The 72089-nt window shown below is 45.9% G+C and overlaps 1 protein-coding gene across 1 annotated transcript; it reads left to right on the top strand.

The window, feature by feature from the left end:
• Positions 1-23790: 23790 nt before the first annotated feature.
• zw10 (zw10 kinetochore protein) lies at positions 23791-55425 on the top strand. Its single transcript, XM_055660465.1, is given in 16 exon segments — positions 23791-23910; positions 25047-25181; positions 27357-27458; positions 28971-29048; positions 29804-29975; positions 34226-34417; positions 34562-34728; positions 36976-37158; positions 37914-38137; positions 45893-45964; positions 46714-46883; positions 48569-48683; positions 49932-50007; positions 51967-52098; positions 52829-53031; positions 55168-55425. Coding segments are annotated over 16 exon segments (2247 nt in total). The 5' UTR covers positions 23791-23805; the 3' UTR covers positions 55289-55425.
• The last annotated feature ends 16664 nt before the right edge of the window (positions 55426-72089 follow it).

Below are 72089 nucleotides of genomic sequence, written 5' to 3' on the forward strand. Positions count from 1 at the left end.
ACCTACGCTGCACTCCCCCAATAGCAAGAACGTCCTTCCTCAAATTAGGGGACCAAAACTGCACACAATACTCCAGGTGTGGTCTCACTAGGGCTCTGTACAACTGCAGAAGGACCCATTTGCTCCTATATTCGATTCCTCTTGTTATAAAGGACAACATGCCATTCACTTTCTTCACTGCCTGCTGTATCTGCATGCTTACTTTCATAGACTGATGCACAAGGACCCCCCAGATCCCGTTGTATTTCCCCTTTTCCCAACTTGACGCCATTTAGATAGTAATCTGCCTTCCTGTTTTTGCTACCAAAGTGGATAACATCACATTTATCCACATTAAACATCATCTGCCATGCATCTGTCCACTCCCCCAACCTGTCCAAGTCACCCTGCATTCTCAGAGCATCCTCCTCACAGTTCACACTGCCACCCAGCTTTGTGTCATCTGTGAATTTGCTAATGTTACTTTGAATCCCTTCATCCAAATCATTGATGTATATTGTTAATAGCTGCGGTCCCAGCACCGAGCCTTGCGGTACCCCACTAGTCACTGCCTGTCATTCTGTAAGGGACCCGTTAATCTCTACTTTGTTTCCTGTCTGCCAACCACTTCTCTATCCATGTCAGCACTCTACCCCCAATACCATGATTTTGCCCATTAATCTCCTATGTGGGACCTTATCAAATGCTTTTTGAAAGTCCAGGTACATTACATCCACTGGCTCTCCCTTTCCTAGTTAACCTCAAAAAATTCCAGAAAATTAGTCAAGCATGAGGATGCTGACTCGGACCGATCCAAATGTTCGGCTATTTCATCTTTTATAATTGATCGTTCAAAAAGGAGCAGAGTAGAGGAATTAGATTCTGGCAACAGACACAAACACACTAAACGAAATATAGATTTAGACCAATTCCAAACAAAGCTACAGTTGGGTGAATGGAAGGGGGCAAGATTACTTAATTGTAATGATTTAAAAACAAGTGTTAAGAACATTAAACTACATTCCATGCAACAGGAGGAAACTAGAATTACTTTAACCAGGAAATGTAACCTGGTCTAAAACAAACAGGAAGCAAAGAGTAGGAGTAAACGGGTCCTTTTCACAATGGCAGGCAATGACTAGTGGGGTACCGCAAGGCTCAGTGCTGGGACCCCAGCTATTTACAATATATATTAATGATCTGGATGAGGGAATTGAAGGCAATATCTCCAATGACACTAAGCTGGGGGGCAGTGTTAGCTGTGAGGAGGATGCTAGGAGACTGCAAGGTGACTTGGATAGGCTGGGTGAGTGGGCAAATGTTTGGCAGATGCCATATAATGTGGATAAATGTGAGGTTATCCATTTTGGTGGCAAAAACAGGAAAGCAGACTATTATCTAAATGGTGGCCGATTAGGAAAAGGGGAGATGCAGCGAGACCTGGGTGTCATGGTACACCAGTCATTGAAAGTAGGCATGCAGGTGCAGCAGGCAGTGAAGAAAGCGAATGGTATGTTAGCTTTCATAGCAAAAGGATTTCAGTATAGGAGCAGGGAGGTTCTACTGCAGTTGTACAGGGTCTTGGTGAGACCACACCTGGAGTATTGCGTACAGTTTTGGTCTCCAAATCTGAGGAAGGACGTTATTGCCATAGAGGGTTCACCAGACTGATTCCTGGGATGTCAGGACTGTCTTATGAAGAAAGACTGGATAGACTTGGTTTATACTCTCTTTTAGGAGATTGAGAGGGGATCTTATAGAAACTCTTACTAGAATTTAGGAGATTGAGAGGGGATCTTATAGAAACTTACAAAATTCTTAAGGGGTTGGACAGGCTAGATGCAGGAAGATTGCTCCCGATTCAGATTCAGATTCAGATTCAATTTTAATTGTCATTGTCAGTGTACAGTACAGAGACAACGAAATGCATTGACAACGATGTTGGGGAAGTCCAGGACAAGGGGTCACAGCTTAAGGATAAGGGGGAAATCTTTTAAAACCAAGATGAGAAGAACTTTTTTCACAGAGTGGTGAATCTCTGGAACTCTCTGCCACAGAGGGTAGTCGAGGCCAGTTCATTGGCTATATTTAAAAGGGAGTTAGATGTGGCCCTTGTGGCTAAGGGGATCAGAGGGTATGGAGAGAAGGCAGGTACGGGATACTGAGTTGGATGATCAGCCATGATCATATTGAATGGCGGTGCAGGCTCGAAGGGCCGAATGGCCTACTCCTGCACCTAATTTCTATGTCTATGTCTATGTCTAAACTGCTGGAGCTACTCAATGGGTCAAGCACTATGTGCCTGCACACAAAGTGAATGGACAGATGTTTCAGGTCGGGATCCTTCTTCAGACTGATGGAGTAGGTTAGAGAAAGTGGAAGTAAAAACTAACACTAATTGGTCACCTTCACAACAGAGCAGAGAAAAGAGGAAATGGATTCTGGCAACAAACACACAAACCAAATGTAGATTTAGACCAATTACAAAACTACAGTAGGGTGAATGACAGGATTGCCAATTTGTAATGAGACTTCAAGTGTCATCAACATTAAACTACTTTCCCTGCAACAGCAGCCAACTAGGATTACTTTAACCCGGGAATGTAACCTGGTCCAAAACACAGTGCTGCAGGTACTTTGGCAGATCAGGCACCATCTACCCGACCACAAAGGGAATGGACAGATGCTGTCGCTTCCTGTTGGGACACTTTCAGACGGATGGAGTCGGGCAGAGAAAGTGGGAAAGAGGTGGGAGCAGGACAAAGCCTGTTATGTGATTCGTGGATACAGGGGAGAGGGGATGATGAGAAGTGTTCACACCAGGGTGGGGGTGCAGGAAAAGAGGGGGTTCCCATCACCAGGGTGGGGGGTGCAGGAAAAGAGGGGGTTCCCATCACCAGGGTGGGGGGTGCAGGGAAAGAGGGGGTTCCTTTCACCGGGGGGGGGGGTGCAGGAAAAAGGGGGTTCCTTTCACCGGGGGGGGAGTGCAGGGAAAGAGGGGGTTCCCATCACCAGTACGCTGATTCCCCACCTCCATGCCACAGTTTCCTTTTATCCCCTCCCATGTCCCATTCAACCATAAACCTCCCTCAGGCTTCATCTGCCACACCTCTACCCTTATCCAACATGTTTTATCACTTTCACCTCTGGCCTTTGTTACTTATTCCATCCATCTGCCAATCGCCCACCCCCACATGCCAGGCTTTGTCCCACCCCCACTTTACATCTTTCTCCCCCTACTCCAGTCTGTAGGTTTCCAACCCAAAATGCCATCTGTCTATTTCCCCCACAGATGCTGCCTGACCCTCAGAGTTCCTCCAGCACTTCTGCTCAACATTCCATCACCCTGAAATACAAGGAACGTGACCACAAAGCAATTAGGAAAATACATTGTTAATCTTTCTCAAAGATTTAGCCCCATTGAAACCACGAGGGGGTCTAAACAAGGGCCTCATCTTCATGCCATCTCCACAAAGACCAGATTAGATAGGCTTGGTTATAACAAAAAAACAGACCACTTTAATGATTGAAATCTCCTGACATCCTTGATCACACCCTCTATCACAAGCAGTACTTGGAACAGCAAGTTGACAAAGCCCATCTATCACAAACCATAGAAAACTGGGGACATTAGATCTCCAAAGATGTTGGCACAACAACCAGAAACAAGTAGAATAACTGCAGAGGGAGAAACAGCAGCGGGTGAGAAGATTCTACATTCACCTCAAAATATCAAACACTAGATGGACAGGGCCTGGAAAAATAACTCTAGGCCCAATGTTTCAAAGTCAGTTTATAGTCACATGTACCAATTAAGGTTCAGTGAAATTCAAATGTGTAGTGAATTCTACAGGGTAGAAGAATACATTGACTATTTTCATAATCAAACTGGCACAGCAACATGCCAGCTGTATAAAAGATAACACTTCACACAAGCAGTGAACTCCCTGACTGAGTTGCCCAATGCGGTAACTCTTACTATGGGCATCAAACCCTGTACACAAACAGTGAACCAACTGAGTTGCCCACCAAACCTGTACTCTTTACTATGGGCATCCTGCCTGACCCGCTGAGTTACTCCAGCACTCTGTGAAACGTCACCTAGCCATGATCTCCACAGATGCTGCCTGACCCGCTGAGTTACTCCAGCACTCTGTGAAACATCACCTATCCATGTTCTCCACAGATGCTGCCTGACCCGCTGAGTTACTCCAGCACTCTGTGAAACATCACCTAGCCATGATCTCCACAGATGCTGTCTGACCCGCTGAGTTACTCCAGCACTCTGTGAAACGTCACCTATCTATGATCTCCACAGATGCTGCCTGACCCGCTGAGTTACTCCAGCACTCTGTGAAACGTCACCTATCCATGTTCTCCACAGATGCTGCCTGACCCGCTGAGTTACTCCAGCACTCTGTGAAACGTCACCTATCCATGTTCTCCACAGATGCTGCCTGACCCACTGAGTTACTTGGAGATGGGGTAGGGGAGGGAGGGGGAAGAGTGTGGAGGGAGGGGGAGAGGGGGGGGGGGAGGAAGAGGGAGAGAGGGGAGGGGAGAGAGGGGGGGGGGAGGGGGGGAGGGGGGGAAGAGAAATGGAAGAGTGGGTAGGGAGGGAAGGGTAGAGGGGTAGGGGGAGTGGTGGAAGAGTGGGGACAGAGGGGTAGAGGAGAGGGGGAGGGGGGGGGGGGGGGGGGGGGGGGGGGGGAGGGGGGGGGGGGGGGGAGAGAGAGGGGGGGGGGGTGTGGGGGGAGAGAGAGGGGTGGGGAGGGGTGGGGGTAAGAGTGGAGAGAAGTGGAAGGGTGGGGAGGGAGGGGTAGGGGAGAGGTGGAAGAGGGACCTGGGGGGTATGGGGGAAAAGGGGGTTTAAGGGGGGAGAGGGGGATGGGGTGGGAGGAGGAGGGGGAGGAGAGGTGTGGGGGAAGGGGGAGATGGGGTACCACCATGAGGTACAACCTTCAGTTTAAATTCCATTTGGAATATTTTGGAAGACCAAGAAACCAAGAAACCAAGAACCAAGAACCACTTTGTCCTTTATTTGTAAACCTTTATTTTTCATCCCAAATCTTCCCTGGTTTCAGGGCTTTTCCCGATGTTGGGGAAAAGGGGTCCCAGTTTAAGGATAAGGGGGAAATCTTTTAGGACTCAGCGGGTGGGGCAGCAGATATGGAGCGAAGAAAATAGGCAACGTTTCGGCCCAAAACGTTGCCTATTTCCTTCGCTGCATAGATGCTGCCTGACCTGTTGAGTTTCTCCAGCACTTTTGTCTACCTTGGATTTTCCAGCATCTGCAGTTCCTTCTTAAACAGAATAATGGAGCTGTGGCCTTATGATTTAACCAGTTAATTATCTCCAAGCATCGTCAACAATTGAACAACCCCAACTTGACATCAACAGCTGGAAATTCAATAGAAAAATGTAGGTACAGCAGCAGGCAGTGAAGAAAGCGAATGGCATGTTGGCCTTCATAACAAATTTAACAAACAGTCTGGTCATTCCTTCTTCTCCCTGCTGTTGTGAGGCGAAAGGTACAACAATCTGCACCATCAGACGGAGCAACAACCCCTTCTCACTCTGCACTATTGTTGTAGATTGACCGGTTGTGTTACTCCAGTACTTTGTGTCTTGTTTTGTAAACCGGCTTCTGCGTTTTTTTGGGGATAAACCAATATTGCTGGTGTTATACGCAGTAGTACCAACATCTCCCTTTTTCCCTGAACTCATGTTGCTCCCTGGGAGAGTGGACCTTCCCTTATGCGAGGAGTCACCCTCGGGAGTTGGCCCCTCACCCCCTCAACGTCCCTAAATCCCTCAGCATCGTCTGTCCCGCAGTTCCTCACTGCCCCTCATTGACCCACAGTGTCCTCATTCCCTCAGTGACCAACTGACCCACAGTGTCCTTCATTCCCTCAGTGACCAACTGACCCGCAGTGTCCTTCATTCCCTCAGTGACCAATGGTCATTAAAATCTTCCTCAAGTGTCCCTCATCTCCTTCATTCCCTCAGTGTCCGGCTTGGCGCCAGTGTGTGTGTGGGGGTGGGGGGGGTCACGCGGGCTCGTGGCCGGAGCGAGCGGACAATCGCTTGGCTCGAGCTGTCCTTCGCGCGCTGAAGTTTGGCGCTGAATTTTGGCGGGTTTGACGGACAGCGGTCTCCGCCAATCGGATGGACTGTTCACCCCATGGCCGAACGCCGTGGCCGGAGCGCGGTCCAATGGTCAGTGAGGGGGGCGGGACATGGCGGTGTCTATAAAAGGCGGCGCTGTCCAGGCGGCGTCCGCAGTGTCTGTGGGCGATGGCCGGAGCAGAACCTCGACGCGCTCCCGCCAGGGATCCTTCAAGACACAATCCATCGCTCTGGTCATCCCACTGGTCAGCGAAGCTTCACCGGCCGGACCGGGTCTGCGTTCCGGACACGACCAAGGGTCAAGGCCAAAGACATCGCCCCTCTCCCCCAATTTAATAAAAATATCCCCTCAGGGGTCACTCCTTCCTTCCCACCCGCCCTGTCCAGAGGAGCGAGGGGTGAGTATGAAGGGGGTGAGGGAGGGGAGTCTCTTTCTTGTGTCATTTTGCTCCATTGATGGTGTTCGCGGTTACACAAAACTCACCGGCGCTAAGTCCCCGCAAGTCCAGCTCCGCGCAAACATCTACAGGTCAGGTTGGCTCCGAGTAGATCCAGCGCCTCTGGACCGCTCTGCGAGAAGCCTTGAAGACGATGCCGTGGGAGGGAGACCGCGACCGAGATCTTGCCGGATATCGGTGAGCTTCAATCTCCTCGGTAAGAAGAAAAGGAGCTGGAGGAACTCAGCGGGTCAGGCAGCATCTGTGGAGGGAATGGACAGATGCCGTTTTGGATCGTGACCCTCCATTCTAGTCTCCATTTAACAGGTCAGTTTCTGAGACAGCAGGTACCATAGTTTGATGGTCACCATGGATGGAATGACACATCCTTGAAGATCCCAAAGGCCAATCTTGCTCCAAGTTCTCTGTGACCTTCCACACCTGGCGCTGGAGAAGCTGTTGAGGAACAACTTGGCGGGACTTGTCGCCCTGGATCTCCTCCAGATGGTGTGAAGGGTAAAACATGAAACATCTGCTGACTGATGTAATGGCCAGCTGTTTGCGAGGAACTTTCCCTCCAAAGACCAAAGACGCAGGAAAATGCCACTGGGGCAGATGATGAGTCGGAGCCGGACGAGTTTGACAAATTTCTTAAACATTGTGGATTCTCCTGTGCAACCACAAGAGGGATTGGATAGCACACAACAAAAGCCTTTCACTGTACCTCAGTACACATGACAATATAAACCAAACTAAACTAAAGTAAACCAGATTAAATGTAAACTAAAATAAACTAAACTAAAACAGATAAAATTAACATCAGGAACTCGCGTAAGACCGTGTAAAACCATCGGATTTGAAGCCACATCTGGGGACCGCACCGTAATTTCTCACTCCGTCCAACAAAGGCCATTTTAACATCCACTAACCACCCTGCCCGCGCTCTCATCTGTATTTGGGATTTCATCATCAACATTTCTCTGGGGAGAATCCACGGAGTTTAAGAAATTTGGCAAACTTGTCTGGCTCTGACTCAACACCATCTGGAGGAGATCTGAGGCCACAAGAAGTTCCACCAAGTTGTTCCTCAACAGCTTCTCCAGCACCAGGTGTGGACGGTCACACAGAACGTGGAGCAAGATTGGCCATTGGGATCTTCAACCATGTGTTATTCCAGTCCATAGTGATCATCAACCTCTGCTATCTGCTGTCCTTAACTGACCTGGTGAATGGAGGCTTGAAGGATGTAGTGTACATGGACTTTCAGAAAACATTCGATAAGGTCCCACATAGGAGATTAATGGGCAAAATTAGGGCACATGGTATTGGGGGTAGAGTCCTGACATGGATAGAAAATTGGTTGGCAGACAGGAAACAAAGAGTAGGTGTTAACGGGTCCCTTTCAGAATGGCAGGCAGTGACAAGTTGGAAAAAGGGGAAGTACAACGGGATCTTGGGGTCCTTGTTCATCAGTCAATGAAAGTAAGCATGCAGGTACAGCAGGCAGTGAAGAAAGTGAATGGCATGTAGGCCTTCATAACAAGAGGAAGTTGTGTATCAGATCAAATAGGTCCTTCTGCAATTACACAGGGCCTTAGTGAGCCCACACCTGGAGTATTGTGTGCCGTTGCGGTCTCCAAATTTGAGGAAGGACATTCTTGATATTGAGGGAGTGCAGCGTAGGTTCACAAAGTTAATTCCTGGGATGGTGGGACTGTCATATGCTGTGAGAATGGAGTGGCTGGGCTTGTATCGTCTAGAATTAAAAAAGATGAGAGGGGATCTTTTTGAAACATATACGTTTTTTAAGGGTTTGGACACGCTAGACACGGGAAACATATTCCCGATGTTGGGGGAGTCCAGAACCAGGGGCCAGTTTAAGAATAAGGAGTAAGCCATTTAGAACGGAGATGAAGAAACTTTTTTTCACACAGAGAGTTGTGAGTCTGTGGAATTGTCTGCCTCAGAGGGCGGTGGAGGCCGGTTCCCTGGAAACTTTCAAGAATGAGATAAAGATAGCGGAGTCAAGGTGATATGGGGAGAAGGCAGGAAATGGGTACTGATTGTGGATGATCAGCCATGATCACATTGAATGGCGGAGCTGGCTGGAAGGGCCGAATGGCCTACTCCTGCACCAATTGCCTATTGCAGCATGGTTGTGTCCCAGTTCCCATGCTGTTCGGCATCTTCCTATCTGCTCTCTGTCCTTTGTCTTCACGACTGACACAGAAGGAGCGTATCTTCACAATGGAAGCGACAGGAACCTCTTCATTCCAGCAACGCTGAAAGCCAAGACCAAGGTAAGAACTGTGTTTGTAAATGTCCAATGGTTCTGTATTTGTCATACTTACCGAGCTAAAGTGAAATTAATTCCTGTATAAACTGTATATACATTCTGTATACATGTATCACCATTCATAATCACTGACAAATCTTAAATAAGAATCTCAGATACGGTACAAGTGTATAACTGTAGTAGATTGAGATAGTGGACAGAGAGGCCAGGTTTGGTGTCATTATTCAAGTCTGTTTGTAAATGCAGAGTTCTTTGTGTTTGTGTTGGGGGGGAGGGGGGGGGGGGGGTGTGTGTGTGGGGGGGGGGGGTGGGGGAGGGAGGTGTGGGGGGGTGTGTGGGGGGAGGGAGGATGGGGGGGGGGGGGGGGGAGGGGGGGGGCAGCGAGAGTTGTGGGGGAGGGGAGGGGGGGGTGGGGGTGTGTGGGTGGGGGGGGGGGGGGGGGTGTGCAGGGGAGGGGGGATTGGGGGTGTGGGGTGTGAGGGGGGGTACGTAGGTTAGCTAGCCAAGAATATAAAGGAGGATAGTAAAAGCTTTAGGTATGTGAAGTGGAAAAAAAAAAAAATAGCTAAGACCACAGTTGTAACCTTGAAGACTGAAAAGGGTGAATTTATTTTGGGGAACAAGGAAATGTCAGATGTGTTGAACAGGTATTTTGGATCCGTCTTCACTAAGGAAGACACAAATAATCTTCCTGATGTACTAGTGGCCAGAGGATCTGGGGTGACGGAGGAACTGAAGGAAAGGAGGGGGTGTATGTGGGGTGGGGGGGGGGGGGGGGGGGGGGGTTGTTGGGGGGGGGGTGTGTGTGTGGGGGAGGGGGGGGGGGGGGTGTGGGGGGGGGGGGGAGTGGGGGGGGTGGGGGTGTGTGGTGGGGGAGGGGGTGGGGTGGGGGGAGGGGGGGTGTGGGGGGGGGTGGTGTGTGTGTGTGGGGGAGGGTGTGGTGTGGGGGAGGAGGGGGTGCAGGGGGAAAGGAGGAGGGGGGGGAGGGAGGGAGGAAGGGGGTGTGCAGGAGTGTGTGTGTGTGTGGGGGGGGGGGAGAATTTGGGTGGGGGTGTACGAAGGTAAGCTAGCCAAAATTTAAAGGAGGATAGTAAAAGCTTCTTTAGGTATATGAAGAGGAAAAAAATAGTTAAGACCAAAGTTGTACCCTTGAAGACTGAAAAGGGTGAATTTATTATGGGGAACAAGGAAATGTCAGATGAGTTGAACAGGTATTTTGGATCCGTCTTCACTAAGGAGGACACAAACAATCTTCCTGATGCACTAGTGGCCAGAGGATCTGGGGTGACTGAGGAACTGAGGAAATCCACATTAGGCAGGAAATGGTGTTGGGTAAACTGATGTGACTGAGGATTGGAGGGTAGTTAATGTTATCCCCCATTTAAGAAAGACTGGAGAGAGAAAACGGAATAATAGACCAGTTATCCTGACATCGGTGGTGGAGAAGATGCTGGAGTCAATTATAAAAGAAGAAATAGCGGCACATTTGGATAGCAGTAACAGGGCCTGTCCCACTTTGCGATATTTTCGGCGACTGCGAGCCCGTAAAACCGTCAAGTTGTACGACATACACGCTGACGTATGCTGTCCTGCGGGTGATGCCCGGTTAGGGTTAGGTTTAGGTTTAGGGTTGACAGTTGGGCTGTAAAATATTCTCCCTTCAATACATGGATTTTAAACATTAAATATTAAAATTAATACAATAAAATCAATTGTGCAAATGAAAAGATGTCTGAGTCGTTCAGTTTTATTTACAGATGTATTGGTCCGCTTCCAGATCCAATCACCATCTCTAACCTTTCACAGGGATGGATTCAGTGATTGTGGACTGAACTCCCCTCTCCCCTCCACCCTCCTCTTCCCCCCTGCTGCCCCATCCCTCCTTCTCCACTACCCTTCTCCCCTCTCCCCCCCCTTTGTTCTCTTCCCCCCTCTTCCTCCCTTCTCCCAGCTCCATTCTTCTCTCCTTCTTCACCCCCCACCCCTCGCATCCCCTTCTCCTCCTCTCCCTCCCTTCTCCCATTCTCCAATCCCCCCTCCCACCACTTTCCCCGATGCCCCCCATTTGTGGACCCTGCCTGTGACCAGAAAATACCTGCACGCTATCCCACACACACTAGGGACAGTTTATACAAACCCGAGCCCTAACCCTAGTCATAACCCTAACACTAACCCTACACTAGCCCTAACCATAACCTTAACTCTAACCCTAACCCTAACTCTAGGTTGACAGGCTTGGTATAAGTATAAATTGTCCCTAGCGTGTGTGGGATAGTGTGCAGGGGATCGCTGGTCGGTGCAGACTCGGTGGGCCGAAGGGCACTGTATCTCTGAACTAAATGTGATACAGGGGCCCCAGGGGTTGGATTTGAACCCCCAATGTTCTCCCTGCTCATGGGAACTAAACTGTTGGCCACGAGTTGTCCCAGAGGGCAGATCTCTTTTCCAATGGTCTCTCCAAACCCCCAGAGGCAGCGGGCTTTCAACTGGGTACAGTTGTAAACTGGGTGATTGGATCTGGAAGCGGACCAATACATCTGTGAATAAATCTGAACGACTCGCACATCTTTTTATTTGCACAATTGATTTTATTGTATTAATTTTGTATTTGAATGTTTAAAATCGATGCATTGAAGGAAGAATATTTTACAGCCCATCTGTGGTCCCTGACACTAACACTAACTGGGGGTCACCCGCAGGGCAGCATACGTCAGCATGTGACAGGGAGCACGACATGATGAGTCACCCAGATGTTGCCCCTGGATTGTGAACATTCCAAAATCCAGGGGTGACAGAGAGACACCACACGTCACTACATGCGTCACGACCCGACCACGACGCGACAACCTCTTCAGGCTGTCGCCAAAAATGTCTCCCAAGTGGGACTGGCCCTTAACAGGAGCGGTCCAAGTCAGCATGGATTTACAAAGGGGAAATCATGCTTTACTAATCTTCTGGAATTTTTTGAGGATGTAACTAGGAAAATGGACAAGGGAGATCCAATGAATGTAGTGTACCTGGACTTTCAGAAAGCATTCAATAAGGTCCCACATAGGAGATTAGTGGGTAAAATTAGGGCACATGGTATTGGGGATAGAGTGCTGACATGGATAGAGAAGTGGTTGCCAGACAGGAAACAAAGAGTAGGAATTAACAGGTCCCTTTCAGAATGGCAGTCAGTGACTAGTGGGTACTGCAAAGCTCGGTCCTGGGACCGCAGCTATTTACAATATATATTAATGATTTAGGTGAAGGGATTACAAGTAACATTAGCAAATTTGCAGTTGACACAAAGCTGGGTGGCAGTGTGAACTGTGAAGAGGATGTAAGTGCAGAGTTCTTGTGTTGTGTTGGCGGGGGTTGTGTAGGGGAGGGGTGTGTGTGGGGGAGGGGTGTGTGTGGGGGATTGGGGATGTGGGGTGTGTGGGAGTGTGGGGGATGGGTGAGGTGGGGGTGTGGGGGAGGGGGGGAGGGGGTGGTGGGTGGGAGGATATGGGGAGGGGGGTGTATTTGGGGGAGGGGAGGAGGAGTGGGGGGGATGTGTGGGGGGGGGTGTGGGGGAGGGATGTGTGGGGGGGGAGGGGGGGGGGGTGCGGTGGGGGGGAGGATATGGTGGGGGGGGGGGTATTGGGGGGGAGGGGCGTGTGGGGGGGAGGATGCGTGTGGGGGGGGGGGTGCGTGTGGGGGGGGGTGGGGGGGGGGGGTGTGGGGGGGGGGGGGAGTTGGGGGTGTGTGGGGGGGTGGGTGGGGGGGGGGAGGGTGTGTGGGGGGGGGAGGGGGTGTGTGTGTGGGGGGGGGGGGGTGTGTGGGGGGGGGGGAGGGTGTGTGTGGGGGGGGAGGGGGGTGGGGGGGTGAGGGTGTGTGTGGGGGGGGGGTGTGTGTGGGTGTGTGTGGGGGGGGGTGGGTGTGTGTGGGGGGGGGGGTGGTGTGGGGGGGGGGGTGTGTGTGGTGGGGGGGGAGGGTGTGTGTGTGGGGGGGGGGGAGGGGTGTGTGTGGGGGGGGGGGGTGGGTGGTGTGGGGGGGGGAGGGTGTGTGGGGGGGGGGGTGGTGTGGGGGGGGGGGTGGTTTGGGGGAGGGTGTGGGTGGGGTGGTGGGGGTGTATTTCTTGCTGTAGATTAACAAGCCTGTAATAATAATAGCAACACAAAAATGCATTAATTTACATTTCAGTAAATGTATACTCTCCATACTACTGTAAACATGTCTGTAATGCAACAAAGACTCGGTCCATAGTTCTTCACAGTTCATAGATGTGGTTTGTGTCGGGCAGTGTTCAAGAACCTGATGGTTGCTGGGAAGAAGCTGTTCCTGAACGTGGAGGTCATGTTTTTTGGGCTTGTGAACATAATAATGGGAGCGTGGTGCAACGACACAGATAACTAATAAAATAAAAATCCAAGAAATTATAAATTAAATGCTAGTGTAAAAAACATTGTGTCGGGCAGAAACTTACAAAATTCTTAAGGGGTTGGACAGGCTAGATGCAGGAAGATTGTTCCCGATGTTGGGGAAGTCCAGGACAAGGGGTCACAGCTTAAGGATAAGGGGGAAATCCTTTAAGACCGAGATGAGAAAAACATTGTTCACACAGAGAATGGTGAATCTCTGGAACTCTCTGCCACAGAGGGTAGTTGAGGCCAGTTCATTGGCTATATTTAAGAGGGAGTTAGATGTGGCCCTTGTGGCTAAGGGGATCAGAGGGTATGGAGAGAAGGCAGGTACGGAATACTGAGTTGGATGATCAGCCATGATCATATTGAATGGCGGTGCAGGCTCGAAGGACCGAATGGCCTACTCCTGCACCTATTTTCTATGTATCTATGACGCAGTCCATAATATCTCATTGTTGTGGTTCATGTTGTGCAGCGTTCGAGAGGCTTGTAATTGCTGGGAAGAAGCTGCTCTTAAACATGGAGGTCAGTTTCCCTGCTTCTGTTGGCTTTTCACACTGGTAGGGCATTGTGGATCTTTGATATTAGCTGCCTTTTTCAGGTAGCATCTCCTGTAGATCCCTTTGATGGTGAAGAGATCATCACCTGTGACGGACTGAGCAGTTTCTGCGTAACACACACGTAACACCAACATCGTCACATTGTACAAGAACAAGGGAGTGCACCAACTACAGGGACATCTCACTTCTGAGTGTTACAGGAAAGGCCTTTGCCAGAGTGATCCTACAAAGACCGCACAGACTTGCTGACTTGAGGCACAATGCGGTTTCCATGGAGGTAGATCCACAATGGACATGATCTTCTCCCTGTGTCAAATACAAGGAAAGTATCAAGAGCAACAAACCCCATGTTCATCGCCTTTGTGGATGTTACGAAAGCTTAGAGGTGGTCATAAGTTTTGTGTGTGATTGCATTGATGTGCTGGACCCAGGACAGATCTTCAGAGACATGGACAACCAGAACTTGCAACATAACGTTCTCCACCACTGTCCCATGAATGAAGACAAGTTTGTGGATCATCGGCTTTCCCCATCTGAGGTCATCGACCATCTGCCACATTTCCTGTGATTGACCAGAGGACAGTATCTGATGAGATGGCCATGGACCAGAGCTGGCACGCAGAAGCTTCATCACACCTGACCCTGCTGTGTTTTTGAGGAAGATCTGGTCCCTGGGAATGTGGAGCTGATCCTCTGTAAACTGCCTTCAGTACAAGACCATGATGAAGGTGCATTCATAGAGCTCGGCTGTCTGCGAAGTTGGAGCAGAAAACTGCTGGAAGAACTCAGTGGGTCAGGCAGCATCTGTGGAGGGAATGGACAGACGATGTTTTGATCGGGATCCTTCAAGACTCCATTCTTGTCTCCATTAACCAGGTCAGTTTCTGACGACAGGAAATGGCCAAGTTTGATGATCACCGTGGACTTGAATGACAGATCCTTGAAGATCCCAAAGGCCCAATCTAGCTCCACGTTCAATGTGACCTTCCACACCTGGCGCTGGAGAAGCTGTTGTGGAACAACTTGGTGGGACTTCTTGTCGCCCCAGATATCCTCCAGACAGTGTGAAGAGGAAAGCATGAAACATCTGCCGACTGATGTGGTCGCCAGCTGCTTGTGAGGAAGTTTCCCTCCGAAGACTTACAAGAAAATGCCACTGGGGCAGATGATGAGTCAGAGCTGGACGAGTTAGACAAATTTCTTAAGCGGTGTGGATTCTCCCGTGCAACTCCAAGAGGGATTGGAGAGCACGCAACAGAAGCCCCAAAACAGAGAAGATGGATGACAGGAACCCGAGCCGTTTGTGTAAAACCATCGGATATGAACCTCCGGTGGGCGGCGCGGCTCTGGCCAGCAGCGGCCTCTGCAGTCTGTCCGCGTTTTATTATTTTTCTGTCTGTGTTTTAATGTAGTTTTTGTTATTTTTTGTTGGGGTGTGTGTGTGTGGTGGGGTGGGGTGGGGGGGGGATCTTTTTAAATCTCTCCCTGCACGGGAGACCCGACCTTTTCTCATCGGGTTTCCGTTGTCGTTGGGGCCGCAACGAGGAGCGGCCTACAACAGGAAGAAGCCGGGGACTCTGGTGCTACAACTCGCCGTCGCGGGGCTGGAGCGGGTGGAGCGGTGGAGGAGCGCTGCTGCTGCTGCTGCTGCGGCCTGACCGGAGAGTCGGAGGCTCCAACGACAGGTCTGTGGACGGCGGCACCGGGAGCCCGCGGCTCCCTGGAGGGAGACCGCTTTTCAGGGCTCTCGCAACGGCGACTTCCCCCGCCCGAGTTGCGGGGTCGAAGAGCTCCTGGAGCGGGGCCTGACACCACTGCCCCGCGCGGCTTGGAATGGCCACGGGACTCTGCGAGCGCACGCCGGGGGCTCTAACACCAAGACCCGGTGTGCGACCTCGCATCACCCGGCGTGGCTTTAATGGCCGCGGGACAATCGCCATCGCCAGCCGGGGGCTTTGACTTTGACTCTGACATGGGGGGGAGAGTGCAGTGGAGAGATAAGTTTATTTGGCCTTCCATCACAGCGATGTGATGGATGTTTATGTAAATTATGTTGTGTCTTGGGTCTATGTGTTTGTATGTATGGCTGCAGAAACGGCATTTCGTTTGGACCTCAAGGGGTCCAAATGACAATAAATGTATCTTATCTTATCTTATCTTATATGAAGCCACATTGGTGGGGACCACACTGGAATTTCTCACTCTGTCCAACAAAGGCCCTTTTAAGAGCCACTTCTAGAAAGAGCTACAACCTCTTCCCTGCCCGCGCTCTCGTCTGCATTTGGGATTTCATCGTCAACATTTCCCAGTACAACTGGCAGCGATCTGTTGCACGTGAGAATCCACGGCGTTTAAGAAATTTGTCAAACTCATCTGGCTCTGACTGATCATCTGCCCCAGTGACATTTTCCTGGAAGTCTTCGGAGGGAAATTCCCTCCGAAAACATGGATCCACAATAGACATGATCTTCCCCCTGCGTCAACTCCAAGAAAAATGTCAAGAGCAGCAAACCCCATTGTGGATCTTACACAAGCTTTTTATTCCATCAGCAGACACGGCCTCTATCAGCTACTGGAGAAGTTTAGATGTCCACCACATCTTTCTAAACCTTTTTCCATGAGAACATGCATCAACAGTGGAATTTGATGAAGCTACATCGGGCAATTTCCCCATGAGAAGTGGAGTGAAGCAAGACTGTGTCCCAACTCCTATGGTGTTCGGCATCTTCCGATCTGTCCTTCTGCCCTTTGCCTTCCCAACAGGCATGGAAGACGTGTATCTTCAAACCAGAAGTGATGGGATGCTCTTCAATGTGGCAATGTTGAAAGCCAAGACGAAGATGAGAACTGTGCTTGTACGGGAGCTCCAACCCACTGACGATGCTGCACTCAGTTCCTCAAAAGAAGAAGGACTTCAGGGGCTGATGGACAGACTGTCTCATGCTCGCACCAAAGACCGACCGGCAATCAGCGTTAAGATGACTGTTGTCATGGGTCAGGGCACAACGTTCCCCTCTGAAATCACTATAAACTCCACTACGCTAGAAAATGTCTTAAATTCACCAACCTAGGATCTACGGTGACTGACAGCCACGCTCTGGATGAGGAAACTAATTCATGTACAGTAAACCACCTTCCCATACAGCAACCACCTTCAGGAGACTAAGCAAGTGGACATGGAAGAACAGGAAACTCACAATGAAGACCAAGGTGTGAGTGTTGAACACGTTACTGTACAGCAGTGAAGCTCGGGCGACTGTGGCGGGAGGGGGGGTACGAAGGTAAGCTAGCCAAAAATATAAAGGAGGATAGTAAAAGTTTCTTTAGGTATTTGAAGAGGAAAAAAATAGTTACAACCGAAGTTTGTACCGAAAATGGCGTTGGCGGGGGGTGGGGGGGGGGGGAGGGAGTGCAGGAAACATTGTTTAGCTGGAGGGTGGGAGGGGGGGGCATACGTGTGGGGGGGAGAGGGTGCGTGGTGGAGGTGTGTGGGGGAGAAGGTGTGTGGCGGGGGGATGTGGGTGGCGGGGGGGAGGGGGGTGTGTGTGGGAAGTGGGTGTGTGGGGGAGGGGGGCTGTGTGGGGGAGGAGGGGGTGTGCAGGAGGGTGTGTGTGTGGGGGGGGGGGGGGTGGAGAATTTGGGTGGGGGTGTATGAAGGTAAGCTAGCCAAAATTTAAAGGAGGATAGTAAAAACTTCTTTAGGTATATGAAGAGGAAAAAAATAGTTAAGACCAAAGTTGTACCCTTGAAGACTGAAAAGGGTGAATTTATTATGGGGAACAAGGAAATGTCAGATGAGTTGAACAGGTATTTTGGATCCGTCTTCACTAAGGAGGACACAAACAATCTTCCTGATGCACTAGTGGCCAGAGGATCTGGGGTGACGGAGGAACTGAGGAAATCCACATTAGGCAGGAAATGGTGTTGGGTAAACTGATGTGACTGAGGATTGGAGGGTAGTTAATGTTATCCCCCATTTAAGAAAGACGGGAGAGAGAAAACGGAATAATAGACCAGTTATCCTGACATCGGTGGTGGAGAAGATGCTGGAGTCAATTATAAAAGAAGAAATAGCGGCACATTTGGATAGCAGTAACAGGGCCTGTCCCACTTTGCGATATTTTCGGCGACTGCGAGCCCGTAAAACCGTCAAGTTGTACGACATACACGCTGACGTATGCTGTCCTGCGGGTGATGCCCGGTTAGGGTTAGGTTTAGGGTTAGGGTTGACAGTTGGGCTGTAAAATATTCTCCCTTCAATACATGGATTTTAAACATTAAATATTAAAATTAATACAATAAAATCAATTGTGCAAATGAAAAGATGTCTGAGTCGTTCAGTTTTATTTACAGATGTATTGGTCCGCTTCCAGATCCAATCACCATCTCTAACCTTTCACAGGGATGGATTCAGTGAGTGTGGACTGAACTCCCCTCTCCCCTCCACCCTCCTCTTCCCCCCTGCTGCCCCATCCCTCCTTCTCCACTACCCTTCTCCCCTCTTCCCCCACCTGCTTCCCTTCCCCCCTCTTCCTCCCTTCTCCCACTCCATTCTTCTCTCCTTCTTCACCCCCCCCACCCCTCACATCCCCTTCTCCTCTCCCATTCTCCATCCCCCCCCCCCCCCCCCCCCCCCCCATTTTCCCCGATGCCCCCCATTTGTGGACCCTGCCTGTGACCAGAAAATACCTGCACGCTATCCCACACACACTAGGGACAGTTTATACAAACCCGAGCCCTAACCCTAGTCATAACCCTAACACTAACCCTACACTAGCCCTAACCATAACCTTAACTAACCCTAACCCTAACTCTAGGTTGACAGGCTTGGTATAAGTATAAATTGTCCCTAGCGTGTGTGGGATAGTGTGCAGGGGATCGCTGGTCGGTGCAGACTCGGTGGGCCGAAGGGCACTGTATCTCTGAACTAAATGTGATACAGGGGCCCCAGGGGTTGGATTTGAACCCCCAATGTTCTCCCTGCTCATGGGAACTAAACTGTTGGCCACGAGTTGTCCCAGAGGGCAGATCTCTTTTCCAATGGTCTCTCCAAACCCCCAGAGGCAGCGGCCTTTTCAACTGGGTACAGTTGTAAACTGGGTGATTGGATCTGGAAGCGGACCAATACATCTGTGAATAAATCTGAACGACTCGCACATCTTTTTATTTGCACAATTGACTTTATTGTATTAATTTTATATATGAATGTTTAAAATCGATGCATTGAAGGAAGAATATTTTACAGCCCATCTGTGGTCCCTGACACTAACACTAACTGGGGGTCACCCGCAGGGCAGCATACGTCAGCATGTGACGGGGAGCACGATATGATGTGTCACCCAGATGTTGCCCCTGGATTGTGAACATTACAAAATCCAGGGGCGACAGGGAGACACCACACGTCACTACATGCGTCACGACCCGACCACGACGCGACAACCTCTTCAGGCTGTCGCCAAAAATGTCTCCCAAGTGGGACTGGCCCTTAACAGGAGCGGTCCAAGTCAGCATGGATTTACAAAGGGGAAATCATGCTTTACTAATCTTCTAGAATTTTTTGAGGATGTAACTAGGAAAATGGACAAGGGAGATCCAATGAATGTAGTGTACCTGGACTTTCAGAAAGCATTCAATAAGGTCCCACATAGGAGATTAGTGGGTAAAATTAGGGCACATGGTATTGGGGATAGAGTGCTGACATGGATAGAGAAGTGGTTGCCAGACAGGAAACAAAGAGTAGGAATTAACGGGTCCCTTTCAGAATGGCAGTCAGGGACTAGTGGGTACTGCAAGGCTCGGTGCTAGGACTGCAGCTATTTACAATATATATTAATGATTTAGGTGAAGGGATTACAAGTAACATTAGCAAATTTTCAGTTGACACAAATCTGGGTGGCAGTGTGAACTGTGAAGAGGATGTAAGTGCAGAGTTCTTGTGTTGTGTTGGCAGGGGTTGTGTAGGGGAGGGGGTGTGTGTGGGGGAGGGGTGTGTGTGTGGGGGATTGGGGGATGTGTGGGGGGGGGGTTGTGTAGGGGAGGAGTGTGGGGGATGGGTGAGGTGGTGCGTGTGGGGGAGGGGGGTGGGGTGCGGTGGGTGGGAGGATATGGAAGGAGGGGGGTATTTGGGGGAGGGGATGGATCATAGGAGGAGGGGGGGGGGGGAGGATGTGTGTGGGGGGGTGGGTGGGGGAGGGATGTGTGGAGGGGAGGGTGAGTGTGGGGGGGAGGGGGGTGTGTGGGGGAGGGATGTGTGGGGGGGAGGGTGTGTGTGGGGGGGGAGGGTGTGTGTGGGGGGGGGGGGTGTGTGTGGGGGTGGGGGGGTGGGGGGGGGAGGGTGTGTGTGGGGGGGGGGGGGGTGTGTGTGGGGGGGAGGGGTGTGTGTGGGGGGGGGTGGGGTGTGGTGTGGGGGGGGGGGAGGGTGTGTGTGGGGGGGAGGGGGGGTGGGTTTGGGGGAGGGTGTGTGTGGGGGGGGGGTTGGAGGGTATGTGTGTGGGGGTGTATTTCTTGCTGTAAATTAACAAGCCTGTAATAATAGCAACAACACAAAAATGCATTAATTTACATTTCAGTAAATGTATACTCACCATACTACGGTAAACAAGTCTGTAAAGCAACAAAGACTCAGTCCATAGTTCTTCACAGTTCATAGATGTGGTTTGTGTCAGGCAGTGTTCAAGAACCTGATGGTTGCTGGGAAGAAGCTGTTCCTGAACGTGGAGGTCATGTTTTTTGGGCTTGTGAACATAATAATGGGAGTGTGGTGCAACGACACAGATAACTAATAAAATAAAAATCCAAGAAATTATAAATTAAATGCTAGTGTAAAAAACATTGTGTCGGGCAGAAACTTACAAAATTCTTAAGGGGTTGGACAGGCTAGATGCAGGAAGATTGTTCCCGATGTTGGGGAAGTCCAGGACAAGGGGTCACAGCTTAAGGATAAGGGGGAAATCCTTTAAGACCGAGATGAGAAAAACATTGTTCACACAGAGAATGGTGAATCTCTGGAACTCTCTGCCACAGAGGGTAGTTGAGGCCAGTTCATTGGCTATATTTAAGAGGGAGTTAGATGTGGCCCTTGTGGCTAAGGGGATCAGAGGGTATGGAGAGAAGGCAGGTACGGAATACTGAGTTGGATGATCAGCCATGATCATATTGAATGGCGGTGCAGGCTCGAAGGACCGAATGGCCTACTCCTGCACCTATTTTCTATGTATCTATGACGCAGTCCATAATATCTCATTGTTGTGGTTCATGTTGTGCAGCGTTCGAGAGGCTTGTAATTGCTGGGAAGAAGCTGCTCTTAAACATGGAGGTCAGTTTCCCTGCTTCTGTTGGCTTTTCACACTGGTAGGGCATTGTGGATCTTTGATATTAGCTGCCTTTTTCAGGTAGCATCTCCTGTAGATCCCTTTGATGGTGAAGAGATCATCACCTGTGACGGACTGAGCAGTTTCTGCGTAACACACACGTAACACCAACATCGTCACATTGTACAAGAACAAGGGAGTGCACCAACTACAGGGACATCTCACTTCTGAGTGTTACAGGAAAGGCCTTTGCCAGAGTGATCCTACAAAGGCTGCACAGACTTGCTGACTTGAGGCACAATGCGGTTTCCATGGAGGTAGATCCACAATGGACATGATCTTCTCCCTGTGTCAAATACAAGGAAAGTATCAAGAGCAACAAACCCCATGTTCATCGCCTTTGTGGATGTTACGAAAGCTTAGAGGTGGTCATAAGTTTTGTGTGTGATTGCATTGATGTGCTGGACCCAGGACAGATCTTCAGAGACATGGACAACCAGAACTTGCAACATAACGTTCTCCACCACTGTCCCATGAATGAAGACAAGTTTGTGGATCATCGGCTTTCCCCATCTGAGGTCATCGACCATCTGCCACATTTCCTGTGATTGACCAGAGGACAGTATCTGATGAGACGGCCATGGACCAGAGCTGGCACGCGGAAGCTTCATCACACCTGACCCTGCTGTGTTTTTGAGGAAGATCTGGCCCCTGGGAATGTGGAGCTGATCCTCTGTAAACTGCCTTCAGTACAAGACCATGATGAAGGTGCATTCATAGAGCTCGGCTGTATGCGAAGTTGGAGCAGAAAACTGCTGGAAGAACTCAGTGGGTCAGGCAGCATCTGTGGAGGGAATGGACAGACGATGTTTTGATCGGGATCCTTCAAGACTCCATTCTTGTCTCCATTAACCAGGTCAGTTTCTGACGACAGGAAATGGCCAAGTTTGATGATCACCGTGGACTTGAATGACAGATCCTTGAAGATCCTAAAGGCCCAATCTAGCTCCACGTTCAATGTGACCTTCCACACCTGGCGCTGGAGAAGCTGTTGAGGAGCAACTTGGTGGGACTTCTTGTCACCCCAGATATCCTCCAGACGGTGTGAAGGGGAAAGCCTGAAACATCTGCCGACTGATGTGGTCGCCAGCTGCTTGTGAGGAAGTTTCCCTCCGAAGACTTACAAGAAAATGCCACTGGGGCAGATGATGAGTCAGAGCTGGACGAGTTAGACAAATTTCTTAAGCGGTGTGGATTCTCCTGTGCAACTCCAAGAGGGATTGGAGAGCACGCAACAGAAGCCCCAAAACAGAGAAGATGGATGACAGGAACCCGAGCCGTTTGTGTAAAACCATCGGATATGAACCTCCGGTGGGCGGCGCGGCTCTGGCCAGCAGCGGCCTCTGCAGTCTGTCCGCGTTTTATTATTTTTCTGTCTGTGTTTTAATGTAGTTTTTGTTATTTTTTGTTGGGGGGTGTGTGTGGGGGGGGGGTGGGGGTGGGGGTGGGAGGGGGGGGGGGGGAACTTTTTAAATCTCTCCCTGCACGGGAGACCCGACCTTTTCTCATCGGGTTTCCGTTGTCATTGGGGCCGCAACGAGGAGCGGCCTACAACATGAAGAAGCCGGGGACTCTGGTGCTACAACTCGCCGTCGCGGGGCTGGCCGAGTCCGGAGCTGGTGGAGCGGTAGAGGAGCGCTGCTGCTGCTGCTGCTGCGGCGGCCTGACCGGAGAGTCGGAGGAGTGTGGGGGATGGGTGAGGTGGTGCGTGTGGGGGAGGGGGGGGGGTGCGGTGGGGGGGAGGATATGGAAGGAGGGGGTGTATTTGGGGGAGGGGATGGAGCATAGGAGGAGGGGGAGGGTGTGTGGGGGGGAGGGATGTGTGGGGGGGGGGGGGGTGTGTGTGTGTGGGGGGGAGGAGGTGGGTTTGGGGGAGGGGTGTGTGTGTGGGGTGTATTTTTAGCTTGTGTCTCTGGAATTCTTGACTCTCAATACATCTCACAAAAGCTAAGAAATCTGGTTATGGTGTTGAGGTGAATCAAGAATTTGGTTTTCTTTTGGGGGGGGGAAGAGAGGGGGAGATGAGAGCATGATTTACAGTAAACCCTTGACTTCTCTCTGCAGTGTAGCACGCAACAAAAGCTCTTCACTGCGCCTCGGTACACGTGTCAAGAAACTAGATTCAACTGGGCTAAACTTCAGGTTTTCCAGCTTTGGCAAGAGGAAATGCAGATGCTGGGATCCTGAACAAAACACTGGAGGAACTCAGCGGGTCAGGCAGCATATTTGTGGAGGAAATGGTCATAAGAAATAGCAGAATTAGGACATTTGGCCCATCAGGTCTACTCCGCCATTCAATCATGGCTGATCTATCTCTCCCTCCTAACCTAATTCTCCTGGCCTCACCACATAACCTTTGGCACCCGTACTGATCAAAAGTACTGTCACAGGGAGAACGTGCAAACTCCGCACAGACAGCACCCTTAGTCAGAATCGAACTCGGGTCTCTGGGGCAGTGGCAGGGTGCTCCGGTTTCCTCCCACATCCCAAAGACCTGCAGGTTTGTAGTTTAGTCAAAGATACTTTGATTCCAATGGCCTACATTTCCCGCCGTGCCTTGCGCTGGGGGCGCCCGGAGGCTCACGGGAGTTGTGGGCGGAAGTAAACTACATTTCCCGCCGTGCCTTGCGTGGAGGGTGGAAAATGTCGTCGTTCGTGGCCGAGGTTTTGGAGTCGGCGGGAAAGCTGGAGTAGGATGATATCGGTACCAAGATCGGCCGCCTGGCTCGGCGTGTGGAGGAAGTCAAGGTGAAAGCACCAAAGGCCCTGGCGGCTCGTGTCCTGCACGCGCGCAAACGTATCCGGGGAGGGGGAGAGCGGTGGGGAGAGCAGGGTAAGAGGGCGGTGGAGGAGGAAGAGACGTGTGGGGGGAGGGGAGTGGGGCTGGGGTGTGGGGGAGGGGAATGAGGGGGGGGGGAGGGGAATGGGGCTGGGGGTGGAGTGTGGGGGAGGGGAATGTGCGAGGGGGGGGAGGGAGGGGAATGTGTGGGGAGGGAGGGGAGTCTGGGGGAGGGGCTGGGGAGTGGGAGTGTGGGACAGGGGAGTAGAGGGGATTATTGTTGGATTCAAATCAAGTTCAAATTTAGTTTATTGAGAGGCACAAGTATGGTGAGGTCCAGCCACAAAACCCAGCCAACAGCAACATCACAGCTGTATACATTGTCAAACAAACTATTTGGATAAAACAAGATATTGAGAGGGAAAAAAAAGAACAAGTCTACTGTTGCAAGAGGTGTGTCTAATTGCACTAAGAGGAGGGAGAGAGAGAGGCGTGTCTTCAGATTAATTTTAGCATTGAAGAAGGTTTTAGTATCCTCAGCATCCTAATTGTTTTTCTTATAGTAGAAGTCTATCTATATTACCAGTGTCATTGGAGTTCTGCAAATTAATGTTATTTATATAATGCATTCAAACCAATTATACTTTAATATTCCTTAATCCATTGACTCAAATTACACCCATTATTATCGTAAGCAATGACAGACATCCAGCTTTAGGTGCTTTGTTGAATATGTCACAAAATATGATGATTAAATCTTTATTTTTGTCTAATAGTTTAAATGGAATCTGTAAGCTTTCATATGTCTTTGTTTATATTTCTTGCAATAATGTTGGCTACAGGGAACAAGAACTTTAAATATTGGCTTATTCTGTATGCTGCACTTTCACGTTGCATTTTATTATTCTCTTGAATAATAAGATATTGCTCTAACTATTTCATTATTCATTTTCATTTTTCATCAATTTATCATTTTTCAAAGATGACAAGATGAAGCTTGTATTTTTCAGTTGTAAGCCTTTTTGCTCATTTATGGTGGTGTTGAGCTTTTAAGAGGATTAAGTTATAACTGAAACTTTCAACTGAATTGTATATTTTTTCCTAGGCTGAAGTTTGCAACACAATAAACAAGAAGTATGAGGAGTTCATCCCAAGTTTAACAAATGGAGAGGATTTGGTAAATCAGGTGGTTGAAATCTCGATGGAGATTGATGTCCTTAAGTCACAAATTGAAAATGAGGTAACTAGAAAAAACCAATCCAGCTGAATGGAATGACAGATTGTAACAAGGCCTCATTGAATAAGACAAGGGATTACTACCGGATGTATTTTTGGTCTTGGGGGTGCCCGTTCACAGTGCTCCTGACATAATTGTATTGGCATGCTGCAAGTCGTACTGAGCTTGGGCATTGAGGAAGACAGCACATGGATGCATGCACAGAGCTGTAATAGGGAGGTTTCACGGCAGTCGGGTCACGACCCATGACCCGTACTGTTGCTACGCTACTCCAAATGGAGTACACGCGATGAACTGCAGGCAGGCACTTACCATTGTTTCCAGCGTAGCGGGCCCATTAAAACCCGTCGAAATGGTCAATTTTTGCACTGTAAATAATTATGGAAATCGGGATAACCATGTTTGACATTTAGCCTACTTCAGAATTCCAAAAGTGAGGAGAAATGACGGTAGATAGAAGTGAGAGCTGAAGGGACAACAACAGACAGAGTGCTTGGCGAACATTGGCCGTTTGTTCACTGCATAAGGCATTATTTGTGTTTTTTGTTGATTCCTTTGGCATCTAAAAAGTTTCAGAAGTGATAAATCTGGCTGTAAATTTTTTAAATCGCCCATGGTTCTGAAGTGGGTTTTTGCATACAAAATGAAAACGCATCTGAAGAAAAATTTACAGCCATATTTATCACCTGAGACTTTTTAGATACCAAAGGAATCAAGAAAAAACACAAATAATGCCTTGATGAAATGCAGTGAGCAAACGCGATAATTCCGTTTTATTTTATAAAACGCGGAATATTTTCAATTCCGATATCTGCACAGCCAATGTTTACCAAGCACTTTAGCTGCTGTTGTCCCTTCAGCTCTCGCTTCTCTTTACCTTCATTTCGCTTCACTTTTGGAATTCTGAAGTTGGGTACATGTCTCTCACACTTACCCCGACTTCCACAATATTTTTCAGTGCAAAAATTAGACATTTTGGCGGTTTTTAACGGGTAGGAAAGTAATTAATAACATATTAATTAAAGCATTAATAACATATACCGGAAGTTACGTATGTCCTCCAGATGGATTGAGCGGCTCCGTGCGTCAAGCCCAAATGCCCTATGACCCAGTGACCTTATGTGCAACCCCCCTATATTACTAAGTTAATGTTTGACAGCAGGTCAAAGCATTAGTCAGAGTATTGAATATAGAAGTTGGGAGGTCAACAAGATGTTGGTGAGGCTGCATTTAGAATATTGAGTTCAGTTCTGAGCATCATTTTATAGGAAAGATGTTGTTTAGTTGGAAAGGGTGCAGAGAAGATTTACAAGGATGTTGCCAGGACTAGAGGGTCTGAATTATAGGAAGAGTTTGAGCAGGCTGGGACCCTATTCCCTGGAGCGTAGGAGGATGAAGAGTGATCTCACAGAGGTGTATAAAATCACGAGCGGAATAGATCTAGTGGACCCAGAATCTCTTGCCCAGATGTGTATTGTTGGTCTATATGACGGACTCTGAAGGGTGGTGGGTGTATGGAACAAGCTGCCAGGGGAGGTAGTTGAAGCAGTTGAAACAAAGTCTGCTATTGCAATGGTTAAGAGACGTTTGGCAGGTACATGGATAGGACAGGTTTGGAGGGATATGGGCCAATTGTAGGCAGGTGGCACTGGTGTAATTGGGACATGTTGGGCCGAAGGGCTTGTTTCTGCGCAGTATGACTGACTTTATTTAAATAATAATGTTTATTCATTTAAAATATTCAAGAGTTCTTGTGGACCATTCCATGTTATTTTATAAAACCGTTGATTATGTTGTTGCCAACAAAATACACGTGAAGAAACCAGGTCTGCCAAATGGCTGCTAAAATTTTGGTGCTATTTATTTTTCCTCACAGTTTTAAATAGAACCTTCACTATGTATTTACCTTATAAATTAAAAAGCATTGGAAACATGAGTTTAAAACTTTCTCTAGATGTTTTTACATTTGTTGATTATGCCAGGTTCTATCTAGGCTCCTTGACCAAAATATTTCGAAAAAACATAATGTTGTCTCTTATTGACACAGCTTCTTTTGCATCGTACAAAATCAATATGATTTTTTTATTTTGAGCTAAAACTTGAGATATGAAATATGTACTTCCTTTAGATTAAGGTACAACATTTTTGGTGATTATCTTGCATGTTTTTTTTAAACAGGTGCAGAGAGACCTCCGTGTTGCTGTTACTGAGTTCAGTGAACTGAAACAACAGTTGGAAAAAAGTACAGTTTTATTGAGTGTGTTAACACAATTACATGAGGTAAATATATTTAATGATTCCTTATTTTCCCCATTCTGAAATTTTATTTAGTTGTCTATAAATGTTCCCTTGAATTCATTGCCACAGAAGGCTGTTGTGCCCAAGTCAATGGATATTTTAAACATGGGTAAATAGATTCTTGATTAGTACGGGTGTCAGGGGTTATGGAGGAAGGGATGGGATTGAGATGGGGAGATGGATGAACTATAATTGAATGGCGGAATAGATGATGGGCTGAATGTCCTAATTCTGTTCCTATCACTTACGAACTTCATAATGATTTAATGATTTGGATAATGGGATAGGCTTTGTGGCCAAGTTTGCAGATAATATGAAAATAGGTGGAGGGTCAGAAAGCAGGGACTATGCAGAAGGACTTGGATAGTTTGCTATATATAAAAACAGCTGTAATTTCTACAATGTGAAACCAAAATGTATAAAAAATACTCTTTAATAAATTCTGACAATGTGCACTTAACCACATGGGATTTTTTTTCCTCTATTACAAATCTCAATTTTTTTTGGAAAAGGGGAAGTACAATGGGATCTGGGGGTCCTTGTACATCAGTCTATGAAAGTAACATGCAGGTACAGCAGGCAGTGAAGAAAGCAAATGGCATGTTGGCCTTTATAACAAGAGGAATCTAATATAGGAGCAAAGAGGTCTTTCTGCAGTTGCGCAGAGCCCTAGTGACACCACACCTGGAGTATTGTGTGCAGATTTGGTCCCCTAATTCGAGGAAGGACATTCTTGCTATTGAGGAAGTGCAGCGTAGGTTTATAAGGTTAATTCCCGGGATGGCGGGACTGTCATATGCTGAGAGAATGGAGCAGCGGGCTTGTACACTCTGTAGTTTAGAAGGATGAGAGGGAATCTCATTGAAACATGTAAGATTGTTAAGGGCTTGGACACGCTAGAGGCAGGAAACATGTTCCCGATGTTGGGGGAGTCTAGAACCAGGGACCACAGTTTAAGAATAAGGAGTAAGCCATTTAGAACGCAGACGAGGAAACACTTTCTCACAGAAAGTGGTGAGTCTGTGGAATTCTCTGCCTCAGAGGGCTGTGGAGGCAGGTTATCTGGATACTTTCAAGAGAGAGCTAGATAGGGCTCTTAAAAATAGCGGAGTCAGGGGATATGGGGAGAAGGCAGGAACGGGGTACTGATTGGGTATGATCAGCCATGATCACATTGAATGGTGGTGCTGGCTCGAAGGGCCAAATGGCCTACTCCTGCACCTATTGTCTATTGTACAGACGCAAATAAATAAACGGCGGGTCTTTGTCCCAAACAAAGCACCTTATGGAGGCTATTTCAGAGTATAAGGGAAAAAAGTTGTTCGGCACGGACTTGTAGGGCCGAGATGGCCTGTTTCCGTGCTGTAATTGTTATATGGTTATTATGGAGGGCACTGTATTTGTCTTTGAAGTATTTTTCTTCGACTTGCAGATATTCGGGACTGCTAGAATTAATCTCTGTGATTTTTTTAAAATATTTGTTATTTTTTCCAGTTTGATACAGCCCTAGAAACACATCAGCAAGCTTTGTTGGAAAAAGATTATACCAAATCTGCAGAGCATCTCAATAAGGTTAGCATGCCTATCAACATCTTCCTTTGGAGCCATAAATCTTGCTGCTCGGGTATTATAAAAGTTAATTAAACATTTAGGAAAATTTCTTGTGGTGCTGTATTGGTTCTGTTAAAGCAACATAAGCTGCTTGCATTTGTATAACAGACCCAATGTCCTATCATTGATTACTGAAGGAAAAAAAAACTACCCCAAAGCTCTTGATTAAGTTAAATATGGAGAAATGTTTTAAAGGAAAATAAAGCACCTTATGGAGGCTATTTCAGAGCATAAGGGCCTGGACAGCTGAAGGCCAGACTACTAATGGTGAATTAATTTGTCTGGCGATGAACAAAAATACAGATAATGTGATTGAGGATGTGTTTTAAACTTAAACGGATAGAGGAAATTGGAGATGGAGTGGGTGGATGGTTGATGACTAAGAAAATTGCTTTCAAATGGGATCATCACATTTCTCAAACCTGTTGAGATCATTTTTGTCTAGTTACCCTGACGTGTGATGAATGTTAACAAAGATGCATTTCAAGCTTTTGTGCTCAGAAATATCCCACAATGTATTTGATCAAAAGCTTAATATTTTTGAGGGATAATGCTCTACATTCTGATAAGATGCTGCTTGTTTCTGCATCTGAAATTTTAACTGACACTTGTGGCAAGTTTAAAATATGGAGTTTGAAGAATTTCCTGATTGCTAAATTCAATTACAGTTTGCAAAGTGTCTTACAGTGTCTTGCTTTTCTGCTTCTATTTGCAAGGCACAGCACAATCTTACCCTACTAAAATCAAGGAAGGGTGTTGAGCTGAAGATGTTGCAAGTACTTGGCACAGAGCTCATTCTGCAGAAGGAGAAATTATTGTATCATTTAGGGGAAGAGTGGAAACAGCTGGCAGTATGGAACCTTCCCCCTTCACCAGCACCAACAAAAGGTGAATTAACACGTTTTACTTCTGGAGAAATACTGAAGCCAAGCGTTAAGGTCTGAATATCCAGATTAGTTGGGAGTAATTCATTATCTAGTTCCATTAATCTTTATGTATTAAAGGGAAAGGTTATTTCTCCTTTGTATAAAAGCTCCTTCATCACAATAGGAGGCAACCGTGGCTGACAAGAGAAGTTAGGGATAGAATAAAACTAAAAGAAAAGATGTATAACACAGCAAAGAGAAGCCAGAGGATTTGGAAACTTTCATAGGACAACAGAAGAAAACAAAACGGGCAATACGGGCTGAAAAGATGAAGTACGAAGGGAAGCTGGCCAGGAATATAAAGAAGAATAGTAAAAGCTTCTTTAGATATGTTAATGGAAAAAGAGTAGCAAAGTCAAATGTGGGTCCCTTGAAGGCCGACAAGGGTGAAATTATTATGAGCAACAAGGAAATGGCAGAAGAGTTGAATAGGTACTTCGGATCTGTCTTCACTAAGGAAGCCACAAACAATCTCCCAGATGTACTGGAGGACAGAGGACCTAAGGGAGTAGAGGAACTGAGATAATTTTTCATTAGACGAGAAATAGTATTGGGTAGGCTAATGGGACTGAAGGATGATAAATCCCCAGGACCTGATGGTCTGCATCCCAGGGTCCTCGGGGAGGTGGCTCTAGAAATAGTGGACGTATTGGTGATCATTTTCCAATGTTTAATAGATTCAGGATCAGTTCCTGCGGATTGGAGGATAGCTAATGTTATCCCACTTTTCAAGAAAAGAGCAAGAGAGAGAAAACGGGGAATTACAGACCAGTTAGCCTCACTTTGGTGGTGGGAAAGATGCTGGAGTCAATTATTAAAGAGGTAATAATGGGGCATTTGGATAGCAGTAAAAGGATTAGTCCAAGTCAACATGGATTTATTAAAGGGAAATCATGCTTGACTAATCTTCTGGAATTTTTTGAGGATGTGACAAGTAAAATGGATGAAGGGGTGCCAGTGGATGTAGTGTATCTAGACTTTCAGAAAGCCTTTGATAAAGTCTCACACGGGAGACTGGTGACTAAAATTAGAGCCCATGGTATTGGGGGTAGGGTGTTGACATGGATAGAAAATTGGTTGGCAGACCGGAAGCAAAGAGTAGGAGTGAAAGGGTCCTTTTCAGAATGGCAGGCAGTGCCGAGTGGAGTGTCGCAAGGCTCGATGCTGGGGCCGCAACTGTTTACCATATATATTAATGATTTGGAAGAGGGAATTATGAGCATTCTAGCAAGTTTGCGGATGACACAAAGCTGGGTGGCAATGTGAACTGTGAAGAAGATGTTAGGAGGTTGCAGTGTGACCTGGACAGGTTGAGTGAGTGGGCAGATGCGTGGCAGATGCAGTACAATACAGATAAATGTGAGGTTATCCACTTTGGCGGCAAAACCAAGGGGGCAGATTATTATCTCAATGGGTTTAGGTTGGGTAAGGGGGAGGTGCAGCGAGACCTGGGCGTCCTTGTACACCAGTCATTGAAAGTTGGCTTACAGGTACAGCAGTGAAGAAAGCTAATGGAATGTTGGCCTTCATCACAAGAGGATTTCAGTATAGGAGTAAAGCGATTCTTCTGCATTTGTATAGGGCTCTGGTGAGACCACATCTGGAGTGTTGTGTACAGTTTTGGTCTCCTAATTTGAGGAAGGACATCCTTGTGATTGAGGCAGCGCATCGTAGGTTCATGAGATTGATCCCTGGGTTGGCAGGACTGTCATATGAGGAAAGATTGAAAAGACTAGGCTTGGATTCACTAGAGTTTAGAAAGATGAGGGGGGATCTTATAGAAACATATAAAATCATAAAGGGACTGGACAAGCTAGATGCAGGAAAAAATGTTCCCAATATTGGGCGAGTCCAGAACCAGGGGCCACAGTATTAGTATAAAGGGGAGGTCATTTAAGACTGTGGTGAGAAAAAACGTTTTCACCCAGAGAGTTGTGAATTTATGGAATTCCCTGACACAGGGCAGTGGAGGCCAAGTGACTGGATGGATTTGAGAGAGTTAGATGGAGCTCATGGGGCTAGTGGAGTCAAGGGATATGGGGAGAAGGCAGGCACGGGTTATTGATAGGGGACGATCAGCCATGATCACAATGAATCGAAGGGCCGAATGGCCTCCTCCTGCACTTATTTTCTATGTTTCTAATACCATTTATGAATCTGGGGAAACAGAAGGTTGCAATTTGTGTATAGGAAAGAACTGCAGATGCTGGTTTAAATCAAAGGTAGACACAAAATGCTGGAGTAACTCAGCGGGACAGGCAGCATCTCTGGAGAGAAGAAATGGGTGACATTATGGGTCAAGACTCTTCTTCAGACTGATGTCAGGGGAGTGTGTGGGACAGAGATAGAATGTAGTCGGAGACAGTAAGACTGGTGGGAAATCTGAGAAGGGGAGGGGATGGAGAGAGGGAAAGCAAGTGCTATTTGAAGTTAGAGAAGTCAATGGTCATACCGCTGTGGTGTAAGATACCCAGGCAAAATATGAGGTGCTGTTCCTTCAATTTGCGCTGGGCTTCTCTCTGACAATAGAGGAGGCCCAGGACAGAAAGGTCAGTATGGGAATAGGATGGGGAGTTAAAGTGCTGAGCAACTGGGAGATCAGGTCGGTTTAGGTGCACTGAGCGGAGGTGTTCAGCGAAACTACCTCCGAGCCTGCGGTTGGTCTCGCCGATGTACAGACATTGACACCTGCAACAGCGGATATAGTAGATGAGTTTTGAAGAGGTGCAAGTGAACCTCTGCCTCACCTGAAAAGGCTGTCGGGGTCTTTGGATGGATTCGAGGGGAGAGATAAAGAGACAGGTGTTGCATCTCCTGCGGTTGCAGGGGAATGTTGCAATATATTATACTCATGGGCCTGTCCCACTTTGGCAACTACAGGTGACTGCCATGTTGAAAAAATTTCGGCAACAGTGACAATTTTTGCTGACATGGGTGTTGTCGTAAATTGTTGCCATGTGTCGTAGGTGAATTCCATTAAAACTAGTCGCTGACAGTCGTCTAAAGAGTTGCCTAAGTGGGACAGGCCCATTAGTTAAGGGCCTGTCCCACCAGCATACAATTGCATGCGTCTAGGGCGACCAAATGGAAGCGGAGTTAGTAGGCGCAAATTTCGCGCGTGACGTAATTTACGTCAAACTCGCCAATCAGCTGGGGCAGGAGGCGGGCCGACTGCACGGCATTGGGCGGTGACGTCATCGCGCAACGCTAGGCGTATGCCGTCAAGACGCTGCGTACGATGTCGAGACGCTGCGTACGCCCGTCGAGACGTTGCGTACTGCCTCAATGCGGCTGCGGGCCGACAGGCCGTTGACGCGCGGGATTTTCGAACTGTGCAAGATTCTTGGAGCCCTGCGCGATGTCGGGACCAGCCCACCACAACTCCATACGTCTCCGCCGATCGAAGTGGGACCGGCACGGCGAGGCCGTACACTTCAAGGGACCACGTTTGGTCGCGCTAGACGCATGCAATCGCACGCTGGTGGGACAGGCCCTTTAATCCATTCGAGGGAGCTTGTACACCAATTCCATTACTTTTCTTGTATGTATCCACAAGATCACAACAAATAACAGAGGCTGGCCACAGAGCTTAATTTGAGAGCATTGCAATTCTCAGTTCCTTTAAAGTCCAAAGACCTAATGAACAGCCTTAAATTGTTCTACTGCAGACATGCATGGCACCCTTGGGTAGAAACTTACAAAGATACATAATCGTTGTCGGGAAATAAATAAAGGCTACTCTTGTTCTGAGGCATTGGTCACTTACCTGTTACACCCCCTCCCCCCAGTTTCTTCTCAGGAAAGTTTGAATTTTGGAACACAGTAAATTATGTATTTCACAGCTCTGCCTTCTTTGTCAATGCAGCATGTTCCAATTAAGTTGCTAATACTTTAATGATTTCTGACCTTTTACATTTTATTCTAAAACTTGGTTTAATGTGCGTGTAAATAAATTTCAGCGTATCAATTTACAGACATTGGCTTTTATATTGTTTAGGTCACAGGAGCTGTTTCTACGAGAAGAGGTTGACATATTTATCAATTATTTGTGTCTTCGTCTGAGTGCAAGTTTGGGAGGAATTGATAGTACACAAATGACATTTTGAAACAAAATGATTGTCTTTACTTGTTTTGCTCTCAAAACTGGTCCTAAAAGGGATCTTTTTACTGATAGTAGTTTTACTGCTTAATGGCCATGTCCAAACTCTGCAGGTCAGATCTTGTTGAAATATATTTTGAAACCACTGGTTGTCGAGCCGTCCCTTGATGTTGAGATTGAACTTCGGGCTAATGATGCCGTTTTAAGGTTCAGCGCAGTTAAAAGCAAATGTGAACATGAGTTACCAGCAAAGGTTTACCTGAAGATCACAACCGTCTTGGAGTTCCTGTACCAACATTTGCTTCGTATGTAGACTTTTATTTTGTCACTTTCCCTCGCTGCATTGTCTTGTAATTATGCCGTTCTGAAATTAGTTTCCAAGCATAATTAAGTTAAAGACACATTGCTGGGTATGTAAAATTTAATTGTCTTTCTTTTTGGTGTTACAGTAGATATTCCGCTCTGGGTCTCTGTGGACCGTAAAGAAAAGCAGGATATAAACCTAGCAGAGTTGCTGGGAGGCATGATCTGGGAGGAATTATCAGAAATCATTATTAAGAACTGTTTGGTATTTTCTATACCAGCAAACAGCAGCCAGTTAGAGCTGTATGAAGAGGTATGGACACTTTACGTAATGTGTGTGTGAACGAGAACCTTTAATTGCCGAACAAGGTGTATTTTCCATTGCACATTCCTAATTAGCATTATTTTTTCCGTCACAAAATTGAGATAGTGAATGACATTTTGGAAGATGACTTTAGATTGCAGGTGGAAACAGGTGACCTGGGTTGTAAAATGTATTTTAATCCAGAGAATCAGGTGCACAAAGAAAATAGTATGCATCATGGGTCGGGTGCTGAAGAAGAGGCACCTAAGGATATATGTTGAACCCATCCTTGAAGTACCAGAATAGACCAATAAGGTGACTTTAAAAAGGCCTTTATTACCTGAAGCATACAATATAATAACAAGCATACAATATAATAAGAGGGTGGTGATGTTGGAGCTTGATGCAACACTGATGAGGTTGCAGCTTGCACGCCGGGTCATGGCTCTCATTATTACATTGCAGAAAATATGTCATTGCACTGGAGAGCTTAGAGAAATTTGTACGTGGTTGTTTCCAGGTTTATGAATAGGATGCCCAGTGAGGAAAGGTTACCCATGATAGGGTTAATTTCTTCTTGAGGCAGAAGGGGAAATTTCTTGGTGTAGAAGATTAAAAAGGCAGTTAGCCAAAATGGGAAGGACCTATTTCCTTTGACAGATGGATTAAAAGCTGAATTGGGGAAAGTGCAGTTTGTATAAAATTGGTAAAATAATAGACCAGGGTTGTGCTTGCTAGATTAGCTAGAGCGATGGCCATGTCTCTTATCATGCACTCTTGCTTGCCATTGGCGTCTGTCTGTCTGTGTATCTATCTGTCCATGTATACATATGCACGTGTTTAGATATGCCTTCCTCCCTCCCTCTCTGTCCCCCTACCTCCCTCTCTGTCCCCCTCCCTCCCTCTCTGTCCCCCTCCCTCCCTCTCTGTCCCCCTCCCTCCCTCTCTGCCCCCTCCCTTCCTCTATATGGAGTAGTGAATATTGGGACCTATGGTTGAGTGGTGGAGTATTGCGTTTGGGAACCAGACCTCCCCTGTGACGACGCGCCCCCCCCAACTCTCAATCTTTATCCCCCCCCCCCTCCCTCTCCCTCTCTATCGCCCCCCCCTCCCTTTCCACCCCTCCTCCCTCTCTAGCCGCGCCTGTGAAGTTGGGGGTTATGCGTGAGTGTGGGGAGGTGTTTAGTGTGTGTGTGACGCCGAATGCCGCCCCCCCCCCCTACAACCATGAGTTGAGGGGACGGGTCCCACTTGGTCTAGCATATTACTAAAAGTCTCATCTTGTTTGGACATCTGTCTGTCTGTGTGCGTGGCAGTTACAGCTATGATGTCACAATGGGATCTCACAGTCCTCCACCTGACATTTGCAACAATGTTGCCTTCATAGAACATTTAGTCATGATCCTGGCAGCAAGTGATTGAACAGGAGGGGGAGGGGCCAGGGGAAGTGGAATTGGAATTGAAAGTGCTGGGGGAGGCAGGTGAGTGGTGGTATACTGTGTTAGGGGAAGGGTTACATTGGGGGACCAGGCCTCCTGTCGGGGCTGTGGGTGAGTGATGGAATATTGCATTGGTGGAAACTGGTTGCGTGCGAGAAATGGGTGAGTGGTGGATTATTGTATTGGGGGAACTGGGCACAACGGGTCCTACTTGGTCTAGTATTTGTGTATGTATGTATACATATATATACACACACACACACACACACACACACACACATATATATATATATATATACACACACACATATCTCTATATACACACACACATATATATACATATATAAAAAAACTAAAAGTCTCATCTTGTATGTATGTTCCTAAAATATAGCCACAACGATACACGATAGCACAACAATTTTAGAGGCGCCTTACTCACCATTCGCCTGCAGTGTGCAGTATCAACTTCTATTTTACAAAGTAATTTGCTTAATAAACTTTAACTTTATACTGTGACCGGGACAAATTTGTGCAGTGCGCACCCACTTACCTGGCCCGTCAGCTGCACCTACACAGCTGGGGGAGGGTTGCCAGGCCCGGTATCCGTGCGTGCGCAGTTGGGGGAGGGTTGCCGGGCCCGGCGTCATTTTCAGATCACCATTTTGATCTAGCACTTCTGTGTGTACTTGACTGGCATCACAACGGGGACCCAACAGGTCCACGGGTTTAGAATGGTGATTGTTTACAGGAATGCAAATGACGGGAATTTTGTTTTGCAGATCAGAACTAACGTTCTGTTTTTGGTTTTCCCTTCCAGGTGATAAAAGCCACAGATAAATTTGAGGAAAAACTCAAAGAGATGCAGTTTTTGCAGAGCCATTCCACGGACCTATTGAAATATGCAAGAAATGTTAATGTTCATTTTGCCAGTAAGAAGTGTCAAGATGTGATTGTGACTGCCAGAAACCTGATGACATCTGAAATCCACAACACTGTTCAGGTGAATTAGTAATGCTTGCACAGCCCCAGCACACGTGGGAGGGATCAAATCAGTTCATTGTCAAATACACCAGGGTGAGGGTTCAAAGAAATTCCTTGTTCACAGATGAACATTATTCATACAGTAATGATTCATAAATATTGATGCAAAACAGCAGAATGGTGCAATCCAAAGTAGTAGTAAAAAAGATTGAAATACAGTAATGGAATTGCCAAATGTGGTAGTGTTAAGAATATGCAGAAGCACTCTGGAAGGCGGTGCAAAAGTGCTCATTGTCGTACAGCACTTTATTCAGTTAAATTTACAACAGTTGGGAACTTCCTGGTGGATCCATAAATTGTTTCCAAAATTTATATGACAGAAATGGGGGGAGCATACCTGCCTACGTTTGCCCCCCTCCCCCCCCCCCCCCCCCCCCCCCCCCCCCCCCCCCCATATCTGTCCAAACCTTTCCTATCCATGTACCAAGTGATTAGTTTAGGGGTCTGGTGGCATTGGGAAAGAATGGGCAACTAATCATTTTGTTATTATTGTAGAACAGTGTATATTAATAGATGACAAATGGACAATAAGGGACAATTTTGGAAACAATTTATGGATCCATTAGGAAGTTCCCAACTGTTGTAAATTTAACTGAATAAAGTGCTTTGTCTTGTGGATGTGCCCTTGTTGTTCCAGTTTTTGCTTGTCTACATTTTTATTTGTAACCAAGTTTTGTGAAAAGGTTTAAAAAAAAAAAATCTCCTAACCTTTAGATTTCAGCTGATTCCAGGATCTCCATTCCAAAGCTTCCCAGTCTAGTAAAAGTGCCCATGATTTCCAACATTGTTCCGAGCGACATGGTGACCCTGCGGAGCGGGAAACAACTCAGCAGTCGAACAATGTGTTTGCCTACCTGCCGCATCAGTCAATCTGTTCAGACACTGATGGAACTGGCTTATCAGACACTTTCAGAGGCTACAAGTGCTACACCTGAATGGCAAGTCTGTGTTTTGTTGCATGATAGATTCTGGAGTGAATGGAGCTCTTGTTGCACATTACCATTTCCTGGTTACGTTCAATAGACAATAGGTGCAGGAGTAGTCCATTCGGCCCTTCGAGCCAGCACCACCATTCAATGTGATCATGGCTGATCATCCCCAATCAGTACCCTGTTCCCGCCCTATCCCCTGACTCTGCTATCTTTAAGAGCCCTCTCTTGATCTCTCTTGAAAGCACCCAGAGAACCGGCCTCCAACAGCCTTCTGAGGCAGAGAATTCCACAGGCTCACAACTCTGTGTGGAAAAAGTGTTTCCCCATCTCTCTTCTAAATGGCTTACCCCTTATTCTTAAAATGTGGCCCCTGGTTCTGGACTCCCCCAACATCGGGAACATGTTTCCTGCCTCTAGCATGTCCAAACACTTAATAATCTTACATGTTTCAATAAGATCCTCTCTCATCCTTCTAAATTTCAGAGTGTACAAGCCCAGCCGCTCCATTCTCTCAGCATATGACAGTCCCGCTATCCCGGGAATTAACCTTGTAAACCTACACTGCACTCCCTCAATAGCAAGAATGTCCTACCTCAAAACTGCCACAATACTCCAGGTGTGGTCTCACTAGGGCCCTGTACAACTGCAGAAGGATCTCTTTGCTCCTATATTAGATTCCTCTTGTTATGAAGGCCAACATGCCATTCGCTTTCTTCACTGCCTGCTGTACCTGCATGCTTTTACTTTCATTGACTGATGAACAAGAACCCCCAGATCCTGTTGTACTTCCCCTTTTCCCAACTTGACACCATTTAGATAATAATCTGCTACCAAAGTGGATAACCTCACATTTATCCACACTAAACTGCATTTGCCCACTCACCCAATCTGTGCAAGTCACCCTGCATTCTCATAGCATCCTCCTCACAGTTCACACTGCCACCCAGCTTTGTGTCATCTGCAAATGTGTTCATTAATGTCAGAAATGCTCATCGGTGATAGGATTAATGACCTGCAGGCAGGAACAGTATGTAGGGTTTTCAAATTTGCTGATGAAAGGAAAATAAGTAGAAGGGCATGTAATGATAGTGTAAATCGGCCATGGGGTTATTGAAGAATGAGTGGGCAAAGGACTGGCAAGTAGAGTTTAATCTAGGGAAGTGTGAGGTCATACACTTCATGAAGAGAAATCAAAAGGCAGGTTTGCCAAATGGAGAGACTGCAAGTGGGTGAAGTAAAGAGGGATGTTCTTGTTTATGAATCACACAAAACTATTTTACATGGATCGTGGATGAATATTTGATAGACCACAAAATAAAAGTGGTTGGCAAAATGGCACCAAAGAGGATTATGATATTAATTCAATTAAACTAGTTAATATCACTTTCAAAGAATAGATTAATTAAGTATTAACCATCCGTGACTTTGGAAAATGTTACCAGTGAACGTATCTTTGTTTGAAGTCTTAAACCTGTGGTTCAAAATGACAATTAGAGATTTTGATTTCTTGGAAAATTGGTACACCTGCTACATTGTTGGCAACAAGGAGGTACAAGCTCCAGTCTAGAGTACTGTGGTATTTCCAATAAATTCTTACCATTTGGAACCAAGATGCTTCATTCAAAATTCTATTCATAAGATGCCGGGGGGTTGTTGCAGCATAAAAAAAAGTGGGTAAAATTAATCTAAGGAAATCTGTTTTTCAGACTTCAAAAGTAGTGTGATCAAGCAGTCAATGAAATTTATGGTCAACTTCATCGCATACAGTAAATTTTGTAGGATTTGAGATCCTCAAGGATGTTCCTTCATTTTGTTCTATGTTGCATTTTAATATTTCATCTGAGCTTCAAACTCATGGCTTCATGGGAAAAAGTTCAGGTTTTTGTTACTCTCTTTGGGGGAATAGTATTTTCTGATGTCACTCGTACATGATACAGCCCTAATATTATGATTTTACTTCGGAGTCACGTGAGTGATTCCGTGAAGAAGCCCGTCCCAGGACGCGTTGCGGCATTACGTTTTGGCATGCAAAGCGGCAGCCGGGAGTCAGGGCTCCCGAAGAAAACGAGAGAGAATCTAAGTTTAGGTAAGTACTTACCTTTTTCCTTTTACAGCCCCTTTGCGTCTGCTTGTTTTTTCCCGCAGGGACGTGCAAGCGGGCCCCTTGGACTCTGGCAGGAGTTTCCCGTTCGAGGGAGGGGAGGAAAGACGCTACCAGGGAGACAGAGCACCGGCGGACCATGAATGGGACCTGTGCCGGTGCCGAGAAAATCTCCCCAGGGGCTACAGCTGACAGCTGGAAGACGGCGCTAGCGCTCTGTTGGGGGTTCCCCTTAGTCCTCGCTCGCTCTCCACGCACTGTCCAGGTGAGGCAGGCAGGCGGGCGGGCGGGAGGAGGCTTCCGACATTTACGGAGCCGTTAGGGGAACCCACTGTGCAGAGCTGGCGTGGAGTACGCTGCAGCCCAAGTGCAGGTGAGCAGCAGCCCGAGTACAGGGAGAGCGAGGTCCGCTAATCAGCGGCCCGCTCCCGACTCTGCACCAAGCCCGCCAGCATCAGCTGGGGGCTGAGGGGGGAAATATGCTGCACCTGCCCGCTCAAGAAAGAGTCAGGGCAGCAACAGGCGGTAGGACCGCTTAGCTGGGCGGTCCGCAAACCCGACATCGGGACCGAGCCAGCCCGCTAGCCCTGACCACGTCAACGGCAAAAGGGAGCGGGCTGGATGTATGGAAAACCCGGCAGTGGAACGACATTGGACTGGGAAGTCTCTCCACCCAGGAGGGGGAGAGACAGCTGCCTGAGCTGCAGGAACGACTCTTGGGCATTGGAAAGGTGAGTTTGCAGTTGTGTTTTATTACAGAGTTCAGGAACACAACGCAGAACTCGCAAAGAGGAACTGCCCCGCTCCAACTCTACCAGCAGGGCAGCAACCGGCGGCAGCGTCGCTCGTAGAGCGTTTTTTCGCTATCCCTGAGACCGAGCCAAGCCAGTCTCGCCATAGCCTACACGGCGGACTGGGAAAGCGGAAAACGGCCGGTCGTCTCCGACTCGTCGGAGGTGGGGGGAAATGTCCACCCCAAAGCGGGGGAGAGACAGCCGCCTAAGCTGCATCCAGCAGCTATTGGAGGGGATGGTCTACCGAGAGCAGCAGCGCTCTAGGACAGACAGGACAGGCGCCCCCTCCATGGTGCTGAGTCCGGCACCTCCCTTTGCGACCTCGGACCAGGAATGGGAGGTTAGCATCGGTGACCAGGGGCAGGCTGGTCTGAGTATGGGGCAGGCGGAAGGAGCGAAAGAGCGCAGGGTGTGCAGGAAGAGCTGCTGGGGGGGGTCGTAAGCCGATTTCGTCGCTACCCCACGGGTTGGAGCACCACTGGAGCCAAGGATGGCTGACAGCATAAACCATCTCTCCAACAAACCACTGCGGGAGAAGGTGCTCGCCCAAGTGCTTGAGGAGCACACAGCCCCGGATAATTGTGAGGCTCTCAAGGTCAAGAGCCTCAATCCTCAAATATGGGGCAACGTGGGGGGACCGATTCGGACACAGGAGGTCGAACTCCAGCGCATACTTCGCCTCCTCACGGCGGCTATAACAGCCCATGCGCGGGGTGTTGAGACCGTAGATATGACATCTCACCAACAGGATGTCCTGGCACTCATGTGCACGACACAATATGAGCTGAATAACCTGAGAAGAGACAACATCAGGCCGGCCCTCAATCCTAAATTTGCAGGATTATGCAAAACTCCATCAGTAGAGACCGACTTAATTTTTATTTTGGGGAGGACTTGAACAAACAGCTCAAAGAGATGGAAGAGGCGTCTAAGACCTTTAGCCTCATGAGGGCACCACCGGCAACGAACATACCAAAGCTCTTCATTTCCACCCAGGCGGCAGCACACCACTGTATCTACCAGTCGGCGTCCCGAATATGCGACTGGTCAAAGCTTGGGGCCGCACTATCCCCAGAAACCTTTTTAGGTCAGGGCCTGCAGCGGACCCCCTGGAAAATGCGCCTCCCCCCAACATCGTCAGTACATCGACAGAGAAGAACACTCAAAAAGAAAAAACACAACCCCGCCAATATCCATGGAGGTAGGTGGGTCTGGTTCCTACCAGCAAATAGAGCGCTTTCTTGGACTATCTTGGCTTTCATATTAATTCAGTCCACGTAACTTTAATGTTGCCAAGAGACAACATAGTTGAATTGGCACAAACAAAGAACAAATTAATGGTCAAACTACCAACTACTCGACAAATAACAGAGTAATTGGGGGAAATGGTACCATTTTTCTGTCTACATGATTCAGATGTTAGTATCAAAATCAACATATAGGTTGTCATTGAGCATCTCATGAAGTTACCCACTGAAATAATATCAGAAAGACAGTGGTGGGGTTACCACTTATACTGGGCATTAAGTATCTAAAAAATTGCTCGGGTGAAAATTATGAGTTTAAGCACTTGCATGTATGGGTATAAATAAGACTACACTATGGAGGTGGCCTATATTAACCATATGGCAGCATAAAGTCGGTATCATATGACAAGTTGGTCAAAACAATTTGGCAATGGTATATCCATAGAGGTATTGGACTATCAACAACTTATCTGCCTGGTAAGAAAAATAAGGTGACAGACACCAGGTCACATAAAAGTAAGGACAACATCAATTAGATGTTTTCATATAAAGTTTAACAAAACTATCAAGCTATATGATGCAACAGATATTAATGCATTTTTCATTGTCGCTGTACTGTACACTGACAATGAGAATTAAAATGGAATGTGAAACTGATATCGATTATTTGCATTAACGCTATATCACCAGGTGTTTGGGGATGTCCTATGTATGTCGCGGGGGGAAACCAGACCCTGGGCAAGTGGAATCCTCATTAAAACATTTTCTCTGGGACAGATAGTTCCAGCAGAAAGATCGTCAGCTATATATATTAGCTTTTCTGGCCTATAGGTCATGTTGTCATTCAAGAATGTATTTTATAATATTGATAGACAAATGCGTTCACGCAGCATTGGTGAAATTAATTTTATGTATTTTCCCTTCTGCCTCACCAATCGAGAACAACGCACAGTACAAAAGGATTCTGCTTCAGGTATTTGATAGTACCTGACGGACTTACGCAGGCCTTGTTTCACTTCACGCCATAACATGGTTGTTGGAACTTGGATGGTGTTTTTCCAGTACCCAGAATTATTAATATCGGAGCCGGGCACAAATCTACTGTGCCATGAGAAATAAGCTCCTGAGCTGCAGATTCTGCGCAAACCTCTGGGACTGGGATTGTTATACTGAATAATCGACACCATGTCAGCATCCTTTTGAACATCACTGGACTACAACACTTGTCCAGCATCAAGAGAAGTACTGCAAGGATAAAGGGGAAAACCTACTCATCCGAATCAGGTACTACGAACTGGAATTCCTGGAGAACCTTCATCATGATGAAGGATTCGGCTACAGTGCCATCAACACAGCTAGAGTTGCCCTGCCTGTTCTTTTTCAAAACAGCTACAGGACAACAGGCCATGGAGTCACTGGCTGGTGGTAATGAAGGGTATTAAACTCTAAACCCCTAGACAATGTACACCTATATATGGGATGTCACAGTGGTTAACCACACTTCAGGGGATCCCACCAGCCAGAGTCCAAAACCTGAACCTTCTATGCACTAAAAACATATGTTAAAGGCACATGGAGCAGCACAGAGGGTCCAGTCACTACTCCTATTTCAACTGGACACCATGCTCACAGCTTCAGACCAGATCTCTATCATTTGTCCAGGGAATGGTCAAACCAGACCAGGAATACTTTATCCAGTCATAAAATCCGGGCTTACCCGCCAGAGAACACGGTAATGTACCAAGACCCTTTTTTACCTTACATAGACACAACCTAATTATGCGAGGGAGATGAAAAGCCTTGTGGGTTGGTTACAAAAAACCTTGTGGTCGGGTAACAAGCCTTTTTTGAAATGGCTCAAGCAGGTTAAAGCTCTTGGGATAAAACTAACATGTCAAAGTTGTCATCCCACAGGAGAAGCTTCCACGTCAACGGCAAAAGAATGGACGTACCTATAAACCACATCCTGGCTCCAGCAGAATAGTGGGGGTAAACGTTCAGAGAGAAATAAATTATAAACTGTTGACAAAACCTGTTTTTATTTGCAGGAAGATTCCAATCTGCAAATATTCAAATTAGCCAAGGGGAGCATTTTTTTTTTAAATTCTTCAGTGTTATTGTAAAATACCATGGGTTTTTCTATAAACAGAATCATTGGTTGATTATGATAACACGCTTCCTCCCTCAAAGGCTTCGGCAGCGAGTGATATAAACTGTTACACGGTTTGAAATCACAGAGCTTTGAAATCTTCACGGAATCACTCACGTGACTCCGAAGTAAAATAGTAAGATTAAACGAGAACTTACCAGTTTGAAGTTTGATCTGTATTTTATGAGGAGTTACGATGAGGGTTTACGTGCCCTCCGCTCCCACCCTCATTACATGGATCAAACTGATAATTGATGTCTCTTTGTTCTTTACTATGTTACTTCAAATACGTGTCTGTCTGTGATTCCACACCGCTGCTTTGAAGTTATGCCGCAACGCGTCCTGGGACGGGCTTCTTCACGTAAACCCTCATCGTAACTCCTCATAAAATACAGATCAAACTTCAAACTGGTAAGTTCTCGTTTAATCTTACTATTATTCCTTATTATTTTGTTGTAGGGAACAAATGTAAAATTTATCATCCTTCAGTCCCATTAGCCTACCCAATACTATTTCTCGTCTAATGAAAATTACTTTCAGTTCCTCTACCCTGTTAGATCCTCTGTCCTCCAGTACATCTGGGAGATTATTTGTGTCTTCCTTAGTGAAGACTGATCCGAAGTACCTGTTCAACTCTTCTGCCATTTCCTTGTTACCCATAATAATTTCACCCATGTCTGCCTTCAAGGGACCTACATTTGACCGCTATTCTTTCTCCCTTAACATATCTAAAGAAGCTTTTACTGTCCTTCTTTACATTCCTGGCCAGCTTCCCCTCGTACTTCATCTTTTCAGCCCGTATTGCCAGTTTTGTTTCCTTCTGTTGTCCTTTGAAAGTTTCCCGATCCTCTGGCTTCCGGCTACTCTTTGCTGTGTTATACATCTTTTATTTTAGTTTTATTCTATCTTTAACTTCTCTTGTCAGCCACGGTTGCCTCCTACTCCACTTAGAATCTTTTAAACTTTTTGGAATGAAATGATTCTGTGTCTCCCGGATTATGCCTAGAAATTCCTGCCATTGCTGTTCCACTGTCATTCCTGCTAGGATCCCTTTCCAGTCTACATTGGCCAGCTCCTCTCTCATGCCTTCATAGTCCCCTTTGTTCAACTGGAGCACTGACATTTCGGATTTAACCTTCTCCTTCTCAAATTGCATCCTTCTCCTACGCATAGTGGGCTAAATGGCCCTTTGTGTTGTAGATTTTCTATGGTAACACTGAACAATGAAGTGATTTTGTTTAAAGTTCTGGCTAGTGAAATCTGACCTGAGTTTGAGATTTTTTTGATAGCCAACCTGAACCTTGGCATGGTCAGACTTGGGCTCTGACTAAGCAGCCAGGCTCAAGTTTACTCTTCAATTTTGTTCACTCAAGGAAATACCAGGATGATTTAGGCAGCCAATGTACTGTTTCAATAACCTTTTGAATTTCATCTTTGAGCAGCTGATTTATACTTTATTTGCTTTTTCAGCGCTGTGCAGTTGTTCTACACTGTTAGAAACATGTTCCACTTGTTCTACGATGTTGTTCCGACATATCACAAGTAAGTTTGACATTTTTAAGTTTGTTTTTAATTCCATTACCATTTTTGAATCGATTCATTACATTTGATTGTACAGTAGTGCAAGAGTTGGTGATTAACATACTCCACCTATTTGGCAAGGTCATCAAATCATTCACTGTTGAATGTAAGAAATAATGAACAATTTAATGTGTTTTGTACAACCACAGTAAGATTGTGGCCAATTTACCTCAACTCCATCTACCTGTATTACTGATGCCTTTAGTGCCCAGAAATTTGCCAGTCTCTTCCTTGCATCTGCGTAATGACCAAATACCCACAAATATATTGACCTAATTACAGTTCCAACCCCAGACATGGCAGACAGGAGAAATGATCTGCATGCATTTATCCAGTCAAATATTTAGCTTTCACGAAGTCACTTTCTAAACTTGAGGAAAGTTCTCTTATGGATTAGATTTATGTTCCCTAATCTTGGCAATTAGTTGGGTAAAGCATGTATTTTCTTGCTGCTTGTTACTGTTGTGTTAATGTCAGCAGTAACAAAACCCGATTTGCACTAAGATAGACCACTCAGTGGGTCAGGTAGCACATCCCTGCAGAACATGGATCGGTGATGTTTCGGATTGGAACTGCACTTAATCTTTTTATCTTTCACTGTTATTTTAATGTGGCTTTGGATATTTATTAAATACCTACATTGTTGTGTAGTTTCAGGAAGACACTACATTATGGTAGATTCTAATTCATCCATTCTTATTTTCAAATAGGGAGACTCTGCAGAAGTTGCCCCAGCTAGCTGCTATACACCACAACAATTGCATGTACATTGCTCACCATTTGATCACGCTTGGACACCAATTCCAGTATCGGCTTCCAAGTCCTTCGTGCAATGGAGCTGCTACCTTCGTAGACTTTGTGCCAAGTTTTAGGCGACTAGGTGTGTAACTAGATTTTGCTTCGCTTATTATTTTGAATAGCATGTCAAAGATTTTAAAACATTTGCTTATCCAGCAATTATGATCAATTTTCTACTATGTTTAAAACAATTGGAGACTGTTCCATATCTCCAGCCTTTGATATAATTTGAATTGGTGACTTAATTGGGTTAACGAGAATTAGAACCATATTTTGAAATCACAGCTGTTTCTGTGACATGGGTTGAATTTTCTTGCCTTGCTTATTGTGAATTTCAATTGATTCTAATTCTGAGAGTTACTTTTGATGCAGAGGAGGATAAAGTCATGTAATCTTTAACTGCACCATGTTTAGGTTTCTAATGTGCTTAAAAGATCTGGAAGAAACTCATGTGAACTGAGCACATTCTGGACAGTAGGTGGCCTCAATTTAACCTGTATTCCTACTTTGATTTGATTATTCACAGAGTCTCGCCAAATTCACTTAGCTGTGGATGGTGGTTTTATGCATATATCTGTAACTAATTATTGAACATAGTATTAATCCGCATTTGGAGGGTATTTTGTATATTTAAAAAAAACCTAGAAATCTTATTAACATAGTGTGGTGGTTGTATGGATTTACAGTGCCCTCCATAATGTTTGGGATAAAGACCCATCGTTTATTTATTTGCCTCTGTACTCCGTAATTTGAGATTTGTAATAGAAAAAAATGATGTGGTTCCCGATGTTGGGGCCACAGTTTAAGAATAAGGAGTAAGCCATTTAGAACAGAGATGAGGAAACACTTTTTCACACAGAGAATTATGTGTCTGGAATTCTCTGCCTCGGAGGGCGATGGAGGCTGATTCTCTGGATACTTTCAAGAGAGAGCTAGATAGGACTCTTAAAGATAGCAGAGTCAGGGGATATGGGGAGAAGGCAGGAACGGGGTACTGATTGGGGATAATCAGCCATGATCACATTGAATGGCGGTGCCAGTTCGAAGGGCCGAATGGCCTACTCCTGCACCTATTGTCGATAAAGTGCACATTGGCAGATTTTAATAACGGCCATTTTTATTTTGGTTTCATCATGCAGAAATTACATCAGTGTTTATACATAGGCCCCCCCATTTCAAGGCACCATTATGTTTGGGACACAGCAATGTCATGTAAATAAATGTAGTCATGTTTAGTATTTTGTTGCATATCCTTTGCATGCAACGACTGCTTGAAGTCTGTGATTCATGGACATCACCAGTTGCTAACCAGGGGATACTAACCTTGCCAGATCCTTCACCATGGGTGAACTCTTCCTTGGCATCTAAGTAATGAAGAACAACAAAGCAGCTGGACTCGATGATATTCTATGTGAACAAGTCAAACACCCAGGACAAGTCGCCAAGCAATGGTTTCTTGACCTAATCAAACATTTGTCTCAGAATTAACAAGCTACCAAAGATGTGGAGATGAGCAAAGATAGTGAAAAGATCCAGCCGACCCCAAGAACCTCCGACCCATCTCCCTGCCCTGATCCATAAATTATTTGAGAGGCTACTCTTGAATTGCCTGGGCCCCATCACGGACCAGCAGTGAACAAGTTCCTGAACAAGCAGGCTTCAGACCTGGAAAGTCCTGCACAAGCCAGTTCCTGAATCTGACCCAATTAATTGAGGATACATACGAGAAAGGACTTATCACTGGTAACTCTTTTGTAAACCTGTCAGCGGGCTTTGATACAGTCATTGGTGCAAAAGCTATCCAAGAACGTAAAGGATACAAGTCTGACAGCTCTGATCCAAAATATGCTGGAGAGCAGACGCTTCTTTGTGGACCTCAGGGGTGATCACAGCAGATGGTGCAGACAAAAGAATGGGCTTTCTCAAAGCAGTGTCTTGCCCCTCTGCTTTTCAACATTTACACCAATAACCAATCCATCCACCCGAGTACCAGGAGCTTCCTGTATGCTGATGACCTCTGAATTGCATCTCAATGTCAGTCCTTCGCAGAACTTAAGAAGTCCCTCACTGAAGTGTTAGATGGCCTTAGCAACTACTACGCCCTAAATCATTTACGGGCAAATGCAGACAGGACAAAAATGAGCACCTTCCACCTCAGGAACCGTGCTGCAAACTGCAAATTAACTGTTCACTGGTATGGGAAGGGTCTAGCCTACTCAGCCAAACCCATATACTTAGGAGTTACCCAGGAGCTACAAAGACCATGTCAGCAAGACAAAAGCAAAGATAACACACTGAGACAGCTGGCCAACTCTAAATGGGGATCAGATCCAGGAACCTTCCAGAGTACTGCCTTTGCACTATGCTAATCAGCGGCCGAATATGCCTACACCATTCTGGGGACATTCTTCACACGCCAACTAGTTGGATCCAGTGCTAAAAGCAGCATGCAGAACCATCTTTGGCTGCCTCAAACCCTCACAAGTTGACGACCTGTACCTGCTGTGCAGGCACGTGCCGTGAGTAATTACTCGTCAGTCGGCATTAAAAAAAAAAAAAATCTTAAACCATGCATACGCAGATTGTTCTCTCAGTAAAAATTTAAAATAAGTAACAATTCAATTTTCCCAAGGCTTGTAAATCTCCTTCATTTTGTAATTATTGAATGTGCAGGGGACGAAGGATGAAGGCGGGTGGAGAGATGGTGGGGAAAAACGGGAGCACACCGGGACGTTGAATCAGTAGTCATCTTATTAAATGACAATACGAATTCAAGGGACCAATTGGAGGGAGAGTTCCTTTCACATCGTGTGGAGAGTTTGTGCCAGGAGTTAAAGATACGAGGAGAGCAGGAGTGTTGAGAAGGAGGGGGTCGGAGATCATGTCACCCGCTCACCGCTGCCGCAGCGCTCTGGGCACGGACAGTAGAACTGGCCACCACTTCCGGGGAAGGAAGCAGCTCGGGTGACTGCGGGCAGCCGCCGGGACCCGACAGCAGAACCGGTTGCCACTTCAGCGCCTTCTGCCGGCCCGCTCACCTCTGGCAGTGCTCTCCGTCTGAGCATTTCACCTGCAGCTCGCTGGCTTCGCTCATGTCAGCCGCTTCCTGCAAATCCTTAAATTCCGACAGCCAAGTAACTTCAACTGGCCCCTTGAGCGCGCTGTTGGAAGTTAAGGATTTGCGGGAAGCGACTGCCATGAGTGAGGCCGGAGAGGAGAGTGGTTTTCAGACGGAGAGCACTGCCTGAGGTGAGCGGGGACTGGCAGAAGAGGCTGTCCGATCCCGGTGGCTACTTGCAGCCACCCGAGCTAATTCCCTCCCCGGCAACAATGCGTTGGCTTCATGCCCGGAGCATCGCAAGTGGGTTACTGGCCCCAAATCCCCTCCTTCACAGCGCTCCTGCCCTCCCCGCAACTTAACCCGGGCCAGACGCATCAAACGCTGTGAAATGAGCTCTCTCTCCCCCACCCACCCCGGGAAATACGGTATTTAAAAACATAAAGCACCAAGAAATGTACTTACCACATTATTGGTACACAAACTCCATTCTTCACTCTTTGTTTCCAAAGATACTCTTAAAATAATGATAATCCATATTTGAAAAACCGATCGATCTCTTAGATAGGCATAATTCTCCCATGCCTTTACTATTTATATTTAATAATTGCCATTTCATAATTTTAGTCAGGGTAGACAGTGTCTACCTTGCGTACCCTGACGGCACGTGCCTGCTGCTGTGTGGTATTGTACCCCCTACAATCAAGAGAGCAATATCCTCAAAAGTGGAACGCAGCAAGCAGGAGGATGACCTTTGTCACCCACTCATCCAACACATCCAGAGGTTAAAATCCAGAAATAGCTTCCTACATGCAGTTCAACCCCTGGATGATAACCCCCACATCTGTAGGATAGATACTTGGGTGACACTGCTACAATCAAAACCCCACGCATTGACACTATACCCTGAGGGATCCCTTCCATTGGGAGAGAAAGAGATATGGCCAGTCTGGCTCTGCCTCAACCACCTCAGAACACAGGTCGGACGGTGCAAAGCCCTCATGCAGAAGTGGGGGTACAATAACGATTGACCAACTGAATGTAACTGCGGGGAGATAACCCAAACTATGAAGCACCTACTTACCTGCCTCCTCCTCCCAGAGCCCTGCAAACCAGAAGATCTCAAGGTCTTCAACCCACGTGCCAGAGCCTGTGTTATGCAGTTGCTTGGAAAAGTGTAACGACATGACATAGAAGTAGTTGCTGGGTGTCTTCTCTGGTGATGCTCTCCCAGGCCCGAAACATTCCTTCGCTCCATAGATGGACATCCTTGTGATTGAGGCAGTGCAGCGTAGGTTCACGAGATTGATCTCTGGGATGGCGGGATTGTCATATGAGGCAAGATTAAAAAGACTAGGCTTGTACTTACTGGAGTTTAGAAGGATGAGGGGGATCTTATAGAAACATATAAAATTATAAAAGGACTGGACAAGCTAGATGCAGGAAAAATGTTCCCAATGTTGGGCGAGTCCAGAACCAGGGGCCACACTTAGAATAAAGGGGAGGTCATTTAAGACTGAGGTGAGAAAAACACTTTTTCACCCAGAGAGTTGTGAATTTATGGAATTCCCTGCCACAGAGGGCAGTGGAGGCCAAATCACTGGATGGATTTAAGAGAGAGTTAGATAGAGCTCTAGGGGCTGGTGGAGTCAAGGGATATGGGGAGAAGGCAGGCACGGATTATTGATAGGGGACAATCAGCCATGATCACAATGAATGGCGATGCTGGCTCGAAGGGTCGAATGGCCTCCTCCTGCACCTATTTTCTATGTTTCCCTCTGCCCCCCTCTCTCTCCCCATCTCTATCTCTCTCTCTCTGCCCCCTCTCTCTCTGTCCTCTCTCTCTCCCCGTCCCTCTCCCCCTCCCCCCCCCTCCCTCCCCCCCCCCCTCCCCCCCCTCCCCCCCCCCCCTCCCCCCGGCCCCCATTGTGACTCGTCAATGCTCACCCTGTTTCCCCCCCATCTCCCCCACAATGAAACTGGCAGTTTTTTGTAAATTAGATGCTATTGTGATGTAATTATTAACACTGTTCCATTAATCTAACCTGATAATTGATTTGGGTTGTTCTATTCTAACCATTAACAAAATTTGTTTTTGTTCCGACAGGTGATCCATCAGTTGAAACGGCTGGGCAAAGTTTGGCAAGATGTACTTCCAGTTCACATATATTGCAAAGCTTTGGGTACTTTGCTTAATACAGCAATTACAGATATTGTGAACAAAATCACAATGCTGGAGGTAATGTGAAATGAAATGGGGAGAGTTTTTTGTAATACCAATCAAAGACTGGATGTTGTGGCATTTATTGCCTCTCTAATTTTCATTAGACATGATCGTGTTGGTGGGTTGAGTTACTCAAGGCCAAATTGGGGCAGCAAGGCAGATTTCCTTCCATGAAGGACCTAAACAAACTAGATGGTCGTTTCCAATTCTAATACTTCAGTGCTTATCATTGTTCTTACAGGTATTTAAATTCCAGATTGATGTCTTCTTGCGTTTGAGGCAGCAGAAATTATGTAATTCCCTCTAGGCGCTGTAGCCAGTTCAATATGCTATTGTCGAGGGCCGTGAGGTTACCCAGTCGGAGGACAGCGCAGTCGAAAATGACATGCTGTGCTGTTTGTTGGTCTGCTCCACACATGCAGGCTGTTGATGAACGCAGCCCCCAGCAATGCATGTCGGCATTGAACCAGCCGACCCCTGTACGGAGCCGGTTCAGGGCAACCCACTCTTTGCGGTTGGAATTTAAATTCACCACGTTTTGTGCAACCTCAGTGTGGACATGTCACTTTGTGTGCCTTTAGAATAGATACAAATCATGCTCTTGACAAATTGGTGTTTTATAATTTCAAAAATAATATCGTACTCATAAAAAGATTTTGATCTGAATGTCATGTGAACACCGATTTTCTACAATTAGTTTTCTATTGACCGCTTTTCTTAATAGTCTGTCCCTTGTGTCTTGTAGGACATCACCTCAGAAAGTGCTGATTGCCTTTATGCATTATGTAGAACTATACTTGAAGAAGGGCCTGGAATTTTTCAACCATTACTTGAAGAAAGCAAGAACAAAACATTTCAGGAAGAGATACCAATTTATGTGCCAAAGTGGCTGAAATTCCAAGAGCTAATGATGGTTCTTCAGGCTAATCTGCAGGAGCTGGTAGACAGGTATGTATGATCCTCGACTACAAGCAGGCTACAGGATGAAATCAAATCATTCTTTTAGTCAAGGATATGGCATTAGATTTTGTTAAGTCTCATTAAATCAATATTCTCCTGAGATTATTCTTCCCGAACTCCTAAATAAAAGTTGGTGCTTTAGATTAGTTGAATTTGCCAAATTAGCAATTGGTCATATCATCCTTGGCAGCATTAATAAAAAAATACACAGGCAGCATCTCTTGAGAACATGGATGGGTGATGTTTTGGGTTTGGTACTTGCTTCGTGTGTGTGTGGTAATAAGTGGATACAGGTGAAGGGTTTTTTTTGATAGGAATGTTGTTGGACAAAGGCTCAAGTATGACATTGGTCATTTTGGATATTAATATTGACACCAGGCAAGGTTCATGAAGAATTGGGCTCATGTCCTCAACATTGATGTGGGGATTTTGGTTTCTGTATGTGAACGTTAGATGGGATCTTGGTTTAATATTTTGTAACTGATGAAATATTGATATGTGTAAGAAGGAACTGCAGATGCTGGTTTAAACCATAGATAGGCACAATAAGCTGGACTAACTCAGCGGTACAGGCAACATCTCTGGAGAGTAGGAATGGGTGACTTTAGAAACATAGAAACATAAAAAATAGGTGCAGGAGTAGGCCATTCGGCTCTGAGTCTGCACCGTCATTCAATATGATCATGGCTGATCATCCAACTCAGTATCCCATACCTGCCTTCTCTCCATACCCCCTGACCCCTTTAGCCACAAGGGCCACATCTAACACCCTCTTAAATCTAGCCAATGAACTGGCCTCAACTACCCTCTGTGGCAGAGAATTCCACAGATTCACCACTCTGTGTAAAAAATGATTTTCTCATCTCGGTCCTAAAATACTTCCCTCTTATCCTTAAACTGTGTGACACCTTGTTCTGGACTTCCCCAACATTGGGAATAATCTTCAAGCACCTAGCCTGTCCAACCCCTTAAGAATTTTGTAAGTTTCTATAAGATCCCCCCTCAATCTTCTAAATTCTAGCGTGTACAAACTGAGTCTATTCAGTCTTTCTTCATATGAAAGTCCTGCCATCCCAGGAATCAGTCTAGTGAACCTTCTCTGTACTCCCTCTATGGCAAGAATGTCTTTCCTCAGATTAAGAGACCAAAACTGTACGCAATACTCCAGGTGTGGTCTCACCAAGACCCTGTACAACTGCAGTAGAACCTCCCTGCTCGTATACTCAAATCCTTTTGCTATGAATGCTAACATACCATTCGCATTCTTCACTGCCTGCTGCACCTGCATGCCTACTTTCAATGACTGGTGTACCATGACACCCAGGTCTCGCTGCATCTCCCCTTTCCCTAATCGGCCACCATTCAGATAATAGTCTACTTTCCTGTTTTTGCCACCAAAGTGGATAACCTCACATTTATCCACATTATACTGCATCTGCCATACATTTGCCCACTCACCCAACCTATCCAAGTCACCTTGCAGCCTCCTAGCATCCTCCTCACAACTAGCACTGCCCCCCAGCTTCGTGTCATCCGCAAACTTGGAGATGTTGCATTCAATTCCCTCATCCAGATCATTAATATATATTGTAAATAGCTGGGGTCCCAGCACTGAGCCTTGCGGTACCCCACTAGTCACTGCCTGCCATTCTGAAAAGGACCCGTTTACTCCTACTCTTTGCTTCCTGTCTGCCAGCCAGTTCTCTATCCACATCAATACTGAACCCCCAATACCGTGTGCTTTAAGTTAGCATACTAATCTCTTATGTGGGACTTTGTCGAAAGCCTTCTGAACGTCCAGATATAACACATCCACTGGTTCTCCCTTATCCACTCTACTAGTTACATCCTCGAAAAATTCTATAAGAAAAAAATTGGGTCACCCATTCCATCTCTCCAGAGATGCTACCAGTTTCACTGAGTTACTCCAGCTTTTTGTGTCTATCTTTGAAATATTGATATGCCAGGTTGTAACAGAACTATATATTAACTTTCGATTAATCTGGCACCCAGGTTAAAAATACAGCAACTGCAATTACATTTAAAGTCAATTTGAAGACATTTTAAGCTTGTAGCACATTTGAAGTTCATAATTTTTTTAACTTTCTTCAATCTTGAGTTTAGGTGGACTGATGGGAAAGGACCATTTGCAGCAGAATTTTCTCCAATTGAGGCAAAGAATTTGATCCGAGCTTTGTTTCAGAACACAGAGCGAAGAGCAGCAGCGCTGGCTGAAATTAAATGATTAATGTCTCATGCATTCAAGAAATATATATTTAACTTGTAGGCACTACCTTTTTGATCTACTGATGTTGATTACATTTGTAGAATATTGCAGCAATATGTTCAGAAAACCTTAAAAAATAAATACTTTTCAAATCATTCTCCGCGTAGGTATCCGATAGTTATCAGAACAAGTAATTTATTGCAACACGAGGTTTACCATTAGTTGAATTTTATTTTAAATTTTGGGGATTTCTTTGTATCATTAGATTGGTGGGTATTTATTCTCGCATTCCAGAAACACATCGACCTTACTGAAACCTTTTTGTCTCTCTTGTTCTGAAGTGCCAACTTTTATTCTACCTCCTGTCTGTTGCTTCCTATGGCTCTTCCTTAATTGATACTTTTTGTTCTAAGCAATAATTAATGCATAAAACATGGAACAGTACACATAGAAACAGGTCCTTCGGCCCATGATATGTGAGCCAAACATGATGCCAAATTATACTAATCACTTTTGCCTACACATGATTCATATCCCCTCATTTATTGCACATTCATGTGATCTCCAAAAGCTTCTGAAATCCTACTACAGGTGCACAAACTTTTATCCGGAGTTCCGGAAACCGAAAAAAACTCCGAAAACCGGCCATTTTTTCCAGGATGTCGTCTGCACACCAAAGCTCGCGTTTGGCGCCAAACTTGACCCGAAACGACCCACGGTCAACCCAGGTCTGTACTACTGTAGCGGCTGCCTCCTCCCCGGAGACCGGGGAGACACTTAAACATCTGTAAATCATTGCTTAAATGTTAGTCAGTTAGTTTGGAGGGCTTTTATGTGAAGGGGGGGTGAAGGGGTAAACTTTAATTCTTAGTCCCCTACCTGGTCGGAGAGGCGGGGAGCGGTCAATGCCTTACCGGGTCGCCGTGCAGTAAGCTACGCAGCGTTGTGGCCGCCAACTCCCAGCTGGGGCTGCGGGCGTCCGGCCGCGGGCGGCGCCGGTTGTAGCTCCGACCCCGGCAACTCTACCCCTGGCTGCGAGGCGCTCCAAATCCACCGTCGCCCGCCCGCAACCCCAGCTCCACGAATGTTGGGAGTCGGCGGCGTCGCAGCGCTGGGATACCAGCGGGGAGCGGGCAATGCCTTACCGGGTCGCCGTGCGGTAAGCTCCAGAGCGCTGTGGCCGCCGACTCCCAACATTCGCGGGGCTGCAAGTGTCCGGCCGCGGGCGGCGCTGGATTTGGAGTGCCTCGCAGCCAGGGGTAGAGTTGCCAGGGTCGGAGCTCCAACCGGCACTGCCCGCGGCCGGACGGAGCCCCCAGCTGTTGGGAATCGCCGACCAGGTAGGGGACTAAGAATTAAAGTTTCCCCCTTCACCCACCCCACCACCACCACATAAAATCCCTCCAAACTAACTGACTAACATTTATGCAATGATTTACAATGATTCCCCAGTCTCCGGGGAGGAGGCAGCCGCTCCAGACTTTTCAAGCCGCCCGCGCTACCTACCTAATCTACGCTAAAAATCTTCCATTCGGAAATCCGAAAATGTCCGAAATCCGACAAGTGTCTGGTCCCAAGGCTTTCGGATAAAAGGTTGTGCACCTGTATTGTATCTGCCTACACCTCTACCCCTGACACCACATTCCAGGCAGCAACCATTGTATTAAAAAAAAACGCTGTGCATCTCCTTGAAACTTTTGCCCTCCCTTTAAATCCCTGCCCTGTAGCTTTTGATATTTCCACCCTGGGGGGGAAACATTGTCTCTTTACCTTTTTTGTGCCAAGTTTTTTTACTATAATGTAAAGACTGTCAATCTCTGTCTATGAATGGTTTACTCCCTCCCATACCACATGGATTGAGATCGCGGTGTTCAATTTGTATTTGGAACACATCAGAAATAATTTTGTGCGTACTGGCATTTAAAAAGCTCCAGTACATATGAGGATTGCTCCTGTGCAAAGAAATCGTGGCAAGCTCTAAGCATTAATATTAAGCTGAGAGTTTTGAAGCAAAAGTTGAGTGTTTGATGCGCGTTAAATCCTGCAGCATCAACAAGCCTGAGTTATACGGGCACAACAACAATTCCTACCCAGAATGGTACCACTGGAAATATATTGAGTGATATAAAGGGCAAAGTTAACTGTCGGCAAAGTGGATTAACTGTGTAGTTAGATCAGAATCATCAGTACATGCCCCCGAGTTTGATCTGGGCAAAAATGCAGTTGTTATGAAGAGACTTGAAAGAATGTGAGGATACTGGTGAATGTTTCAAAACTCTCAATAGATTCAGAGCACCGTGGCTTTGAGCATTTCAGAAGGCATTTTGTTATAGTTTAGAGATAGAGCGTGGAAACAGACCCTTCAGCACCTGTAGTTGGGATCATAATCATCATCTTTATTAGCCAAATATGGTTTGCAACATATGGGGAATTTAATTTACCAATAAAAAGTAACAGAACACACAAAATACATTTTAACATAAACATCCACCATAGTGACTCCTCCACATTCCTCACTGATGGAAGGTGGAAAAAAAAGTTCAATCTCTTCCCTTTTTTCCTCTTCACATACCTAAAGAAGCTTTTACTATCCTCCTTCATATACCTTTGTACTTCATCTTTTCTCCCCATATCGCCTTTTTAGTTACTTTCTGTTGATCTTTATAAGTTTCCCAATCCTCTGGTTTCCCGTTCATCTTTGCTATGTTTTACATCTTCTCGTTTCATTTTATAACTGTCCTTGACGTCACTTGTAGCCACGGTCGCCTCTTACTCCCCTTAGAATTTTTCTTCCTCTGGAATGAAATGATCCTGCATCTTCTGCCATTTCTGTTCCACTGTCATCCCTGCTAGGGCCCCTTTCCAGTCAACTTTGGCCAGCTCCTTCCTCATGCCTCCATAGTCCCATTTGCTTAACTGCAATACTGACGCTTCCGATTTTAACTTCTCCTCTCATATTGTACATTAAAACTTATCATATTATGGTCACTACCTTCTAATGATTCCTTTACCTTGAGTTTCCTTATCAAATTCTGTTCATTGCAAAATGATCCGATTCTTTATATAACATTTTTCCCCATGGTAAAATTTTGTGCTCGCTGTGAAATAGAGCTAATTGCCAGAAAGGGGCAATTAAATAAAATATACAGTATTTAATAATAATGGGATTTGAAGGAAAAGTTCTTGCTTATTAAGAACTATCTATCTATTTGCTTAATCAGAATCAACTACAAATTTGGTTTTAAAGGATATAAAGCCACTATTTCCTGGAAACTGCTTTTAACCTCTGGGTAGAATATTTTGTGTGATAAGCTAGTAATCATTTCACTGATGCAGGTCAGTGATCCTATTTAATTTTTCATTAATGTTAATGACAGTAACAGCTGCTTAAAACACCCATTGGTGCTGGATTGAAATATTTAAGCCATAAATCATTGTTGTACAGAAGGAAGCCATTCAGACATCTATACCCACTGTCTGCAGGGCAAACTCATTCAAACTGTTCCCAATTTATTTATCAGAAAAATTATTTCTGGAAAACTTATCCAATTTATCGTGATCTTTCTATCACATTGGTAGGCGCTGTTTGCTACACTCTTGAAGTTCTATAAAAATATTTATCCCTCCTTGTATTCCCTATATTTCTTGCTGTTCACATCTGTGCCCACTGGTGTTTGAAACGCTTGCTAATGGAAAAAAATTCTCTCTAACCTATTTCAGCCCACGCATAATCTTGCCTATGTCTATCAAATCTGAACGTATTGTGCTGTTTGATGTTGTCCCTTGAAAGGCAATTTGAATTTAAATTATTTAGTTGAAAGTATTGCTTTGGAATGAGAATTTAACATTTCAGTTTTGTTGAGTTAACAATGTGCTGTCTTTAGCTCAGCTTCAAATACCACTGGCAAAGTGGAATATTTATATTTATATTCCACTAGTTTTTTTTCATGATGTAAATTAAGGCACGTTTTGTACTGCTTTCACATGATTATTGATCAACAGCCAAACTCATTTTACAGGTATCTGAAATTAACGTTTGCCCTCATCAGTATGTGGATAAATCAGGATGTAAAGGAGAGCATTCATTTAAATGGGAGTAAAATACAAGATCTCTGTACATTCCAGTTATAAGCCAAAATTGATGTCCATTGTAATATAAATTGATGTATTATTGCACTAACAACCAAGCTATTTAAGACTGGATTAGGCTGCATTAGACTGCATAACCTAAAATGTTGCCTGTTCATTCCCTCCAGAGATGGTGCCTGGTCCACGAAGTTCCTCTGCATTTTGTGTTTTGCTCAAGAATCTAGCATCTGCAGTTCCTTATATCTCCAAGATTTCTAAGTGGACTTGGGATGCTTCATTTTTCTGCACACTGTTATCCCATTTACAGCACAATTGGGTCCTTTATTGGTGTGTGGTTAGGGGGCAGGGTTCAAATCTTCCCAGCATCTCATCCAAACTTGAGCTTTAGCCATGAAAGACCCATCCACCACTGAACTGCTTAAGAACAGGTCAAGTTAGCAAACGACACAAAAATGGGTGGTATTGTAGATAGTGATGGTGGTTGTCACAAATTGTAGCTGGATCTTGATCGATTGAGCAGGTGGGCTGAGGAATGATTGATATAATTTAATGCAGAGAAATGTGAGGTGCTGCATTTTGGGAGCACTAACAAGGGCAGAACCTGCACAGTGAGCGGTGGGGCTCTGGGAGTGTTGTAGAGCCGAGGAATCTCGGAGCACAGGTACAAAGTTTGTTGAAAATGGTGTCATGTAGATAGGGTGGTCAAAAAGGCCTCACCAACGTTCAGGGAAATAAAGAAAAAAATCATTATATTGATGGCACAGTGACACATCTGGTAGAGCTACTGCTTCACAGTACCAGAGAAACGGGTTCAATCCTGACCTGTGGCATTTTAGAACTAGTGTGAATGTGTGATCAATGGTCTCGGTGACTGAAGGCTCCATTCCCTTGATGTTAATCTAAACTATTGCCTTCAGATTTAACCTCCAAGGTATACTATTGATGTCTGCATCTTCTGAGCAAATACATTAAGCAGCTCTGTAGAACACAAACATTGCAGATGCTAGAAAACTAAAATTGAAAACACTATTTTGGAAATAGCAGGTCAGGCAGCATCTGTGGGAAGAACATAAAAAGTTCCCTCCAAAGAAGGGTTTGAACCCAAAACATCAAATGTCCATAACCACAGATGTTGCCTAGCCCGCTGAGTACCACCAGTTGCTTGTTTTTTGCTCAAGATTCACATCACATCTAGTCTCTTGTGTCTCAGATGACACTCCTGTGTCATTGTGTTAGCCAAGTAATGCTCTCCACTTTCCCAACTTTGGCCACTGCCTGATACTGGAAAACCTCAATGTTGATCACTGGAGTTTAATATAGTTTTGAGATACAATGCAGAAACAGGCCCTTCGGCCCACCTTGTCCGCACCGACCAGCAATCCCCCCCAGATTAATATACATTACACCAAACCCACGCAGAACGTACAAACTCCGCACAGACAGCACCGTAGTCGGGATCGAACCCAGGTTTCTGGCGCTGTAAAGCAGCAACTCTACTGCTGCACCACCATGTTACTGAGGAAGGTGCACTATGGGTGCTAATATTGATATTCAGGAGCGAACAAATAAATGAGAAGACTGCTAAATAATCTGCAAAAGTACTTGGTTCAACTAATTCATCTGAGGAGATTTTTTTGAGGTAAGAATGTCAGTTTAATTTGGGGACGTGGTGTGAAAACCGGCCTTTCGGCCCACCAAGGCCGTGGTGCCCAGTCACCTGAACTCTAGTTTTATCCTGCAGACTGGGGAGAATTTACAGACGTCAATTAACAAACAAACCTGCATGTGTTTAGAATGTGAGAGGAAATCAGAGCACCTGGAGACAGGGAGAATGTACAAACTCTATTTAGACAGCACCTGTAATCGAGTGCAGGTAAAGAGTGGTGGTGGGGTCGATGGTGTAGTGTGGGAGAGGAGACTGGTGAATATGGGGAAGGCAGGCAAAGTTAATGACCAGCAGAATTACTGCAAATCAAAACACTGCAGATGCTGGAAATCTGAAATCAAAGCAGAAAATGCCAGAAGCACTTAGTCTGGCAGCTGCTGTGGAAAGAGAAGCCATTCATGTTTCAGTTGCAGAGTCTTCACCAAAACTAAGTTTCTACTCGACTTGCGGGATTATTACTGGGCTTATTGGTCAAGTTTAAGTAATGTATATTGTAAAACACAGCGTCAAGGGTGCTTACTTGTTGACTTTAAATGAAGGATAGATGAACAAAACAGCTTTTGAGGAACTCTGCATCTGTGTGGGGAATACACAGACAACTGAACATTTCTGGTGAAGACCCTTTTTCAGATGTGATGGAAAGATGGTGGGTAGTTGTTTAAAATATTCACTGATCATTCGTGCAATGCATATCAGCAACCCGCATTCCTGAAGCACAAGATTGCATTAGAGGGAGTGTGGTCTGGGCGTAGAACCAAAGCCCTGTCCCTTTGTCATAAGTGATAGGAGCAGAATTAGGCCATTTGGCCCTTCGAGTCTACTCCACCATTCAATCATATCCCTCCTAACCCCATTCTTCTGCTTTCTCCCCATAACCTCTCCAGGGCCAGCACATCCTCAGATATGGTACTCAAAATTGCTCCTGACCGGTGCGTTAGAACCTCAGCATTACATCCCTGTTTTTGTATACAAGCCCTCTTGAAATAAATGCTAGGATTACGTTTGCTTTCTTTATTACCGACTCAACTTGCAGATTAACTTTTTGGGAATCCTGCACCTGCACCACCAAGTCCCGTTGCACCTCCGATTTCTGGATTCTCTCCCCATTTAGAAAATAGTCTACGCCTTTATTGTGGTGGCACGGTGGCGCAGCAGTAGAGTTGCTGCCTTACAGTGCTTGCAGCGCAGGAGACCTGGGTTCAATCCCGACTATGGGTGCTGTGTGTATGAAGTTTGTACATTCTCCCTGTGACCACGTGGGGTTTCTCCGTCATCTTCGGTTCCTCCCACACTCCAAAGATGTACAGGTTTGTGGTTGGGGTGGAAGATTGCAACCTTCACGTGGTCCGCCCTGTTTCGACTAATGTAATCAACTCGACGTGCACAAACGGAAGATCAAATAGAACAAGTTGTCCAACAACGTTAGGCTGTGCACGCTACACACGAATGAAGAAGGTTTGTAGGTAAATTAGTTTGGTGTATGTAAATTATCCCTAGTGTGGATAAGAAAGTTGTGCAGGGATCGCTGGTCGGTGCAAACTCGGTGAGCCGAGGGGCCTGTTTCCGCGCTGTATCTCTAAAACTAAAACTTGTGATTATGTGGCTGACAATTTTTCCTCTGAAGCAAGCTCTGAAGAGAAACTTGTGATCTCAGGCATGCCTCTGCAGGTGAAATTGAGAAAGAATGCAACCATGTGCATGGTTTGAGGGAACATAACTTTACCTAGTTTTTTAATGAAGTACTTTGTGATTGTCCACAGTGTTCACTTTGGTCGTGTTGCATGTCAGGAGCTATGTTGCCATGAATGATTTATGGAATCTATTAAATAATCGGTTACGGTAAACAATGCAAAGAGGAAACAGGTCATGGTGGATGACGAGTGCTGCTGTTGGTGATGGATGAATGGTAATGCAGAATTAAATATTAATGATGGAATGGATTGGCAGCCCAGGCTAACTCCATTACAAACACTTAATGAGAATGTTTGCTTATAGATTCGAATAAACTGATGGAATCTTGCTGGCAACACTTTAAATTATTTCAAATGTTGCCATGCTAATGTCAGCATGGCTTCTTCCCAATAGCGACAGTCTCTTGCATATGGCGTGCACAGCCTAAAGTTGCAGGACAACTTGTTCTATTTGATCTTATTTGATTGTGTACGGCGGGTTGATTGCATGTGTCGAAACAGGGCGGACCACGTGAAGGTTGCAATCTCCCAGCCCAGCTACAGCTAAGACTCTTGAACACCGCACAACACACCTCAACAATAAAATGTAATGGAAAATTCAATCAGAGTCCCTGGAGCATGCCTTGAACACATGACCTCTGGGTTGGAGTCAACATGTTCGTTCGTTGCTGTGGTGGTATTGGTGATATATCTGTGGGTAGAACTGTCTCAAGGGGTAACAGACTGCCATCAAGTCTACTCTGCCATTCAATCGTAGTTGATATATCCCTCCTTTTGAGCCCATTCTCCTGTCGATTCCTCATAACCTCTGACACCCGTACAAATCAAGAATCTATCTATCTCTCTTAAAAATATCAACTGACGGCTTCCACAGCCTTCTGTGGCAAAGAATTCTTAACAATATTTGAACAAAGTCATCTCAGTCATTAGGAAGCATTGGCAAAAGTAATTTTGTATGAATCTTAATACTGATTTTTCAGGAAAATTGATCCAGAAAGACAAAACATGATTCCAATCTGTTCATTTACAATGTGTACATGATAAGAGAATAACATTTAGTGCAAGGTAAAGCCAGCAAAGTCGGTTCAAGGATAATCCAAGAGACATCAAAGAGGCAGATAGTAGTTCAGCACTGCTCTCTGGTTGTGGTAGGATGATTCAGTTGCCTGATAACAGCTGGGAAGAAACTGTCCCTGAATCTGGTGGTGTGCGTTTTCACATTTCTGTACTTTTTGCCTGATAGCAGAGGCAGTAGCCAGGTACAACTCGTCCTTGATTATGCTGCTGGCATTGAAGGCAGCGTGAGGTATAAATGGAATCGATAGAGGGGATGTTGGTTTGTGTGATGTCCTGGGCTGCGCCCACAATTCACTACAATTTCTTATTGTCTTGGATGGAGCTGTTCCCAAACCAAGCTGTGATGCATCCTAATAAAATACTTTCTATGGGGCATCTGTAGAAATTGGTGTGAGTTGTAGGGGACATGCCAAACTTCCTAAACCTTCTAAGGAAGTAGAGGCATTATTGTACCTTCTTGGTCGGTACCTGGATGCGGCGCCGACTGCAAAAGGCCCAAACGCCAATGAACCAAAAGGCTGCGTCGCCTAAAAGCAAACTTACCGAATGGCCACTCTGTTGAAAAGCCACCTACCAGAAAGGCGGTGTCGCCTACAAGCCAAAGGACTGACTCCCGCTCAACAGAAAAGTCCAATAACGGACATGACGTTGCCGGGGGGCGGGACTTGTCAGCGATTGGTCCCCCCGCGTCCATCACATCACTGTGGCGGGATGAACATTGTCCCAAACCTCCGCTCCACTCGACCCACAGCCCGTGGAGGGTGGCCGTGGGAGAGTGGGGGCTGTCCCGAGGGATGCGCACCTTCAACCGCTTTCAACTTGGTGCTTGGGTTCAGATTGCACAGTCACCTATGGCTTGTGTGGGAAAATGACCCCCACTCTCCCGCCCCCCAGCAACGTCAATTGGACATTTCTGTTGAGCGGCAGTCGGTCCTTTGGCCTGTAGGCGCCGACACCTTTCAGGTAGGTGGCGTTTCGACTGAGCGGCCATTCGGCAAGTTTGCTTTTAGGCAATGAAGCCTTTCGGTTTTTTGGCGCTTAGACGTCCCGCTCTTTCGGTTAGTAGGTGTTTCGTCTTCAGACTCTTTCGGTTCATTGGCGTTTCGGCCTCATTTCTGTTCTGTTCTTTGGCTTCGGCCTCTTGTCTGTCGGCGTCAACTCCGCTCACGTCTTGGTCATTGCTTCAGTATAGGTGGTCCCGGAGAAGTTGTTGGTGATATTAATTATGAGGAATTTGAAATTGTGCTTCAGTGCTTCCACTCGACCTGTGGGTCAATGAGGTGTTATACTACAGCTAGGACAATAGATGCTTCAGAGGACAAGCAAGCAGACTGAGAGGTGTTGTGGCTGCTCCACCTATGACATTGGGTTCCTGTGCAGTCCCAGAGAAGGGTTACTTGATCCTCAGTACCATTCTGAATGCCTTCTGTCCATTCCAAATACAAGGAGGATTACCATGAGACAGTAGGAACTTTACAGCTTTCCATGGAGAACTCGGGAACATTCCTGCATTGCCTCCTCTCCACTTGGCAATCCCTTGCTGCTGCAGGAGATGAGATCAAATGCATCATCTCCTTGGCATATCACAGTCAGTGGTTATGGACTGGGAAAATATCAATGCAACAGGGCGACAAGGTTGCCCAGCGGTAGAGTTGCTGCCTCGGCGAATGCAGCACCGGAGACCCAGGTTCAATCCCGACTACAGGTGCAGTCTGTACGTAGTTTGTACATTCTCCCTGTGACCTGCGTGGGTTTTCTATGAGATCTTCGGTTTCCTCCCACACTCCAAAGAAGTACAGGTATGTAGGTTAATTGGCTTGGTAAATGTAAGAATTGTCCCTCGTGTGTGTAGGATAGTGTTAATATGCGGGGATCACTGGTTGGTGCGGACAAGGTGTGACGAAGGGCCTGTTTCCGCGCTGTATCTCTAAACTAAACTAGGGTGCAACTATCAAGACACCAATCAACATTGCACACACTCATTCATCTGCAATGCAACTGGAGAATGCACAGCTGGAAAGACAAGATTGCAGCTCGTTGCTCATTGTCAGTCAATGCTAACTCATATTTGTGTCATGGAATATTTAAATCAGAGTTTAAGCAGTTTCTCAGAGATCATTTCCAGCAGTTTAGGAATGAAGTTCTGTCTGCGAGGAATTCAATCTAAATGTGGCCTGCGGTGCAAATAGAAATGCTTGGATTGCAGCTATCCACGGATTCTGAAACGAAGCAAAATGTCCTCTGAGGCTAAGTCTGTGCATTGCAGATATCAGTACAAATTAATTTCCTCGTAAAGCAGCAAGTAATCCTGTAAAGTGCCCTTGAAAATACTGTCATAGCTGCAGAGCATTTACATATTATTTTATTAATTCGACTCCAGCATATTAACGCATTAGCCCTAAGATGGTTAATGATGACTAAGCTTACCAGCATGGTTATGATCAGAGATGATCAAGATACTTGAGCAAGCAACACAAAGTACTGGAGTAACTCAGCGAGACAGGCAGCATTTCTGGAGAATATGCATATTCAATATTTCGGGTTGGGTCCCTTCTTGGGTCTGAATTAGATTCCTGACACAAACTGTTGCCTATTCGTGTTCTGCAGAGATGCTGCCAGACCCACTGAGTTACTCCAGCTCTTTGTGGTTTTGCTCAAGTTTCCAGCAAGTGACGAATCTTATAGAATTTTTCAAGGATGTAACTAGTAGAGTGGATAAGGGAGAACCAGTGGATGTGTTATATCTGGACTTTCAGAAGGCTTTCGACAAGGTCCAATATAAGAGATTAGTATACAAACTTAAAGCACACGGAATTGGGGGTTCTGTATTGATGTGGATAGAGACCTGGCTGGCAGACAAGAAGCAAAAGAGTAGGAGTAAACGGGTCCTTTTCAGAATGGCAGGCAGTGACTAGTGGGGTACCGCAAGGCTCAGTTCTGGGACCCCAGCTATTTACAATATATATTAATGATCTGGATGAGGGAATTGAATGCAACATCTCCAAGTTTGCGGATGACACGAAGCTGGGGGCAGTGTTAGCTGTGAGGGGGATGCTAGGAGGCTGCAAGGTGACTTGGATAGGTTGGGTGAGTGGGCAAATGTATGGCAGATGCAGTATAATGTGGATAAATGTGAGGTTATCCACTTTGGTGGCAAAAACAGGAAAGTAGACTATTATCTGAATGGTGGACGATTAGGAAAAGGAGACAGCAAGGACTAACAAAATTGGCACTTTATTTCCTAATTTGATCTACACCAATGAGAACTACTGCATTTAGAATGAAAGAAAGTTCTCCTATTCTAAATGTAATTTATTCATTTACATTAATCGGGGAACATTATTACCTATTTCTTAGCTTCTGATAGACTTCCCAGAACCCATCGCCAGTGACAAGAACCCTGAATGGAATGATACGTGAGAAGATAATTGGTGAACTAATTGCTTATAAATGGGGAAATCTTAGATTCTGTTCAGCAGCAAGGCAAACATATTGTCTCTTTGGCCCAACAGGTCCACGTTGTCCATCGATCACCCATTCACACGACTTCTATGTGATCTCACTTCCACACCCATTACTTACACATTGGGGTAATTTACAGAGGCCAATTAACCTGCAAACCCGCTGTCTTTGGGATGATGGAGGAAAGTGGGGCACCCGGAGGAAACCTACATGGTCACAGGGAGAATGTGCAAACTCCACACAGATAGCTGCCAAGGTAACGGTCAAATCTGGATATCTGGCAATGTGAGGCAGCAGTTCTACCAGCTGCGCCACTGTGCTGCCCTCGAGTACTTCTTGTACCTTTAAGAAATAAAGAAAAAAATGAAATAGAAACAAACTTGAAATATCACTCTGACATAAAATCACTAATATGAACTGAATGTTTTAAAATGCACATTGGGTCAAGTAAGTCAATTGAAATCTATTTTCAGGAATGGTGCTCAATTTATATATGTTACTGCACTCAACACTTTGCCCACACAACAAAGGTCAAATTTCAACACTATGTCTGCTCACTCACCCTTTACATTCAGGACTAGTCTCTGCTTGCAACATAACAGATACCTGTCAGAATGCAACGGTGACTTTAGTCAAGAGAGACAGAGCAACTGTGATATTTAAAATAGGGCAGTAAATTAAGAAAAAATAAAAATTTTAAATGCGAGCCATTTTAGACATTGTCAATTAACAGTCATACTCCATCAATGTTCACGTTCAAGGTGGTTAAAATAGCCAATGTATAACTATGTGTTTATGGAGCAACTTTAACATTGCTAAGTGTTTCAAATCACTTGACAGGTGCATTAACAAACACAATTTGAGCTACTTTGGACTATCAGTATTAGCGGCTTTCAAAGAGCATGTTGAGAGAGAAAGGAAATGTAAGGAGAGAGAAATCTAGGCTCAGGATCTGAATGCACAGCGACTAATTGGGAAATAATTGAATTCAGGTTCTGATCAAGAGGCCAGAACTCAGAGAATGCAGATTCCGCAGAAGTATAGAGGACTTGAGACGATGACAGCAAAAAGGAAGGTTGTTGAAGGATTCCACAATAATAATGAGAAGGACAAGTTTGTAAGTTGTAGTCGGCCAGAGTCTGGATTGTGCAGAGGTCATCCATGAACAGCAGGCAGACCAGAAGACATCGCAGCGGTAGAGTTGCTGCCTCACAGCACCAGAGACCTGGGATCTATCCCGACTACGGATGTTGTCTATACGGAGTTTGTATGTTCTCCTTGTGACCACCTGACCACTAGGTGGTGCCCGCAATGGCAGCCTCACCAACAGTCTGTCTCGTCCCTTCCTGCTAGGTTGTTTTTTATTTTGTGTTAAATTATGTTTTAGTGTTCTTTAGCTTGTTTTATGTGGTGGGGGGGAAACTTTTTTTAATCTCTTGCCTCAACCGAGATGCAATTTTTTTTGTTTTTCCGTATTGTATCTTGGTCCGCACTGCGACCTAACATCGTGGAGTTGGCGGCCTCTGCAGGAGACCCACTTCGGGAGTTCCAACCGGAACCTACAGACTTTAACATCGTGGAGCTCGCAGTCCCTGCTTAGGGAACGACTTTGGTAGCTCCAACTGCAGGAGCTGCGACCATCCTGATGTGGGAGCTGTGATCGCCTCGACTGTGGATGGTTCGACTGCTCCAACCGCAGGAGAATAAAGAGGAAGAAGATTAGATTTTATTGCCTTACATCACAGTGAGGATTGTGGGGAATCTGCTGTGGTGGATGTTTATGTTAACTTTTATGTAGTTGTGTGTCTTGTTGCTATTTTGTAGTATGGCTGTATGGTAATTTGAGTTCGCCTGTAACTTAATTGGTACCCGTGACAAAAAATTAACCTTTGAACCTTTGACCGCATGGGTTTTCGACGGGTGCTCCAGTTTCCTCCCACACTCCAAAGACATGCAGGTTTATAGGTTAATTGACTTTTCGGTTAAATTGGCCCCAGTGTGGAGGTTCAGAAACACCTGTGACTATCAGTTTCTTGAACCAACCTGCACAATCCTAATCCTATCTCAACAATAGAACCTTTTGCACTACCATGGACCAGTTCTTCACATTCTGATTTGGACAAACGTCTTGTTTTAAGAAGAACTCATGTAATTTGTGTTATTTTGTGTTGGCCTGAGTCTGTTCCTGTGGTGTTGCTGCTGCAAGATTTTCATTGTACCTGTTCCTCACCAGACTTGTGCAAGTGACAATAAACTCAATGTGTCTTGATTTGAACTACAACGTTATTTAATGTTGACAGGACTATTTTGGTTTTCAGGCCACATGCAAGGATTAACATCCATTCTTCTGCTGGTTGGGACTTTGCAGTTCATTCAACTTTTGTAGGTATAAAATCATTATTAACAGAAATGTCCCAACCTTTTTTTCAGACAGCTATGTGGGACTTTTACCAAAGGTTATAGTCAAACAGCACAGAAACAGGCTCATTGGCCCAACTCATCCATGTTGAGCAAGATTCTCATCTGTGCTTGTCCTATTTGCCCAAGTTTGAACCATGAACCATGTGCAAGTGTCTTTTAAATGGTGTTATTGTACCTGTCAACCCATTCCATATATCAACTAGACACTCTGACTGAGCTAAACAGAGAATTATATAACAAAGTGTTGGAAGAATTCAGTGTGCTAAGCAAAATCTGTGGGGAAAATTGTATAACGTGCACTCGGGGTAACTTATGAGGAAGAATCGAGTGCTGAGCAACTGCCATTGCCTGTTGGATATGCCCAGATATTTATTGGGTGACAAGGAGAATAAAGGAAGATTATTCCACCCTTATCTCTTCCATACCAGGTCCCTACATTAAATTTCCGGTTTAATTAAGTGTGATTCATTATCCTTGCTTGTATCTGATGTGACTTTCTGACTGATTTCCCCATATTATTTTTTATGGTCTTCCAGTCCAATTGGTTTTATTGAAAATCTCACAAATGATTGAACGGACCATTCTGTAGATTAAAAAAATGACCCGTTGTTGATATTAAATGCTGTGTTCTGTTTGTTCATTGTCCTGGGCCAGTTGGCAGTAGACCAGTGCAAGTTTGTGATGGTCTCTTTTGATTTTTCATTCTGTTGCATTGCTTGTGAGTAATGTTGGTGTTTAGTTACCTGTTAACCTGTTACCTGTTAACCTGTTACCTGTCCTCCAATTGCCCTTGCACAGATAACATACTATTTTTAAATCTTTGATTTTTGATGTCTGACTTTTGACATTGAAAATGCCATAAAGGTACATCATCTGGAAGGAGGGCAATATTTTCTGGCATTACTTTCTGAACCATGGGGATAGAGGCAAAGGCTAAAAGGAAGTGGCTCTAGAAATCGTGGATGCATTGGTGATAATTTTCCAATGTTCTATAGACTCGGGATCAGTTCCTGTGGATTTTTAAGGCGGGAGAGAGAAAACAGGGAATTATAGACCAGTTAGCCGAACATTTGGATAGCAGTAACAGGATCGGTCCGAATCGGCATGGATTTATGATGGGGAAATCATGCTTGATCTTTTGGAATTTTTTGAAGATGTAACTAGGATAATAGACATAGAAGTGCCAGTGGATGTTGTGCACCTGGACTTTCAGAAAGCATTTGATAAGGTCCCACAGAGATTAGTGGGCAAAATTAGGGCACGTGGTAGAGTGTTGACATGGATAGAGAAGTGGTTGGCTGACAGGAAACAAAGAGTAGGGATTAACGGGTCCCTTTCAGAATGGCAGGCAGTGACTAGTGGGGTACCGCAAGGCTCGGTGCTGGGACCACGGCTATTTACAATATACATCAATGATTTTGATGAAGGGATTCAAAACAACATTAGCAAATTTGCAGATGACATAAAGCTGGGGGCAGTGTGAACTGTGAGGAGGATGTTATGAGAATGCAGGGTGACTTGGACAGGTTGGGGGATTGGGGAGATTCATGGCAGATGATGTTTAATGCGGATAAATGTGAGGTTATCCACTTTGGTAGCAAAAACAGGAAGGCAGATTACTATCTAAATGGAGTCAAGGTGGGAAAGGGGGAAGTGCAACGGGATCTGGGGGTCCTTGTACATTAGTCTATGAAAGTAAGCATGCAGATACAGCAGGCAGTGAAGAAAGCGAATGGCATGTTGGCCTTTATAACAAGAGGAATCAAATATAGGAGCAAAGAGGTCCTGCAGTTGCGCAGAGCCCTAGTGAGACCACACCTGGAGTATTGTGTGCAGTTTTGATCCCCTAATTTGAGGAAGGACATTGTTGCTATTGAGGGAGTGCAGCGTAGGTTTACAAGGTTAATTCCCGGGACTGTCATATGCTGAGAGAATGGAGCAGCTGGGCTTGTACGCTCTGTAGTTTTAGAAGGATGAGAGGGTATCTCATTGAAACATATAAGATTGTTAAGGGCTTGGACTCGCTAGAGGCAGGAAACATGTTCCCAATGTTGGGGGAGACCAGAACCAGGGGCCACAGTTTAAGAATAAGGAGTAAGCCATTTAGAACGGAGACGAGGAAACACTTTTTCTCACAGAGAGTGGTGAGTCTGTGGAATTCTCTACCTCAGAGGGCGGTGGAGGCAGGTTCTCTGGATGCTTTCAAGAGAGAGCTAGATAGGGCTCTTAAATAATTCAGATCTCTGCAGACTTGTCCATCTAAACAAGTCTCCCCTCGTAACCATAATTATACAGCCCAATCCATGGCAGTTTCCTCTGCACCCTCTATGGTGCATCCAGTGTAGTGACCAGAATTATCATCCTCCTTTGTACTTTCCTTGTGTATTCCAACTCTTCCTGCACTTTCTATTCC

The sequence above is a fragment of the Leucoraja erinacea genome, chromosome 32 (genome assembly GCF_028641065.1).
Source record: "Leucoraja erinacea ecotype New England chromosome 32, Leri_hhj_1, whole genome shotgun sequence".
Lineage (NCBI taxonomy): Eukaryota > Metazoa > Chordata > Chondrichthyes > Rajiformes > Rajidae > Leucoraja > Leucoraja erinaceus.